The sequence below is a fragment of the Limanda limanda genome, chromosome 12, assembly GCF_963576545.1.
Source record: "Limanda limanda chromosome 12, fLimLim1.1, whole genome shotgun sequence".
NCBI lineage: Eukaryota > Metazoa > Chordata > Actinopteri > Pleuronectiformes > Pleuronectidae > Limanda > Limanda limanda.
In genome coordinates this window covers 19712707-19784516 of record NC_083647.1, presented here as the reverse complement: position 1 = coordinate 19784516, position 71810 = coordinate 19712707, and the positions used below count along the sequence as shown (strand labels likewise).

The 71810-nt window shown below is 42.1% G+C and overlaps 5 protein-coding genes and 1 pseudogene across 5 annotated transcripts in view; 4 read left to right on the top strand and 2 right to left on the bottom strand.

The window, feature by feature from the left end:
* Window positions 1-4200, top strand: part of ptpn21 (protein tyrosine phosphatase non-receptor type 21) — a 15806-nt gene extending 11606 nt beyond the window's left edge. The window contains exons 15-19 of the mRNA XM_061082372.1: window positions 1-104; window positions 368-496; window positions 585-819; window positions 1897-2057; window positions 2478-4200. The exon at window positions 1-104 is cut by the window's left edge and continues 112 nt beyond it. Of these exons, the coding sequence (XP_060938355.1) occupies window positions 1-104; window positions 368-496; window positions 585-819; window positions 1897-2057; window positions 2478-2606 (758 nt within the window). The 3' untranslated portion in view covers window positions 2607-4200. The remainder of the gene's footprint in view (window positions 105-367; window positions 497-584; window positions 820-1896; window positions 2058-2477) is intronic.
* A 92-nt stretch (window positions 4201-4292) lies between these two features.
* fam98b (family with sequence similarity 98 member B) lies at window positions 4293-9911 on the bottom strand. Its single transcript, XM_061082858.1, has 8 exons — window positions 9764-9911; window positions 8836-8984; window positions 7455-7583; window positions 7191-7366; window positions 5717-5797; window positions 5482-5598; window positions 5021-5188; window positions 4293-4924 (listed from the first exon to the last, which is right to left on the bottom strand). Exons 1-8 carry the CDS (start codon window positions 9799-9801, stop codon window positions 4703-4705), a joined length of 1080 nt encoding a protein of 359 aa, XP_060938841.1. The 5' UTR covers window positions 9802-9911; the 3' UTR covers window positions 4293-4702.
* Window positions 9912-13549: 3638 nt separating this feature from the next.
* On the top strand, window positions 13550-15908 carry LOC133014957 (eukaryotic translation initiation factor 5A-2-like; annotated as a pseudogene).
* Window positions 15909-23789: 7881 nt separating this feature from the next.
* LOC133015508 (GTPase IMAP family member 9-like) lies at window positions 23790-27836 on the top strand. Its single transcript, XM_061082730.1, has 2 exons — window positions 23790-23861; window positions 25420-27836. Exons 1-2 carry the CDS (start codon window positions 23843-23845, stop codon window positions 26265-26267), a joined length of 867 nt encoding a protein of 288 aa, XP_060938713.1. The 5' UTR covers window positions 23790-23842; the 3' UTR covers window positions 26268-27836.
* A 6436-nt stretch (window positions 27837-34272) lies between these two features.
* LOC133015981 (uncharacterized) lies at window positions 34273-37386 on the top strand. Its single transcript, XM_061083280.1, has 6 exons — window positions 34273-34336; window positions 34942-35277; window positions 35359-35631; window positions 35710-35736; window positions 35870-35955; window positions 36399-37386. The coding sequence occupies exons 1-6, from the start codon at window positions 34273-34275 to the stop codon at window positions 36510-36512; spliced, it is 900 nt and encodes a 299-aa protein (XP_060939263.1). The 3' UTR covers window positions 36513-37386.
* A 1543-nt stretch (window positions 37387-38929) lies between these two features.
* Window positions 38930-70759, bottom strand: spred1 (sprouty related EVH1 domain containing 1). Its single transcript, XM_061082644.1, has 6 exons — window positions 69841-70759; window positions 57998-58262; window positions 52829-52997; window positions 49099-49145; window positions 43935-44090; window positions 38930-43775 (listed from the first exon to the last, which is right to left on the bottom strand). Exons 1-6 carry the CDS (start codon window positions 69870-69872, stop codon window positions 43149-43151), a joined length of 1296 nt encoding a protein of 431 aa, XP_060938627.1. The 5' UTR covers window positions 69873-70759; the 3' UTR covers window positions 38930-43148.
* Window positions 70760-71810: the final 1051 nt, after the last annotated feature.

Here is a 71810-nt window from a genome sequence, read left to right as displayed (position 1 = left end):
ACAAGAACCGCTTCCAGGACGTCCTGCCTTACGACAGCAACCGAGTGGAGCTGGTTCCCACTAAAGAGAACAACACGGGATACATCAATGCCTCACACATCAGGGTAAGTTGCAACCGTACATGTACGTGTTTTAATCTCAATCAGGCTGATTTAAAAACGTTTCACATCATTCTACAAATTCAAACACGATTTCAGAGTAAAGACTAAAATGTGTGTTTTCTTCCATGACCACATGTTTTTCGTGTCTGAAATGTACTTCTAAGTAAAATAGTAATTTGTTCTGAGCGATACGGAATGATTTCCATTCTGTGCTCTTATTACTGATGAGGTCCAACTGTAAACACACTGGTGTTGTGTCTCATTAGATCACAGTGGCCGGACAGGAATGGAGCTACATCGCGTCGCAGGGTCCCATGTCCAACACGTGTCAGGACTTCTGGCAGATGGTGTGGGAGCAGGGCGTCTCCATCATCGGGATGGTCACTGCTGAGGAGGTGTGTCACGCTTCCTATTTACAGCTCCACATGTTTCAGTTCTCATCCCGGCCGGGACTGACCCTCCTCTGTCACCCTCTCCCTGCAGGAGAGCGGCCGGGAAAAGAGCTTCCGGTACTGGCCTCGGCTGGGAACGCGCCACAACACGGTGACGTACGGGCGCTTCAAGATCACCACCCGCTTCCGCACCGAGTCCGGCTGCTACGCCACCACGGGGCTGAAGATCAAACACCTCCTGACGGGCCAGGAGAGGACGGTCTGGCACCTGCAGTACACAGACTGGCCTGATCACGGCTGCCCTGAGGACTTCAAAGGTTTCCTCAGTGAGTAAAACTTCCTGGATCCAGTTTGTGATACGTCTGCGTTCACTGCAACAGTTGATGTGCCATGGTGGCGCTTTCAGAAATGAACTCACTTTTCACATATAAAGAACAAGTTGGTCGTGGTCAGAGGGTCGTGTCTTTCAAGCAGCAGTGTTGTTGAAGTCGGTGTTTGAAGAGAGGAGACGCAGACCCAGAACTTGCAGTATAACAGAATTTATTACACAGAGGTTTCACAGGTCAGACGGCACCATGGTATACCCGGAGACATCACTAGCCAATAGTGAAAGTCTAACTTGTCCCTGCCGGGCCAAACGTTTCAAAGGGGGGAGGTGGGACCCCAAAACTAGAGATAACATGACATCACACAACAGGGCCATCAGCCCAAATAAGAAGGTGTTTTGCACATAAAGATGAAAATGCAGTGGTCATGGACATTCCCTTTATCCCCATCCATTTGCTGGTCAGAGGTCATTCTCAAAGTCAAAAGGTCTTTCCAAAGAGGGACAGACCTACTTGAACAAACATCTGGAGAACTCTCTGGAAAAGTCTGAGAGTCATGAAGATAAGCATCATAAATATCGGCCTGTCATTGTATTTAAACACATGCTAAAATCATTGACTCTAGTGAATACACGACAAGAGGCTTTCACAACAACAAGAAAATGTCCAGAGCATTCTTGGAAGCAGCTGACCTTGACAGTTCTCATATCACACAGGAAAATGCAGTCTGCAGTTCGATGCATGTCTGAAAGAAGCCAGAGCAAAATATCCAGAGCTGCAATGAGGAAATATTTAGTTAACTCCGCCGAGGACGTTGTTTTCATCTGGGATTGGCATTTAGCAAGATAATGCAAAAGCTACTGAACTGGTTTTCTCAACTTGGTGGAAAGGGGGGGGGGGTACAGGCCGAGGAAAAAACCCAGCGGATGTGATTTTGGGGGGTGATGCCAGGACTTTGCAGAGATCTTCCAGAGACCTTTATGGAGAAAATCTGAAATATGTCGAAACAGGTGAACAAACGTGTCCGGTTGATGAGGTTTTCATAAGTCTCATGTGAACCTTCTCGTGTTTTCCCAGCCTACCTGGAGGAGATCCAGTCTGTGAGGAGACACACCAACAGCATCAGTGACCCAAAGAACACAAACCTACCTGTACTGATCCACTGCAGCGCCGGAGTGGGGCGCACTGGAGTGGTCGTCCTGTCTGAGATCATGATCGCATGTCTGGAGCACAACGAGGTAACGTCCTCACTTTGAAAACACTCAGTATTCAAAACAATTATTTATTAATTATTAATCATCATAGAGATCCATAGTTTATAACTTCTTTCTCAACAATACAGATTCTAAGTGATTGGTCAGAATTTTTATAAGTACACTTAGCTTAGCTGTGGTAAATACTGTGGCTACCTACTGTCTCTGCCTGTAGTTTGAGGGACAACGCAGCGTTTTGAGGGTTATTCTCCATTTTCAATTATGGGGAAGTTAAAGTATTTCTGCAACTCTTAACACTTACGTCTTAAATCAACATTTTCAAAAAGTTAAACCCTTCGAACAAGTGTTTCTAAGTGGCCACCACATCTCGCTTTTATTTTCTCTGCCATAAGTGTTTTTCGATCATCTCTCTCTCACACACATTCTGTGTCTTGTCTGTTTCAGCCGCTGAACGTCCCAGAGGTCTTGTGGAAGCTGCGCACTCAGAGGATGATGATGGTTCAGACTCTGTCTCAGTACAACTTCATCTACAAGGTCCTCATCCAGTACCTGCGCAACTCCCGGCTGATCTGAGCGCTGACGGGCGCCTGTCCGGCCCCCCCCGTCAGCGTGCGCCGCCATCAAGAGACGATTTCAGGGTGGACGTTGTTCCAGGTTTATGCCAAACTACACAGTGACGATGAAGTAGCTGTAGAAACCTGCTTTAATGTAGCAGCCGTGTGGTGGAGCCTGTTTGGGCCGAGTATTAAACTGGGCAGGGCTGAAGTATTGATGTGTGGTTATACAAAAACGAAAAACAGACGCCATGCAACATGAAGGAGCATGAAGAGCGAAAAACCTGCCTCTAAACAGTATTATATTATTTTTTACGAACCTTATTTCTTAATAAAGCCCCAGCACTTTTGTAGTACGTCGCTGTACATAATGAACCAATGTAAAGCTGCATTAAAAAACTGATCTTTATCATAGGTGTGTATTGAAAACGGTTGATTTCATTTTGTTTGAGGACACTTTTGAAATGTCTTGGTTTGCCGTTGCTATTGATTCTGATCGTGAAGGACTTTTCTGTGTCGATGAGGTGAACACTTTCTGATCAGGGTTTGATTTCGGAGCAGTAACACGTATCTCATCCCCCCCCACCCCCTCCTCCTCATCTGTGTGAAACATCTGTTCCCCCCCTCTTACAAAGACCCGGCTGAAATAAAGACGGGTATGCTGGAAAGGAGAAACGCGTCGCACATCTGCAGTGGGGTTTGTTTTTTTGCGGGTTGAGAGTAAAACTGGAAAAGTAATTTTATACTATTCATGACCTTTTTTCTTTTTTTAAATGAAATGTTTTTAAGAAATCAACTCAGTGCTGTATTTGAAGGATGAAGTGCCTGAATGGAACATGCTGTATATTTTTTTGAATAATATGAAGGAATTTTTTACATTTTCTCCCTCGGTGTCATTTATTGCTCCTGTTGCATTGTAGTGACGCCGATCTGCAAACAATCATATTCATGAATTCACTTTAGATCCCCGAGAGTCCAGATGTGCTCTTATTTTGATAACAGTTGGATTCACTGCGTCTGGTTTTTCTTGTTTTCAATCCAGTGAGAAATCTCTCTTCTGTGGCCCCTGGATTATTTAACAGACAAACACAGCTTCGCTAAACTGGATCCGGACATAGTCTCTGTCCTGCAGCTGCTCTGAGGAGCATTTAGAAATCCAGTGAATCTGTTCAGGAAATATGTAAAGTTTACACTAAGTGAAATCATGTTAATTATATCGGTTTTGATATAAATTTGCAGATTTACAGTTTAAGGAATCAACTAAATTTATTTTGTGGCCAAAGTGAAGAGATAGTTGCTCATTTTTCTTACCCTGATATTTTTGTTGACAAAGATACACAGGCAGTAATGTTATCGGATTTTTTTTAAAACATCCATATATTGTTTTGTTTTTTTATTGCTTGAGATTTGTTTGTTTGTGGTTTTGAGAAACGGCTTGAGTCTTAGTTTGGAGACTGGAAAGAAAGATGTCTGTGGCCAAGGTGTAACTGTACAGGTCTGTTGTTCATAATGTAAAATTCTGCTTGAATGAATATTGGTTATTGTACAAACTGTGTAAACTATCTATTGAAGCACAATTGGAAAAACAAACGAGAATAAATATTTGGAAACAATTCGTCCTCTGCTATGCTGCTCAGTTTGAGAGTCTGTTACGCCACCATGTGGTAGGAATGAGCCACTGTCTGGTAATTACAAACATCAGAGGGAGGTTAAATCAGAATTCTTTATTTTTTTTTCTTTACAAATCCAGAGATCAAAGAATTACAGCAGTGTGTAGAGCTAATAAATGAGGTAATAATTGATATTTTATAGTTGATCCTTCACAGAGGAACTGGAACACGAGTCACATGATAAAGATTCTTGATTTGTATCCCTATCGTAGTGATATAATATCTCATATTTTCACACCAAGACTATTAGAGATTTAACACTGATTTAAGTTTACTTAAAAAAAAAAAGGAGCATTTGAAATCATCCAGATGAGGAAGATTTGTCTCTGAATTCTGCAAAGTCTGCTTTCGTTTTTTGGAAAAGTTCCTCCTCCATGAAAGGATTCAGTTCAAATGAAAAAAAAATATCACTTCACAAAAATGTAAAGTCTGTAGAAAATGAATGCTAGAACCGTCCTCTCTTCCGTCCGTGTCCATCATGTCCTCCCTGGTTCCACCCGCCGCCGCCTCTCCAACCACCTCCACCTCCTCCTCCACGACCTCTGCCGCCACGTCCTCCCCATCCACCTCCACCTTCTTGTCTTTCCTTCCAGGCTGGCATCTCGCGAGGCGGGGCTTGAATCTCCCCGGGACGCCCCCCTCTGTCTGGCACTCTGCCCATCCGGACCTGTGGGAGGTGAGAGAAGACAAACGCTTGTTTCCGACTGGCGACAAATCCCCGATTGAGGAGGTTTCAGGGAAAAGGGGAAACTTCTGTCTCTACCTTGTTGACGGCGCAAGCGGTTTTGTCTCTGCTGGAGCCGCTGCTCGTCTTCACCACGTTGCAGATGTCCTCTCTGGCCGCCAGCAGCTTGGCCATGTCCACGTGGGACTGTGGCCTCAGACAGTGTCTCTTAGGCTGATAGGCGCTCGCCATGCTGTCCACCTTCACCTACACACACAGAGAGAGTCCAGGCCTTTAGGGTGAGGATTCTGTTCATCAGAGTCAAATTATACATCAAACATTAAAATAACATGTCACAACAGCACTTTAAACACACAGGGGTTCAATCTTAGGTGTTTATTAGTATTTGGACAATTGGCGTCTGTGTCTTTTTTTAACTTGAATTAAAAAATGTTCTCCAGAATGTGGGCAGACGTGGTTCTTTGTCGATGATCCAGTTTGATTTTGCCGCTAAAGTCCCGCTCATCTGTTTGTGAATTGTACCGATCGTATGAACGTACCTTAGCTCGGTCGGACCACCCGAACGACTGGACCGTGACGTCCAGGCGTTTGATCAGCATCCTGCGCCGACACTCGTACTCTGAGGACAGGACCGAGTTGATGCCGTGCAACTTCGCCTGCAGAGTCAAAGACACCAACTTAGACAAATACATGGTACAAAAAACAACCAGCTTCTGAAAAACGGATAAAATCATTCAAGTAACGTGGCTTATTTCAGGTTATTGTTTTACGTACCCACTGTTCACTGCTCAGAGATTTGTTCAGAACTGGACTTTCAATGGAGCCATTAGGAAGATCTTTGATGAGTTTATCAACCTAAGATGACACAACATGGTTTTATGTGTGTTAATAACACAATTCATTTAATGACAGCTGCTCCAAGGGATGTAAAATTTCAATAATAAATACACACAATTATATGCATGCAGGTTATTAAAGTCTATAATGTAATGTACAGTATGTATTATAAGGGTATCTCTGTTCTTTGAAGAAATGTGATAAGAGCAGAATAAAACATCTAGTTGTTTTACTCATACTATTTACTAATAATAGCAATGGTGTCCTTATTCTATAGCCAATACATTGTTCTATCAACATTTGTTATAATAATTAGTTGAAGCAAACATCTTGTCAATTGCCACCTTCAATTATGTGATGGAAATAAACATAATATCAACATAAATTATGTTAAGTGAAGAGTTAAAGGAGAGTTCTGTAACAGTTATTTCCCAAAAATCAAATTAGTTTCTAAACCATAGTTTAGAATATGTCATTAAGTCATAAACATAGAACCACAGGACTTTGAAAAAGAGGTTTGTCAGTGGGGATTAGGGTTGCAAAATTCCGGGAATATTCAAAGTTGGAAACTTTCCATGGGAATTAATGGGAATATACGGAAATTAACGGGAATAAACGGGAATTTACGGGAATTTACGGGAATTTACGGGAATAAACTGGATATTTTGTGGATAATTTATACTAACTGTATTTACCTTGTCATATACAGACATAAATTTAAACATTTTGTTTTGTCATAGGCTGATTTGAGCCCTGAGGAAACTTTGGGCACTCGACTATATGCTTCTGCATCGTTGTGTCATTCTTAACAGAGGTCTTTGCACAGTATTTGCAAATGTACACAGCCTTTCCTTCTACATTGGATGGGGTGAAATGTCTCCACATATGAGATAGTGCACGTGGCATTGTTCTGTAGAATAAGATGAGAGAAAAGTTTGTAAAAAACGCTAATGCAATGCCAGAGATATAAATAGTTAGCCGAACAATTGGAATCGTCTGTAAAAATATTTTACAATTGATAGATAAATGAATGGAAATAGGCTAGATGAACAAATGAACAATCCTCAATCAGCATGCTCATATATTTTCCCCAGTAATATCATCGAAACTTACCTGACTAGTCCTGCACACTACAGCAGGCCTCAGTAGCCCTGCTGTAGAGTGAAGGATGCTGGGAATTATCTGTGCATGTGATGGAAGAATGCTGCCTTCAATACATCTTTAAAATAGAGTTTTGAATGATGTTTTTATTGCTCACAGTTTAATTTCCGTATTTTTTTTTTTTTTTTCAAAATTCCCTAGCTAAGCTTCCCATGGAAAGTTTCCGGAAATTTACCGGAAACTTTCCGCCCCTTTGCAACCCTAGTGGTGATTGACTAAATCTACTTTACAAAGCATCAATAGGTCCCACCGTGTTTTGGATCTGGGCGAAGACTCGCTCTGCGTCGGCTCCTCTGGGCGCCGGCAGCTTCAGGGTCTCACAGATTAATGAAACGTCCTGAAACAGCGGATTCTCCTCCTGATGTTTATCGGAGACTCGTCTGCTCCTCACGATCTGAGCAGTTTGAAGCTCTGAGCTGAGAAACACTAACATGACACAGACACAGGAACAAAGTCTTTACGAACTAACGCACCCAGAGCCCGTAACACAACGAGTGAGGGGACGATCACTTACACACAATCTTGAGATGATCTTTTGTGTTTCGCACGGCGCCCTTGAGAATCCCCGACACGGCTTCTTCGTGGGGACAGTGCAGCTCCTTCAGCAAACCGCTCATCTCCACCTGGAGGCCGTCCATGTCCTCTGAGGTTTGATGGGACGGAAAACAGACACCATGTTGTGTTCAAATGTCCCAACGCGATGTCAATCTTTAGAGGACAGTGACCAGTTCATTTACATTCATCTATTAAGGCTTGTCATTTTCGAGGGGTTGGTGGGGGGGAGAGTTGGAGCCGGGCTTTCATCCCAGACGGGTCACCAGTCCATACAGAGACAAGGAACTGTTCACCATCACAACTACAGTCAACTTAGAGGCGGGGGTTCAGTATCTTGCCCAAGGGCACTTCGGCATGCAGAGTAGAGAAGACCGGGATCGAACCGCCGACCTTCTGCTCTAACCCCTGATCCGTAGTTTTTCTATACTCTTGTTTACGGCTGAGGGCGGAGGATGTCCCACCTTGAGCCCTATGAGATCAGTTATAATTTGTAAATGAGTGAGTACAAATAAAATGTGTTCGATTGATTGAGAACATGCAAACACAGATAGGCCCACGTTGGGATTCGAACCTGCAACCGTGCACCACAAAAAAGTCTTCCAGTTTACACCTGCGTGAATCTCCTCTGCTAGTGCTGCATAAACACGTGATCAACATCAGGGGCCGGTTTTTCAAAAGTTATCGGATTGGATTACGGCTATCGGATTGGATCAAATCTTGAAAATGGGTATTTCAAAAGAAAAAAAGGATTCAGAAATTGGATTGGATCACGTAATCTAATCTTGTTGTTGATCCGGATCAAACCTTGAGTTTGGGTTTTTCAAAACTTTTTGGTAGGATTGGGATCACTTTGATCCCAAAAATCTGGATTAAATTGATCCCAGCAGGAGGGTGGATTCATGGTGGATATCAGTAATAAAACTAGGTAACTAAAATTGGTTAGTTAAATCATCCAACATTTATATCATGCATTTTACAGTATTTATATTTATTCATCAATTTTACTTGAATTGTTCAAAAGGAAGTACATAAAGTAGGTAGACTATGTAGGCTAGCAACCTTTCAGTACAGGAAATTATAAACTATACTATTACATAGCTACATTGTGATAGTCCCATTTAGACCACAGGTAATCCAGATTTGGTAATCCTGAAAAGTTTGAATCCGGATCAGAGTAATCCAATCACACATTGCTTTGAAAAACCAGCATAAAAATAAAATGGATTACATGATCCTGGATAGCAGAAAAAGAGATTTCCAAAACCGGCCCCAGGAGCTACATCATGGCTGCAACATGCACCTGCAGCGTCACAGAGGGGGCGTGGCCCTACGTGTCTTACCTGGACCGGACGTGATGGTCTCCTCCAGCCCACACAGCGGCTGCAGCCTGGAGGAAAACCACCGGCACAGATCCACGTAGTCCCGGGAGGACAGGCCTCCCTCCGCGGCCCGGAGCAGCGCCTCCTCCTCCAGCAGGGGCCCCTCGTACCTGAGGAGGTCGGAGGAGAAACACACACACACACAGGAGTCAGAGACAGGGGAAGCTAACACCAAGCTAACATGCTAGATAGATAGATAGATAGATAGATAGATAGATAGAGTACTTTATTCATCCCCGAAGGGAAATTAAGTTGTCATAGCAGCCGGTATATTTTAATACAATAAAATACAATACAATAGAATAAAATAAAAAATATTGAGGTAGAAAGAATAAAAAACAGAAGCACAAGATAAATTAAAATAAAATAGGTAGATAAGGTGCAGTGGCAAGATGATGGTAATAGTACTGATGATATGATGGTAATGTTATTGTTAGACAGTAAATAAAAATAGTACAGTATATATAGTATATAATATAACATAATATATATATTTATATATGATAGTAATAATACCAATATAATAGCAGTATATAGTAATAATGGCAGCAACAGTATATATAATAATAATAGTAATAGTAATATAATAATTATAATTATAACATGTACACATGTATAAATATGTGTATATAGACTTATGTATACAAAGAATATACAGAGAGTATGATATAATATATGATATATAGTAGAGGTATGAATATAAGTATTTGACTATACAATAGGTAATATAATATACTATGAGTGTAAGAATATGTAGACAGAGTGTGCAAAAGACAATATTATTGTATAAAATGATATATAATATCAATATGGTTTATATGAAAACATATCACATATGATGTGAAGTAAGTGTATATGGAGCTAACATGCTAACCCTCCATTCGCTTACCCCAGCTGCTCCAGCGTGTCCAGGATGTCGCACTCCATCGTTTTTTATCTACAAGTGAGTTTATCCGCTCACAACATCACTTCGAGTCCGGTTTTATCTTCCAGCGTCAACTCGAACACTCGGTTTTCATCCATTCAGGAAACAGCCTCCATGCTGCTCCGGTGAGGTAAAGGAGCCGGAGGGAAACGTGTGGACAACGAGACTTTAGTTCCGCCAGAGAGGTTCCGCACGTTGTGCACGAGTACTAAGAAAGATAAATTAGCAAAGAAATCATAAAAAGGTTGATATCTCCTTATTAGGCCCGAGCACTGACAGGCACTGACAGACAGTGCGGCCCTATTGAAATTGTAAGGATTATTACTATTATTTACTAATTTTTCCAGGCAAATGATTTGGCTTTTTGAGGGCTTTAACATGCTCGAATTCTTACCAAAATTTGCTGAAAATTGTGAAAATGTTCGTATTCTGGAGGAATTTTCAATGGGCATGGCAACGGTGATCCCCGAGACCCCCGGAACAGGTTCACATTGACCGATCTTCACAAAAATTGATACACATGTGTATCATGACAAGACAAACAAAAAAGTCGATAGTTGAAATTGGAAAAACGCAACAGGAAGCCTGCTATTTTGCATTTAGTGGCCATTTTGGCCATATTCCACATTTGTGTTAGTGTCATCTCATCAAGATGGAGATACAAACTCAACTGATCTCAATAAAACTGCTGAATTCACATTTATGTTCCTATAAATGGGGTGTCGCTTTGTCTGCAACAATGAAGTTACAACACCCTTGTCGGGTTGTAATCTGCGGGAAGTGATAATGTAATGCACTAAATTCTAAAGTTCTAAAGTTCTAAAATCATATTGCACAACTCAATATGCAACTTATTATCCCATCACATCTCTCTATCTCTATTTATCTCTCTGTCCCTCATCCATCCATCTGTCTGTCTTGCAGATATTTTCACCGTCTGCTGGAGGAAGTCTTAATCACCATTACTCAGCAGGTTTCCCACTCTTGCTTTTTAAAATGGATGAGACTGTAGACTCGAGACTTGAGTGTTTCACCGTCACCAGCTGAACTCTTTTGAGGTTTGGCCGAGGAGGGATTTGTGGAGATTTTATTTTTTACGTGCCATTCCACAGAGCTTTAAACCTGTTTACCCAGATGAAGAAGCTGCTGGATGTCTGGCTGGTGGTCTGAGGAGATGAACTGGTTCAGAGTAATTAGAGTTTAGAGGGCCTCTCTAGTTAGTCAGGGAAAACACTGCCCCAGTTAGCACACACACACATAATGTAGGTATACATACCAACACCGGGCCAGACTGTGGAGGAAGGTATTATGTACCTGTGCAGATTAACTGTATGTCTTCAAACAGCATGACGTGGAGAGAGACAGGTGATCAAAGCATTACCATGCTTTGATTGAACTTTATTTAATGGTCTGTTGAAAATTGAAGGGAATCCATAGAACGACTTCATTTCCACATGGGGCTGCATTATAACTGTATTTGTTTGAGATCACCGAAAAGTCACTATAACCTATAAGAGTTTACAAGTCCTGAGCTATGACACTAGACATAATTGACTTACATTTCTTATAAATCTCTGTAAACAGTTATGTGGGACACAAGACTTTTACTGTGAAAATCACGTGCCTTGAGCCTGTTAGTTCCTGGATCAGCCTTTAACTGTGAGTCGCCAAGAAAAAGGAGTTAAAGTGCAGTAAATGCATTATACTTATATTTAATCAAAAAGAAAATGTTGCATCAACTCGCAACAGTGGCTCTGAAGTTCAAAAGACTTGAGATGTGACACTCCTGGAGCCATCCGACATACATGACATACCAGTTTCACACCATCCGACAGACCTGTCGCCGTAACGTCTGGAAGGCAAGTATGTGAATGAGCTAATATCCATTATGTAAGTGTTCAATTTGAGAAGTGCGCTTATATCATGTCCTTTCTTTTCTGTTTTTATGTATTTTTCTAATTTAATTTTCCTTTTCTCATATTTATTTTCTTGTCTTTTAAAAATGATTTTAACATATTTACTTTTTAAATCCGTTCTGTACTTATTTTGAATTACATTTTAACATTTATATTCATCTATAATGTATGTAAAGCTACATTTCCTGTATGAAAGGTGCGGTGGAATAAAGTTTGTCTTCTTATTATTAATGTTCATGTGTTTAAATGAACACAAATGGTTGTTTCAAGCATGTTGGCATTGGATTTAGCTTATAGCATTAGATTTTTGATTCAGAGGTGTTTGGATAATTCAGGTTTAAAATGTCTGTCCCATTGCATCACATAAGGGTATCAGACAGGAATGTTAGCAAGGAAGTGGTTGAATGCTAACCTTAGCTGTTGTCTAGTGGTAGCTAATGAGACATCAAGATGTGTCATGTAACCTTGAAATATTTGGTCCCATATTGCTCCATGTTATAACTATCCATTGTCTTTTCAGTTTCTAAACGGTTAGGGGCCATCCCATGGTTCATAGTGGCTGATCTGTTTAGTTGAGTTGTTCTTTCCTGTTTGGCTGGGTTACTACGTGTTTATCCTGTTTGCTGTGCTGCTTCTATTAAAAAAACAACATCTACATTCAAATAAGTTTGTTTACAAGGAGAAAATTATATGTTCCCATTACACAAAAGCAGTGCAATGAAAAATGTGTCACTATTGTATGGACTGGTTCATCTCTCGTACTCCTATTTTCAAACTCTCAGGTTAAGCTGCAGGATTTTAGTGTTTTGGGTCATTTCTACCACTAGCATTATATCCTCTTAGGCCAAAGCATGGAGAGGCTTTTATAACACAAGCTCTAAAACCTAATGTATGTATGTTTTCCACTAGAACTCTGAACATGGAATGAATTGTATCAGATGTGTATCAGCTGTTTGTTTGCAGTTGTTTTCCAGCTGTTCACGGATTTGTGTCAGATGTGTACAGATGTGTATCAGCTGTTTACAGGTGTTTGCCTGCCGATCGTCCCTCCTCCTCCCGTCCTCCTCTCCCATGCTTCCATCGCCACCACCCCCCCCACCTCTCCGCTCCTCCTGTGGTACATAAGCTCCACGCATGCAAGACTCACATTATTTCAGGGTGAGCAGCACAAAGGTAAGAGCAACTCCGACTTCCTCTTTTTTATTTGTGTACTTCTTACTGGATAATTTTTCTTCTTCTGATATTTATTGGCGGTTGGCAAACGACTTATCGGTGCATTACTGCCAGTGTCTGGAAAGGAGCGTGAGTCAGAATGGATATGTACCTAAATTGTCTTAAACAGTTCTGTGTTTTTAAAAACCTGAATATTGCCCTAAATCCTGCATCACCTCGGTAGTATTTATCTTATACCAAATGTGAAACTCTTTCTTTGGAGTGAGTTTTTAAGTGTCTGTGTCCGTCTCTTTTATTGTGAACAGACTAAAGATATATGCTCTACTGTTTCCTGCTGATCACACCAGTCACATCTGCCTGTGTCGTGCCTGTTTATTATCTCCAGGGTGCTGTTTGTAGACCTTTATGACCAAACCTCATTCTTGATACTATCACCTCTTCCTTTGTATCGCTGGTAGTGTTTTCTCATTTCACTTAACAATTCTAAAAGCGAACAATTCTGCTTTAGTCTTATTACATAGTAGTATCTACGCTCAGGGACTTTCATATCTAACTCAGATGCCCCAGACAGAGAGAGAGCTAACTTGCGACGAGGTTTGTCGCAAGGTACAAGTTGTGTTCTGCTTCTTATTTTTTGTCATGTATTGTTCCTGTTCAAAGCACAGCCTGTTGACCACCATGGCGGATGAGGAATTCAACAAAGGACACTCAGGGGCTTCTACTACATATCCCATGCACTGAGGAAGGATGGATTTGTCATGATTAAAGATCGTCCCTGCAAGATCATTGAGATGAAAACCTCCATGTCTGGCAAGCATGGGCACGCCAAGGTAAAAGCATCCTGTGCATCATTTTTGGAATGGCGAGCTCAAATGGGTAGTTCACCCAGAAATGTACTCATTATCGACTCACCACTATGCCGATAGAGGGTCGGTTGAAGTTGTACTCAAACACTTCACCCACCCCTCCATCGGTACAGTGGTGAGAAGATAATGAGTGCATTTTGATTTCTGGGTGAACTATCCCTTCAAGGCATTTAAGTGAATTAGTTTGATCTGGCCCAGTTTAATGAGTGACCCCTGATGCTTTCTTGCCCCGAGGCTGAATCTTATTAGTTGTGGTGTTTTCCCAGGTTCACCTTGTTGGAGTTGACCTCATTACTGGGGCGACACATGAAGATATCGTCCCATCTACCCATGACTTGGATGTCCCACTTGTAAATATGAAGGATTACCAGGTAAGGGGTCCTTGTCTGAGCTCTTGTTGTAACTGATGGGCCTCGGGGGGGAAGTGGCATTTGTAATGAATGCAGGGATCTTGTGATAATTTTAAAACAAGTCTGCTCATCAATGTTGGTTGTTTTGACATGGTTTAGGATCGATATTCTCAGTTTAGTATTTAAGGTCCCCAGAGGTCAGGTGATGGAGCTTCTTTTGTATATCTACTTTACTGGTACTGGTTATTCATGAGTGGTCTCTACTTTTATTTACTTTTTAAACGACGATGTAAATGTTTTAAATGTTTATCCTTGTTTCCCCTTTTCTAATGGCACATTCAGGCTATCTGTGTCCAGGACGGTTACTTGTCCCTCATGGATGATAATGGAGATACCAGAGAGGATCTCAAAGTGCCGGAGGGTAAGCTGGGCGATGAAATCACAGAGAAAATCAATCATCATGAAACATGCATGGTAGGTTTCTGAGATCAAAAAAATATCTTAATCTAATCCTGTCTGAATCTGATGAAATTTTTTTTTCAAAAGTGGTTTATCATCTCATCTTGTGGTTTGATGTCACCTTAAGGAATGCTGCTACATTTCACTGTGCGATGACAATCAAAGGATTCTATTCTATTTAACTCTGTTGACTGATATTTACCTACAATTTGAGTGTCCAAGTTCAGCCTTTAACATTGAAATTAAGCATTAATTAAGCATTAATTCATTCATGGTTGTGTCTGTGGTGGATTATTGTATACATACACTGTTGGGTTGGTTTACCGTCTGCCTTGTACTCCTGCTAGGGTTGCACTATATACTGATACTAGAAAGGTATCGAAATAACCAGCAGTTAACAAATCCTTGAGAAGAGCGTTTAACTTTATCTACTCAATGCACAATAATCACATTAATATCGCACAATGTTTTTACACAGGCTTTGTCTTGATTATGGCCACAAATATGACTTTACTTGTATAAAAGTATAGTCCTGTGTACACAAATACACAAAGTGTGAGGTCACTTCCATATTAATGTGTTTTGCTTCTAAACAAACTTTACACACAAGCGTTAAAGCTTTGTATCAGTCCCAATCCCCGTCCTAACTGGTCCACCTGAAAGCCCATTTCAAGTGACCTTTCAGAGTGCCAGTGTAAACAGGAAGCAGATTCTCCTCTGCTTTTGTTTACTTAACTAAAAGAAAAAATACTTTGAATGTGAAATGACAATTGTGAAAAGGAAGAAAGAAAATTGAGAACACACGATGAACGATGAGAAATTTAAAAGACAGCTCAGCAGGTAGTCAAGTCATGACTGGGAACCAATCAAGAAGTAAATGTTGGTGACTGATTCATTGTTTCTGAACGTCTCGGTTTTTGTCTGTTCTACTTCAACACAGCCCAGAGTTTTTAAAACTAAAATGGCGCCAGCTGCATTTCCAAACCTCTGTTTATGGTGCTTGAAAATTCTGGAGTCGTTAAACAAGGTGTCAAGTCAAATGAGACCTTTTTAAATAATGCTGTACAGATAGAAAAAAATTATCAAGGTAATTTATCAAGCTGGGCTGGGTTAAGTTAATAAGACATTTTATTCCACACCACCTTTTAAACACCCAAAGGCACCTTACAATACGTTATAATTATTTGACAAAATAATACCAGACAAATGATCTAAGTTGACTATGGATTTTAAGTTGGATTCACAATGACTCTAAAACTAATCTTTGTCTGTCCTTCCTTTTCAGGTCACTGTTTTAGTAGCTATGGGTGAAGAGCAGGTCTTCTCCCTTAAGACTTTATATTAAAGTACAAAGCTGGACACCTCACAGTCTTGTTTCCTCCGTTATGGTTTTCAAGCCCCAACAAAGCTGTTGGCCTTCACCCCTCCACCAGTTTATCTGGTACTACTCACAACTGAGTGATTTTACTGTGTAGGCTTAATAAACGTACTGGCTACAAGACATTGGCTGTTTTCTCATTTAAAGTGTTCTAGTTTTACGTCGCCCCCCCAGTGGACACAATAGCAGCTGCAATAACTGTAACGACATTTGCTAAATACATCATCGAAGGTTGCTCAGTGTTCATCTGAGAATTAAATGCATGTTTGTACAACACCGGGACAAACCAGCAGACGGACAGAAGACGAGAGACAATGGAGGAACTTGAGAGCGGCAGCACCAAACACACACAGTAATCAGAAAAATCACAAAAACATTGAACCGGAATGACATGGTTGGCAATACTAATACTAATTCATTTCACTGAACATGACGTTTACATGTTACAATATGCTATACTTCATGATCATGATCAGAGTCCAAGCCCAACCACGGCCAGCCGGGCTTCAACCACGGCCAGCCGGGCTTCAACCACGGCCAACCGGACTTCAACCACAGCCAGCCGGGCTACAACCACGGCCAGCCGGGCAACAACCACAGCAAAAGGTCTACACAGTGGTGACTCAGTCTGCCGTGCAGTCTGATACGCATGTTGACCGACAGCTTCCTGGTACCGAAGGTAACAATCCAATAGCAAAGTGTAACATTAACTCAAATAAAAAGCTACGTGTGGCCAGAGGGCTAAGGGATGTAAATGGGAAACAAATCATTAATCAGGCAATCACAAAACACAGGAAGTGGAAAGTCTTTCAAACTGTCAACCACTCCAGAATAATATGGGATCCCAAAGTTAAACCTAAGGGTTTATTTGGTGGTCATCTTAACATAAGAAGTATTGTATCGAAAAGTGACCAAATCCAGCATCTACTAATGGAATCAAATTTAGATTTCCTCTGTCTATCTGAAACCTGGCTACATGAAAACTCACCAACTGCAGCACTAAACAAACCAGGCTATCAAATGTATAGACGAGATAGGGTGAAATCAAAGGGAGGCGGGGTTATGGTCTATCTGAAGGATTGTATCCAATGTAATGAATTACTGCTGTCAAACTGTGATTTGGAATGTATTTGCTTGAATATCACTCTATCACCACAAATGTCTTTTATTCTTATTGTAATGTATCGCCCACCCTCCTCAAATAATGATTTTTATGAAAAATTCCAAAACATGCTCAAGGAATGTCATTTTAAGAAAGAGGTGATAATAATGGGAGATTTTAATGTAAATTGGGAAGATAGATCAATTAGAAAGAACCTCAAACAAATAACCGATGGGCTAGATCTCTCACAGCTGATTAAAGGTCCAACAAGAATAACCCAATCCACCAGAACTCAGATTGATTTAGTGTTCAGTAACAGACCGGAGAGAACCTCAAAAACGTACAACATGATAACTGGGCTATCTGACCACAATCTAACTCTTGTGGTCAGAAAGTTAACAAAAAAGAGATTTAGCTCCTCTACTAAGGAACATGAAAGCATTAGAATCCCCAAGAACATGCAAGAGTCTTTTAAAAACACTATTCATAGTTTTAACTGGAATGATCTGTTATTTGGAAAAAACCTGAGTGAGGGCAGTCAAATATTCTCAAGTAAAATTCAGAGTATAATTGCAGAATTTTCCCGTAGCATTAGGAGTAGGAATAAAAAGAACAGTCTTCCCTGGATAAATGCAGACATTTTGAAACTAATGAAAGAACGTGATCTTGCATTAAAAAAGGCCATTAGAACAAAATTTTATCATGACAAATATCACTTTGCCATGTTAAGAAATAAAGTGATAACAGGTCTGAGGAAAGCTAGGGCTGATTTCTTTATTGCTATAATTAGTGAGGCACGGGGTAATCCGAAAGTAATATGGACTCAGTTAAAAAAACTCATGGGACAACATCATAGCGCAGGAAGGTCAATTGAACTTGACTTGAATGGAAAGCTGACCAAGGACCCATCTGAAGTAGCAGTAGCTCTTAATCGATACTTTGTTGATTCTGTAGCAACTATTGCAAAGGGCTTCTCGACTGATCATGTTAATGTGTCTTCAGTAAACACAATGGAGCCAGCCTTCAGTATAAACACTGTCTCAGAAATAAAAATCACAGGTATTATTAAATCTCTCAAACCCTCAAAAGCTAAAGATTCATTTGGTATGGACTCAACGATGCTTAAAGATATCGGTTCATCATTAGCCAATCCCATCACTAAAATTGTTAATCTTTCAATATCCCAAGGGCAGTTTCCAAGTATTTGGAAATCTGCAATTGTCACGCCAATTTTCAAATCTGGTGATCATCATTCCGCCTGTAACTATAGGCCGATCAGCATCCTCCCTATAATGTCTAAAGTAGCAGAAAAGTGTGTAGCTGAGCAAATCATACACCACCTGAACAACAGCTCATTCCCCCTTCATCCAATGCAATTTGGCTTCAGATCCAACCACTCAACCGAGACGGCTAATTGTTTTTTCATTGAGAAAATTAAATCACTGTTGGATAAGCGTGGCGTTGTCGGTGCTGTCTTTATTGATCTCCGCAAAGCATTTGACACTGTGAATCACAAGGTTCTATTATCCAAGTTATCCAATTTTAATTTTTCTGTTGAGGCACGTCAATGGGTTGAATCATACCTTTTTAACCGAACTCAAACTGTTCGAATAAATAACCAGCAATCTGACACCCTCTCCTTGTCCACTGGTGTACCACAGGGATCCATACTGGGTCCACTTTTATTTTGTTTGTATATCAACGACTTGCCGTCTGTGTGTCCAGAGGCCCACATTCAAATGTATGCTGATGATACTGTGCTGTATGTGCATGGATTGATAAAAACCGAAGTTGCTGCCAAACTCACAAAGGCCATGCTGAAAATTACAGCATGGCTCAATCAGTGCTGTCTCCAACTAAATGTGTCTAAGACTGTTGGTATGTTCTTCTCCAAAACAAATGACTGTAGTGAAAACCCAGATGTTCTTGTGTCAGGAGAAAAATTAGAAATTGTTAAGGAATTTAAATACCTTGGCATTATTCTGGACTCCAACTTTAATTTCAGGGCACATGTAAAAACTGTCTGCAAAAGGATCAAATTCAATCTTGCCAATTTCAAATTTATACGAAACTCTATGTCCACCGAGGCAGCCATGATGTACATGCATTCAATGATATTCTCTCACATGAGCTACTGTCTGACGAGCTGGTCTCAGGCTAATCACACAACACTAAAACCACTACAGTCTTTGTATAAACAAACACTGAAAGTTCTGGACAAAAAACCAAGGCAATTCCATCACTGTGCAATTTTAAGAAAACACAATCTAGTGAGCTGGGAAAACATGATTAAGCACAAAAATGCATGTCTCTTTTACAAAATCATACATGGCATGGCCCCTCCTCCACTTAGAGAATTTGTAACTATTAGAACAAACCAACATCGGATCACAAGAGGAGTCATGAAAGGGGACTGCATTATTCCATTTAGGAAAAGTACCTTTAGTCAGTCAGCCTTCTCTGTTGCAGCCTCACGTGAATGGAATAACATCCCAACATGTATCAGAGACCTAAACACATATCGGTCATTTAGTTCTAATCTGAAACAGTGGCTGTTTGATAATATGATCTGCCAGCACTAAACTTGACCCGCCTGCTCTTGCCTCCTTGTGTCAGCGTGTCTGTGAATTTGTCCTGCAACTTACTTTGTATGCTTGCTTGTTTGTATGCTTTTTGTAGCTCGTTCTATGTCTCTCCTGTGCTGCTTCATGTACTATTGTCATGTCGACTTTTTGTTAGTTTGTTGTGCATGTACTGTCTGCTTTGGTGGGCTACTGCCTCGATGTCTAACACATATAGACGTCCTCTATAAGTCCTAGTCTACCTTTTCAATTTGTGTTTGTTTGATGCTGACTCTTGTTTGTCCTGCATGCTTCATGTATTTTAATGCTTGAACTACTGAATACTTGTATGTGGTTATAATTAATGTTTTATCTGTTGCTTTTCTATGTTCTTTTTTAAACTCTTTCTGTTATTTGCTTATTTGCTTTTTAGGGAGCCTATTGTTACATCTGGCCAAGGACTGCAGATGGAAACTAACCTTCTGGCTAAATCTGGCATATTTACAGAAATGTCTATTAATATGCACTGTCCCTGTCAAAAAAAAAATAAACAAAACAAACAAACAAACAGCTCTGTGTCAATATGTCCTCAGTCTTTTTTTTTTTTTTTCAGGCAAAACGCATGCAACGCTTCAAAATGCATGTGCTCCGGCCCGCTCAGTGCTGCTTTTCAGTCCTAGAAGTTTTTGAAATTGTATTTTATAGTTGGTACTTTCCAGGGTTGAGCAATCCTGGTTTAAATTGTAAACCTAAGCATCAGGAAAAATAAACTTTAAACATTTTAACACCTTTCAAACTAAATTTAGCAACACTCATTTATTTATGAAGCTGTATTTATTCTATTGTTCTATTTTATCCATTCAGGATTCATTGTTTCTCATTGGATCTTTCTGGTGTAGTGTCTTTCCCCCATAGCACGATGAAAATAAAGGTAATTATTATTATTAGAAGTAGGAGTAGCAGTAGTAGTAGTAGTGGTAGTAGTAGTAGTAGTAGTAGTAAGTTGTGTTTTCTCCCCTGACATTTGTTTGCTTGAATGTTCGTTAACAGGATTAAGTAAAAACTACCTGATTTATCACCACAAACACCTTTGTCCGAAGATCGGTCAAGGGGAAACCTAGGGGCTGGTTCCAGGGGGCGCTGTTGAGCCATTTTGCCTCGCCCATTTCCAAATACTCCAGAATACGTACATTTTCACCACTTTCTAATTTTCTGCAAAGTTTAGAAACTTTTTGAACATGTTGAAGCCGTCAAAAAGCCAATTCACTACGCTCAGAATGATAACAATTAGTAGAACCGTACAACTTCATTTGGGCCTCTCAGCGTTCGGTGCTCGGGTCCCAGCTAGTGCTTTCAACATCTCTTAGGGGCCATTTTAAGAGGGGGGGTGGACTGAGGATTGAACCGCCCACCTTGTGGTTGGAGGACGACAACACAAACCTCGATATGCCTGTCACGGTTTGTGGAAGGAGATGGACCCAGGATGCAGAGGTTTAACCCTTAGATGCATGAGTGACTGGACCCTACACTCTTCCATAAGTGGGTCAAAAATGACCCGTATTCAAATCAATGGGTTTTTATGCAATTTTTAGTAATATAGTTAAGACAACACAAGAATGATTTCATGATTGAATATATTATATTTTTCACTTTTTAACATTTTTGAAAAATAAAATTACCCAGAACAGCAATAGAAAAATGTGAACATCCATTGTGTGTGTGTGTGTGTGTATGTGTGTGTGTTTGTGTTTGTGTGTGTGTGTGTGTGTGTGTGTGTGTGTGTGTGTGTGTGTGTGTGTGTGTGTGTGTGTGTGTAACTGTCCAGTCATTGACAGTTCCTCTCTCCTTTTCCTGTTTTGCCTTGCTGTCTCATCACTGTATGCAGTTCAGACAAACTACCTGTTTCTGGCTGTGATCATTGCACACAGGTGCATTTCCCACACCTATTGTTGACTTTGCGATCTTTGTTACTTGGGCAGATATGACACCTCTTTCTCTTTGGTTGGCCCTGTCTGCTTCTTTCCTGTGGCTGGGTTGTGGCTTTTGTCACCCCACACCTTTCCATTGCTTCAATAATCGGGGTTTTCAGTTGGGGGCCGTCTTCCAGTCGACTCCTCATGTGTGGTGTGACAAGCTCCTTTGACAGCTCTTTGAGGAAGAGCCATCGTGCATTGGTGATGCCGCTCTTGAATTCTGGGTGCTGAGCCATGAAAAAGGTGTAGGCATTCAGGGTGTGTGTGGCGATGTCAATTATGTTGAACCACAGAACCATGGGCCACCTCTGTGTTTGGCGCTTGCAGGTGTAGGTGCCAACCATCTGGTCAGTGGTGTCTACACCTCCTTTTGTCTTGTTGTAAAATGTGATCACTTCTGGTTTTTTCTTTCTGCTATTTTCATCCACTACTTTGTCGTGGTGCATCGTGCTCAGGAGCACAACAGCTTTTCCTTTCTTTCTGACATAGCTGACCATGGTAAGGCTGTCATTGAATCAAAACTCTGTGCTGTGAACCTCCCTGGACTTGGAAGGCTTCATCAGAGGAGGGATGTCTGGCTTGTTCTGACGTAGAGTCCCCACAACAGTGAGATCCTTCTCCAGGAGATGCTGCGCAAGAGGCACACTGGTGAAAAAGTTATCCATGGTGATTTTGCGACCTGTGTTTCTAAATCTACTACACAACTGCTGGACAATGTTTTCCCCCACATTCTTCTGGACTTCTTCCCCTGGTTGTCCCCCCGTGTAAACTATACCATCTATTGCATAGGGGATGCGTGCATCACAAACCCAGAAGATCTTTAGGCCGTACTTGGCGGGCTTGCTTGGCATGTACTGTAGAAACTTGCACCTACCCCTGAATGGCACAAGCTGTGACACAATCTCTGGGGATGAATCGCTGTCTGCAGTTGACCAGGAACAGGTCCCATACATAGGGGAAGGCTGCCATATGGTCTGTTTCCAGTCGGAAGGCTCTGGTCCTCTTATCATCAAAGCGCAAGGTACGGCGAATGTCTTCAAATCTTCCAACAGCCATAGTGGCCTTGTACATGGGATTAGGTAGAGGACTCCCAAACAGATCACGGACTGATACATCCCAGTTCTTCTCACTTCCTGCAAGCAGGGTCAATCCAATGAAGGCCATGAATTCATCTTTGGTGACATTTTTCCATTATTTTCCTCTAGCTGTTGTTACTCTCTGTTTCTACTCTCCGTCCATATGAAGATAATACTTACACGTATCAGCTCTTGCTGTGTAAAATAATCTTCTTGAGGGGTGAAACTTCTGATATAGTCTGTGTGGTCCACAGTTAATTTATTCCTGACAGCCACAGTTGATAAGAATCAAAGGTTCCCATTGGATTCCATAGAAAATGCATGCGGGTCATTTTTGACCCACTTATGGAAGCTTGGGGTAGTAATACAAAAACTACAATTTCCTCAAATGTATAAAAGGTAAGTTAAAAATGTAAATGGCATTATATCAAAAACATGTTTTTTGAGGAATACCTGGAATATGAAATGAAAACAATTTTTCATTACGAAGATATTTCAAGAAAACAACCTCACCGGGTCATTTTTGACCCACTTATGCATCTAAGGGTTAAACAGAAATGGTATTTAATATAAAAGTCTTTTAACAAGACAAAAACAAAACACTAACAGGTGACTACTGGAGAGTCATGAACACTGGTCTTATAATGGATGACTGGAAATTGTTCTTTTTCTTTCATAGGACTTTTATTTCTCTGTTCAGATTACAGCAAAACAGAGCACAACGTCGGTCACAGGCCGGTCTCAGTCAGTTCCAGAACATTCTGCTGAGAACCGAGAAAATAAAATACATGACCACCCGCGACCTATAGAGGGCGCCAAACACATCTAAAACGCCCAATACAAAAATCTATGATATACAAAAACAGAGGGATTTCTGGTGAAATTAAATAATACTTTTCATACCTGCTACATAAGAAACCGACAAAGGACAAAGGGAACACAGATGCTTATATGGAGACACAGGGAAGGCAGGGATAACGCATGAGGATTTGGGAAGACAATCACCAAGACAGGAAGTGACACACCCGAGAAGCTGGAACAACACACAAGGAAAGCGGGGCTACAAAATAAAACAGGAAACAGAAAACACAAAGAGAATGAAATTAACAAACTAAAATGACAGAACGTCACAACGCCCTTCAACCGAAGAAGACGTCACTTGGATTCTAACGAGACTTCACTGACAAACATGTCCAAGGAACAAACCTGTGAGTTTAACTTTACAAACGCTTGTTCAAACTGGATTTATATTCTCATCGTCTCTTTTTCTCTTTTTAAAAAACACAATGCGAACCGGTGTTTCTCAGAGTACAGATGTTCAGTTTCTCTCACCTCTTTGCTTAACCTGTATTTCGATTCTATAAACCTGTCTCTGACCCCGCTCCTGAACGCCTCTTTCTTCCCCAACCTTAACTAATTATAGGATAGTAATATAGTATCTCATAATTATGAAATACGGACTGCTCCGCTCAGTGTCTTATTGATGTGCTGCCGCTGCGTCATGAGAACCGAACTGCTCCAGGATCAGAACCGACTCGTTAAAGGTCCGGTGCACCTGTTAATAACAATAAACACCAGCGATGATCACAAGTTATTAGGACACGTATGTTTGTCTGAGTTCATGAGACACATGTTTAAACACCTTGTGCACGCAGTCCCCCGCTCTACACAACACAACACAAGACAACACAACACGAGACGCGCACAGTCAGGACGTCAGGGGGAAAGTGACGGAGCGATATTATGACAGAATTAACTCATAATTATCAGATACTGTGTGTGTGTGTGTGTGTGTGTGTGTGTGTGTGTGTGTGATTGTGTGTGTGTGTGTGCGTGTGCGTGCGTGTGTGTGTGTGTGCTCGTCTCGGTCCCTCTCCACACAAACCGATGATCATATTATTTAGTAATTAGTCGGTGATGCCATGGCTCCGGATCGCTCCGTCACTTTAACGCTGATGTCCTGACTGTGCGCGGCGCGTAACATGATATTGAGATACAGATTTGTTTCTTCTTCATCACAGTGACTTTGTATAAAAGCCTTCCTCTGGTTTCACTCTGAGCCATGTGGGTGTGACCCTCTGCAGAGTCAATCACTTAACCACTTAGAGCCGCATCCGGCTCTTCAGCCCTCAGCAGCAGCTCCCTGGAAAGTGTTGCCAGTGTTCACACTCACACACTCATTCACTAGTTCAAAGTTCAGTTCATACAAGTAAACATGAATTGTTCACGTTCATAGTTATCCATTTAAATTCTGAACTAGTTCATAGTTCAGTTCATTTCATAGTTTTAAGGTGGAAAGTGAGAATGAGAGACCTAACTTGTTTTTTAAAGAAAACTTTATTCATCACTATCACTTGCCTTAAACTGTACTTCATATGTATCAATTCCTAAAAGAAATGTTTTTTTTTATTATTGCTAATTTTGCCTGCCTATTAATTCATACCCTGCAAACAAAAGGCACAACAAATCATGGTGCTATGCCTCGCTATGAAACCAATTAGACCTAAAATTCTATCATCATTATCATCACGGGGCTACATCGTGGAAATTCTACGGGCATTGAGCAACGACATGATGCAAGCATTCCATTTAGACAGCGCCTCTCCTCAGGAGAAGGAAAACATTCTGTAACGTTTTAGCTACACCTCAGATTATATGAACGTGTTCACTGTTCAAATTCATTATTTGTCATTAGGTTGCGTTCAGTTCATCATCCCATTTTTGATTAACTCAAAGTTTGTTCATGTGTTTGAAATTCTCCATCAGATCCAAAGGACTCTCTCAGGATGGTTCTTATTGGGAAAACTGGAGCTGGGAAAAGTGCAGTAGGAAACACCATCTTAGGAGAGAAGGTTTTTCAATCATCAGTTTGTTCTTCCTCAGTGACGATAGTGTGTAAGAGAGAAACAGGGAAGGTTCAGGGCCACAAACTGGAGGTTATTGATACTCCAGGTCTGTTTGACACCAAGCTGAGTCAAGAGCAGGTGACAGCAGAAATTGCTAAGTGCATCGCATACGCTTCTCCTGGACCTCAAGTGTTCCTGATCATCCTCAAGGCAGACAGATTCACTAAAGAAGAAGAAGAAACAGTGAAAATCCTTCAGAGGCTGTTTGGAGAACAGGCTGCATGTTACACCATGGCCCTGTTCACCCGTGGAGACGATCTGGAGGAAGACGGCGTCACCATAGAAGATGTTGTTGGTAAAAATCAGGTTCTCAGCGACTTCCTCGATCAGTGCAAAGGAGGATTCCATGTTTTTAACAACAGAAATAAAGAACCTGCTCAGGTCCATGAGCTGCTGGAGAAGATCAACACAATGGTTGAGGGAAATGGAGGAAGATACTACACCAACGAGATGTTCCAAGAGGCTGAGAAAGCTGTGGAAAAAAAGATGAATGAGCTTCTGAAGGATGAACCACAGATGAACCGGGATGACGCAAGATCTGAGGCAAAAGAACATGTGGCAGCAAATGAAGATGGTTCCTTAGCCCTTGTTGGAGCAAGTGTTGGAGCAATTTTTGGGCCGATTGGGGCGTTGGTTGGAGCAATAGGGGGATATGTGACTGAAGCAGTGGTTGAAAAAGCAACAAAACAAAAATGCGTCATACAGTAATATTTAATAAAAAGGAGTCATCAGCTCATTGCTGCTAAATGAAAATAGATACAAATTTCAAAAAAATCTAATCATTAAAACAGTATTTAATCATGTTTGTAAGGTCAGAGTGCCCTTGAGTCTAAAGGCTCCTTTATACTTCTCCGTTTAAGAAAAAACTGACAGATAAGACCGCCCTATCCGCCGTGGAACGCCCTCTCCGAGCGCCTCGGACAGCTTTTTGTGCACCTCTGATTTTTCTAACTGTCCGTATATATTTCGGAGACCCCACGGACAGCCCTTGCCTGTGATTGGTACGCTAACGACATCATTTCCCGTTTGACATCATTTCCGGATTTCACATTTCCGGACCTCAAACTTGCTGCTTCTTTCTCTATCACAATAAACATAAACACAAGTACGATTCTACGATTAATGTGACGTGTGTGTTAAGCCAGCGGAGTTGTCCGGCTGACGATGGCTCGTTAGAGCACTGAGGGCATGTGTGCACGGTCACAGACGCTTATAACGAGCTTTCAAAACGGCGCTAGCGGGCTAGGCTAGCGGGCTAGGAACCATGCTAACTGCGGTGGTAACGGTGCAAAAAACCCGCTGTCACGACTTTAATTCCACTTCTATCATGACACTGTTTCTATAATACCGTCAGGTTAGAAGCAAACACTTGGTAGTAGTTAGTGTCGGGAGTCCCTGCTGACTGTGTGGAAGCTGGGAGGGGAGCTAGCTAGCTCCGTGTAGCTTCAAGCTGTGGGATTAGCAACACAGTTGGGAAACAAGACCGCGGAACCGCTGCGCTAAGAAACGATTACATCAGCATTTTGACCTGCTGGGTGTCACTTTATTTTATTTAGTTGCCATCGTAGCCTACACTGTGTGTGAGGGAAGTAGGGAGTAAGTAAATAAACAGCGTGGACTTCTTCTGATTACTCGTGAGGTAGGCTTCTCCAAGCTTGTCTTCCGTTGCGCCACCTACTGTTCTGGGGGTGAATTGTTTTCACGGACAACTATAAATTAAAAAGTGTCCGTCCGATCTGTCCGTTCGTCCGTCCGTAACGGATTAAGGAGTAGCATAATGGAGCCTTTAGTGACACTTTGTACCAAGTTTGAAGAAATTGCCTCGAGGTGTATTTGAGATGTGCAGAATGTGGACGTACCAACGGACGGACGGTCAAACCAATAACCTGCCTCCCCCCCTGAACATAAGCATGGAAACACTTTAACTTTGATCCTGATGTTTATCAGAGAATGTATCATCTGTCTCAGGAGATGGTTTTCTACTGAAGAGTTTGACTAATCACTACTCACGTGATTAATGATGTCACACATGTCATATGTGTGATATGTGATTTAAAACCGGAGAAGACTCTGGAGCTGATTAGCTAAATTATTCTGCCATGAAAAGTTGGATCAATACGAATAGAATATGATTTTCTGGCCTATGTCCACCATCTTGAGTGTTTGTTAATGTGGAGGAGCTGAGAGGACACAAGCAAATAAAGGTCGCTGCCTAAATACAAGAAGCTCCTGTTCTTTTTTACATCTTTCTACAACTAGTAACACTGAGACCTGTTATAAACTGGTTATCGTTCCACATCACTAAGATTATTTATATTAAATTTCTGCCAATAAATCCTTTCACCTGAATGTTACACACTGAACCTTTAAAGAAAGATCCTGTCACCATGGTGATGAAAGATAGTGTCACCTCCTGTGTGTGTGTCAACGCTGCATTAAGTCGACTGCAGCCATCATCTGTCATGTGGGGGGGGGGCTGATCTGATAGGAAGGAACTGTATCACATGACAAACCAGCCCCACCCCCTCTGGACCAGTAGGGGGCGGAGTCAGACAACAATAAAAAAAAAAGATTCCTGCTGTCACCTTGTGTTTAAATGTTAAGATCTTAATAAAACCTGCTCAATGTCAATAAATTAGAGATCACGTGATTATTGATGTGATCGTCCTCACAAAGGTAAAGAGTTGTTTGTAAATAAAATAAATAAAGATCCGTTGTGTTGAACATTTATATTTTAAGCTTTAAAAACAAAAGTTCTGTCTGATGTTTTTTTGGATTAAAACTTGACTTCCTGTCAGAGCTCCTGGCGGGCGGAGCTATGAGACCTTGTTAACGTCTCATCAGAAACATGTAGATGTAGAATGAGTCCTCGTTTACATTGAGTCCAGTCGTCAGTCAGCGTCAAATATGTTTATCAACAACGAGCTTCAGTAAGAACTGCGAGTCCTTAACAAGGTCAACAGGTTAATTAACATGGACACGCCCCCAATTAATCTCAACTGACCTGAAATTACTAAAATCACATCAACACATTCATGAATTTTACTTTTGAGAAGAAACCAAACAAACTGAGGGTAAAATTTTATTGATGAATTCCCCCAAACTAATTAATAAATATTGATTAAACATTAAAGTAACAAACACGGATCATCTGTGACCTTTGACCTCCCACTGGTCACATGATGCTGTTGCATCTCATCAATAATCCAGAGAAACACGGAGGAAGAGGAAATTAAAGTGGAGATATCAGATTCAGTATTTCGGTCTCTTCACGTCCAACCTGAAAAAAAAAATGTTATAGCTGTCAGCTATCCTTTGATTGGCTGATGATAATGATGATGATATTAATGATGATGATGATGATGATGATGATGATGATGATGATGATTTACTCACCCGTCGGCCTCCATCTTCTTCCTCTTCTCTATGATCTGATAGAGAGAGAGACAGAGTTTAAATAACCTGGTTATACTAAAGTAAAAATACTTTATAACTTGTACTTTAGTACATTTTTCCGGTACTTTAGAGTACTTCTTTTCTACATTTAAACACAAATATCTGAACTTTTACTTCTTGTAACTTTGGTTTAATGTGTTTGAGGATTATAGTTTTTTATTTTCAGCATCAAACAGATTGAACCTAAATGAACAACAAAACAGATGATTGTTGTTGTGCATCAGTTGAGATCAACACAACAGACGTAACAAGGTAAAGACTCGACTGGAGAAGAGGAGCACGAGTCTGATGAAGACAAACAAGATGGAAGAAAGAAGAATCAAACATCACTGACACAAAGCGTTCAACGTCTCATCCAACCTGTGAAATCATCTTTATCACTGTTCGATACTTTATTACCTCCGGTCACATCAGTTGATAGAAAAGATCTCCAGAGGGAAACTTATACTTTTACTCAAGTAAAGACGTGGAATCAGGACTTTAACACAAATATCTGTAATAATATTGTTCTTATCTAGTTTGTAGTCTTGATGACGACTACATGTTGTTACCATTCACACACAGATTCACACACAGACTGAGCATCTAGTGGCAGCACTACTCTTTTCTCTCAGGGGTTCAGCATCTTGCTCAAGGACACTTCGGCATGCAGATGGGAAAGAAAAGATCGAACCGCCGCCGCCCGCTCTACCCCCTCAGCCACAGCTGGCCCGGATAGAATGATCACAGGTAAAGAATGCGTGTCGGTTTCCACGTCTGCTGACGAGTCATGTGACCGTGCATCAACTGACTGAGGTTTGTAAACACTGGGGTCTCACTGCGCTGATCTTCTTCCACTGCCGGTCCAGCTCTGCCTCCTCATTGGTCTCTTTGAAGCGACGAGTCTTGCGACCCTCGGACATCTTGATGCCGTACTGGAAGGCCGCCCTGCGGGGACAAAGGTCATGATGACATCATGAAGGTGTCACTAGCAGCACAGCGAGTGCCTGAGTCCGAGCTGAAGGATGCACACGTACTTTGGCAGCGCCTCCTTGTTGTTCATGTAATCAGAGTACCCCTCCTGAGTGTCGAGGTCCCAGCGGCCGAGAGGACCCTTCTTATTGCCCTGAAACACACACACGTCACATGACCTCCGCTGCTTCCTGTTCGCACCACTGACCTCGTCACACTGTTATTCACTTCCTGTCTGCTGGGACATGGCGCCTCCAGCTGAGGCTCCACTGTTACATGTCTGATAGAATAATGAGGAGGAGATCTACAGACAGGTGCATGCTGGGAACTGTAGTTACCTGGTCCATCTTGCTGTAGTCCACCTCCTCATCACTGTCCACAGCCAGGTCGTCCATCCTGCACACACACACAAAACCATTGTAAATATACAACAGTTAGACATTATCAGTTATGGTTGAAGTGTGTGTGTGTGTGTGTGTGTGTGTGTGTGTGTGTGTGTGTGTGTGTGTGTGTGTATGTGTGTGTGTGTGTGTGTGTGTGTGTGTGTGTGTGTTTGTGTTTGTGTGTGTCTCACGTGGCCGGGTAACACTCAGCGTACGAGTTGGATCCTCCAAAGAAATCTCCCAGTTGTTCTTTAGCGTCTCTTCTCTGAGAACCAGGCTCCTGGCCCGGCCACTGGCTGCCGGCTGCTCCTGCAAACTTCTCATTGATGACCTTGATTTGGTCTCTGACATTATTGATCAGCAGGTCGTCAGGTCACATGACGCTGGTCATTACAGCGTTGAACTGAGACATCACAGAATCAAACATCGAGTCAATAAAGTTGAAATAATTAAGGAAAAGTCTCACCTGTCTCCACGTCCACGTCTTGGAGACAGAAACAGACCGTTAGTAATGGATCAAAATGTACACACCCATCTGTGTCTCCACCCATCTGTGTCTCCACCCATCTGTGTCTCCACCCACATTTGTCTCAACCACCCGTCCATCTATCTGTCTCCACCACCCGTCTCACCAGGTGTTTTCGTCTCCTCTGGGTTTCTCAAAGTGGCTTTGTCTCCTGCTCTGTGGTCCTCTCTGTCTCTGTGGCGCTCTTTGCGCGGTAGGTTTCTGAGATCAAAAAATATCTTAAAGGAGACATATTATGCCCATTTTACCACAAGTTGATATGGTTCCTTGGGGTCTTAATGAAATGTATGTAACATTTTTTGGTCAAAATACCACAAGGATCATTTAAAACAGCAGCCTTTTTACCCTGTCTAAAACAGCCCTCCTCAGATTGACCTGCTTTGAGTGCCGCCCCCCCCCCCCTCTCTCACCGCCCCGCCCCCTCTCACCGCTCCGCCTGTCACTCACACACACACACATCCACTTTCACGTCTTAAGTCTCTCCTTAGCATATTTATGGTTGTTAAAATAATTTTAAGTCACTGTCCTTCACATATAGAAAATCATTGAGAAGAGCGTTTAACTTTATCTACTCAATGCACAATATTCACATTAATATCGATTCATATTCACAGCATCTGTCCAATGCACATTATTTAGCTTCTCAGTTCAGCCATATGTTCTGCAGAGGAGCTCCTTCAGCGGCACAATGTTTTTACACAGGCTTTGTCTTGATTATGGCCACAAATATGACTTTACTTGTAGGAAAGTATAGTCCTGTGTACACAAATACACAAAGTGTGAGGTCACTTCCATATTAATGTGTTTTGCTTCAAAACAAACTTTACACACAAGCGTTAAAGCTTTGTATCAGTCCCAATCCCCGTCCTAACTGGTCCACCTGAAAGCCCATTTCAAGTGACCTTTCACATAGACTGCGTGCCAGTGTAAACAGATAGCAGATTCTCGTCTGCTGTTGTTTACTTAACTAAAAGAAAAAAAACTTTGAATGTGTAATGACAATTGTGAAAAGGAAGAAAGAGAATTGAGAACACACGATGAACGATAAGAAATTTAAAAGACAGCACAGCAGGTAGTCAAGTCATGACTGGGAACCAATCAAGAAGTAAATGTTGGTGACTGATTCATTGTTTCTGAACGTCTCGGTTTTTGTCTGTTCTACTTCAACACAGCCCAGAGTTTTTAAAACTAAAATGGCGCCACCTGCATTTCCAAACCTCTGTTTATGGTGCTTGAAAATTCTGGAGTAGTTAAACGAGGTGTCAAGTCAAATGAGACCTTTTTGAATAATGCTGTACAGATGGAAACAAATTATCAAGGTAATTTATCAAGCTGGGCTGGGTTAAGTTAATAAGACATTTTATTCCACACCACCTTTTAAACACCCAAAGGCACCTTACAAAACGTTAAAATTAATTGACAAAATAATACCAGACAAATGATCTAAGTTGACTATGGATTTTAAGTCGGATTCACAATGACTCTAAAACTAATCTTTGTCTTCTCTTCCTTTTCAGCTCACTGTGCAGGTCTTCTCCCTTAAGACTTTATATTAAAGTACAAAGCTGGACACTTCACAGTCTTGTTTCCTCCGTTATGGTTTTCAAGCCCCAACAAAGCTGTTGGCCTTCACCCCTCCACCAGTTTATCTGGTACTACTCACAACTGAGTGATTTTACTGTGTAGGCTTAATAAACGTACTGGCTACAAGACATTGGCTGTTTTCTCATTTAAAGTGCTCTAGTTTTTACGTCGCCCCCCAGTGGACACAATAGCAGTTGCAATAACTGCAACAACGTTTGCTAAATACATCATCGAAGGTTGCTCAGTGTTCATCTGAGAATTAAAAGCATGTTTGTACAACACCGGGACAAACCAGCAGACGGACAGAAGACGAGAGACCATGGAGGAACTTGAGAGCGGCAGCACCAAACACACACAGTAATCAGAAAAATCACAAAAACATTGAACCGGAATGACATGTTTGGCAATAAGGGACAATGTAGGCAGACATATGTCTAGTATTTCACTGAACATGACGTTTACATGTTAAAATATGCTGTACTTCATGATCATGATCAGAGTCCAAGCCTGAACAGCTCTGTGTCAATATTTCCTGCAGTCCTAGACATTTTTTAAATTGTATTTTGTAGTCTGTACTTTCCAGGGTTGAGCAATCCTGGTTGAAATTTTAAACCTAAGCATCAGGAAAAATAAACTTTAAACATTTTAACACCTTTCAAACTAAATTTAGCAACACTCATTTATTTATGAAGCTGTATTTATTCTATTGTTCTATTTTATCCATTCAGGATTCATTGTTTCTCATTGGATCTCTCTGGTGTAGTGTCTTTCCCCCATAGCACGATGAAAATAAAGGTTATTATTATCATTAGAAGTAGGAGTAGCAGTAGTAGTAGTAGTGGTAGTAGTAGTAGTAGTAGTAAGTTGTGTTTTCTCCCCTGACATTTGTTTGCTTGAATGTTCGTTAACAGGATTAAATAAAAACTACCTGATGATCACCACAAAACTTGGTGGAAGGATTTTTCAGATAGATGTAGTGATCTTTTAAAAGAGTAGAAATGAAAAGCTCTGAAGTAACTTTGTGGATTTGTTGTTGTAATGTCCTTTATTTCCTCACTGAACTGCAGCTTCCTCAGCTGACGACCATTTATGGAAAATTGCTGCATTTATTTTCCATCTCCTCTCTCTGTCTATTTTCAGACACAGGGAAGTTTAAGATGTGACAACGACTCTGAGACATGACAGACGGTTACTTATTCTTTTACTTTATTGGTCCAAAGTCAAACTAAGTTCAAGCCACAGCTGGAAACCACAGAATCACATTTGATTCACGTGAACATCTTGAAGCCCAAGTCAATAATGTTATTAAATCTTATTACAGAAAAATCCTCCATGCAATTGTGACCTGAACAAATGGTTAAATAACTCTTGGCTCCATATGTTTGAATAGGAACCTGAATAAGTTACATTTATTCAGTAACTGCAAGATAAGTTTGCAATTTAAACAATAAACATGAAACAGAAATTCAAGCTCAACCACCTGTAAAATATAAAAGTCCAGATGTGAAACTGCTCCAGAGGTGGTGTGTCGTCCTTGATTTGGACTGAATCTACTGATGTTTGCATCACTCGTGTGAATTAGTGACAAGTGTCTAAATCTAAAAGTCGCTTGTTGCACATTAGTTCATAATAAAATATTCACACAGTCTCTGGTCGAAGGGGGAAAGTCTGTGCTGATGGATATTTTCTGTAAATGCAAGAAGCACATGACGACAGAGGAGACATGTCACTGAGGGGAAGTGATCAACGTGAAGTAAACGACACATTACACTTTCTACTAAGAACCGAGAAGCAGGAGAGAGAAAGAAGAAGAATGGATGAAATCAAACGGATTAAAAAGTCTTTACATCTGCTACTGCTGCTGATTCCGTTTACAGGTGAGAATAAATACACTTACACAACTTTATCACTGTGAATAATAAGAATAATACCAGATTGTTTGTGTTTGCTTTTAAAAGTGAAGAGTTTCACTGATGTGTTGTGGCACAAATCTGGCACATTCAGGGGACTGATGTTTATGAGTGCTCTGATATTGTAGTTGTGTATATTTGTATACTGGATCATTCCTCATATTTTGATCTGCCCGTTAACTCACGGTTTAACTGGTTAGATTTGGTGCTTAAAGGTCAAGGTTTCAGGTGTTTGGCCTCTCGCACATCTCAAGTCTGACTTTCTTCAAATTCTGACCAGTTGTCCTCTCACATGAAAACTTAACGGATTCGATTTCAGTGATCAAGTGTCAGAGTGACCTCATGAGTCTGGAAACAAATGTACGTAAACTGGAGCTTGACTGGTTGACTGAGGCATTCAAATGCAGGGAGAAAACTGTAGTTGATGTTTTTCAGGTTTTTCTTGTCAGTCAAGCTCCATTTTGTCTTAATTTACAAAGTTATGTGTAAAAGAATCCTCACATTCAGAAGTGTATGAGTCTTTTTCTTGGTTTAGTTTCATTTTTGCTGTCTCTCTCTCATTTCCTCCACAGTGCTCGCTGCCCAAGATTCTTACATCATCGTCAGAGCTGGAGCTGAAGTCACTTTGCCTTGTGACAGTGTGACAGATGATCATGTGAACTGTGGAGCTACTGACTGGTCCTTCACTTATTCAGTGTGGACTGGAGAAGTAAATCTGTTTGTAAACAGGCAGCTCGACACATCTGAGATTTCCAAATCTAAAGCAGACAGACTACGTCTTGCTGCAAACTGTTCTCTGGTCATTAGGGAGGTCACAGCTGAAGATGCTGGTAAATACAAATGCAGACAGTTTGACCTGACAACACAAACACATGAAGATCATCTGTTTTTTATCTCTGTTGTCAACGGTGAGTAAAAGAGTCTCTTCATAAAAGTATTCTGATCATACTGATGGACATAGTTTCACTCATGTTATCTTTCTCTCACAGTATCTCGATCATCACCAGTGACTGAGCACAACAGAACTGATGAGGTGTTGTTGAGCTGCTTTTTGACACCATCTATAATCTGCACTGGAGTGAAGTGGCTGTATATGAATTTAGATGTGACTAAAAACAACACAGACCTGAAGACATCACAGTCTCACTGCTCGGCCAATGTGAGCTTCTCAAAAGATAAGATAAAGAACTATAGCTTATTAACATGTAAAGTGGGGGTTATTTACAATGAGGGAACGTTTTCCTTCATCCCTCCGTCATCAGGTGAGAAAACACAGATCACGATGAACTGCTCCTGATCCAATGAATTCCATTTGTTAATACATTTCTTTTTCAAACCAGCTGCAGGAAACAATGAGATGACAACAGGTACTGAACATTCGCTGCACCTCTCATTCATCTCTGTGCTGCTGCGTGTTGATGGATTCAATGTTTACAACATGTGTAAATACAGGAAGTTGGACTGAACAGGAAACTGAAGCTCTTGTCATTCTGTTCACAGATTGGTGGTGGTACATTCGTCTGGTTGTGGGTTTTGCCGCAATCGTAATATTGGTTGTGATTCTCATCAGATGGAGAAGAAACAAGGTGGGAACATTCACAGATGAAACTAACACGTCACTTATAGAGTTTATGCCTCTTCCAAGTTTTTATTTATCTTGTAATAATGCTATGAAATAATCATGTCATCTTAATTTAGTTTTAATGTGATAGTTAAAGTTATGGATTTTTCTTTTTGTTTTGATACATGTTGTTATGCTGTGATGGTTTTGTTAGCACTGCATTAGGTTATTTTACTTCTAAATAATTATTTGTCTCTCTGTCGCTATGGTAACCGTGCTACATCCTGACCTGCGTTGTGTAATACATCCTATTCTGTCTTTTCTTTTAAGTCCATATTTATCATACTTCCTTATCAACATATGTATTTGTTGTGTTCTGTGAAGTACATTGAACTAAACTAACCTGATGAAAGGTGCTATACAGATTGATTGATTGATTGATATATTGATTGATTGTATATCCTACAGATCCAGGGTGGTGATGCTGCAGTGGCCTTCAGCACTGTGGATGCTCCCTCCTCTTCTACCGGACCCTCAGCGGATCCCAGCAGCCTCTACGCCAACGTCACATTCATACAATAGAAGAGTCTCATGAATCATTTTCTACAACTTTCTGGTGTGAAAATAAAGTCACTCGTAATAGTGTGATTCTCATTAGATAGAATATAAACAAAGGCAGGAACATTCCCAGAGGAAACTTTGATTTAGTTTAAGTTAAACCACTGCCAAGGCCCAACAGTCTGTAAAGTTTTATATAAAAAGTCACTTTTATCGTGTGGACTGGATTTAACCAGTTTTCTGCCATTTTATTGATTCTTGAAGTTTGTCGTCCAAACCCTGGAATATTTTATACTGTATCTTCATGTTCTTCTGATCCAGCTGTTATTCTTATACATTAGAATGGTGACGTGTTATTTGTAAGAAAATTGTAGTTTCTTGTTTCTTCCTGTTCTGGGTTTGTACCGTCATGGTTGATGCACTTATTGTAAGACACTTTGGATAAAAGCGTCAGCTAACTGAAATGTAAGGAAATGTAATGTATGATGATATGATATGAATGATGTTCTATGCAATGTTTAAGTAATAATAATAATCATAAAATGTTACATCTTCATATAGATACCGTACGTTTAGCTGAATGAACCGGCTGTCATAGACATGTTAGTGTTTCATGCTGAGATGTAGATACTGCAGGTTGATACTTCCAGGTTTGAGTTGAGTGACTTTTTTTAATGATGTTGATTGACATGTAACAATATGAACCTTCCCCACCTCAGTCAATATCAGTATTCATAACAATATTTAGTTCTTTTATTAAAAGGGATGTCCTGCAGGTTCCACATCTCTGAGCCTGTGTGTGTTTTATTGTGACAGATGTTTGCAGCGTTCGCCTCGGCCCCCCCACTAATGCTCAGGACTCAGGCCTCTTGCTGCTCCGTGCATCTCTCTGCTCTGCGGCACGACTGGATCTCAACCAGCTCAGTCACTGGGAAACTTACTTTCATACAGTCATTGAAGTTTCAGCCCAATGATCTGAAAGAAAAAGGTCAAAATGAAGCAGAGAATAGGAGGAAATGAGGAAAGCAACTCCCCTGAAATCCTCAGAGAGACAAACTGAAACCAGAGTAATAATTATACTGAACACAGTTCTGTGAAACTTACTCTTGATCTGTGGAGTGTTTTTATTATGAAGTTTGTCTCTTGTATTATGGAATTCCTAGATCCGCCCCTTTGTCCAGCTCCGCCCCGCAACTGACTCAGTTCTTTCTGGACTCATGTTTCCTTTTTAAATTTTTTAAAATTATATTGTAATAAAACAAAATCATACAGATTTATCCTTTTTATTTCTTTTGCATCTTTTATTCTACTTTTTTTCTTGACAATTGTTTTAAACTGTGCTTTCTGATTTTAAATAGTTTTCTTTTAATTCTGTGCACCTTGGATCTACCTCTGTATATGAAACCTCAACCTCTGTTCGCAATGAAAATATTAATGCTTGAGTATTGATTATTAGGTATTTCCCATTATATGCAACTTTATACGTTTTACTCTAACATTATAGTGCAGCTTCCATTCTCAACAACCTATGGCATAATAATCTAACACCCTTAAGTGCAGTTGTTACTGAATAACCAGTTCATTTATGTTTGTGCACTTTCAGTATCATTATTTCATATTTTACAATATATTACAATAGCTTTTTAATTAAAATGTGAAAGCATGTTGTAACGGGATTAATAAGGAAGCAATGACAAAGTAATTTACCTTCTCATGTGTCTTTACTGGTTTGGTTCTGGTTAAAGTTTTTAAAGGAAAAGTTCAACTGCAGATAATATTCACAACAGTTCCAGACTCACCATGAGCCGAGCAGAGGCCAGAGGTCGTCTGTTCTCTTCTTATATAAACATGTTAGATGTTATACCTTTACATTTCATTGGAGATGAAGAAGAAGAAGCAGTTTCTGTTTATGGAAGGAAAAACTGCTAAAAGTGTGCTCTCCTGCCACCTACTGGCTACTACAGGTTAGCTCTAGACCTGAAGGACTCAGTAGTGTCAAACAAATTCAATCAAGCTGCAACATATTGCACACACACAGACACACAAATATTCAAGTTCCCTTAATGTAAGAGTTATTTTCTGAGGAAACAGTGAAAATGTCAAAAAACACTCAATATTAGAGAAAGAAATACTGGATCCACCCCCGATCCAGATCAGCACCAAAGTACCTTGTCATTCCACAAGTTTCGTTGTATCCATCTCGTAGTTTTTGCTTCCAAACAGACGGGTGAAAACACAACATCCTTGGCGAAGGAAAAATAAGCTCTGTGCCTTTTTTTAATCAATGTTATACTTTTATGGTTTGACTTCTTCTTGTCGAGCACATAACTTTGTTGTGTCCGATCTGTTGTGACGACCACATCATCAGCTTGAATGAACTTTGTCCTCTGTACGTTCAGATGTATAAAGAGGAAACACAATAAATCCTAGACAGCAAAAGATTAAAACTCACCATTTTATTATGATAATGTTATTTGATATGTCAAATTACAAGTGTATGATGTAACATAAAAACAGTTACAAACATATGTATGCATATTTACATTATATATTTATGAAAAGTAATGAGCTACATCTGTATGAAGAAAATACAACTATGACATGAGTTATTGGGACTATAAATTTTACATCATATACTTGGTATTCTCGAACCATGAGAGGAAATACCTAGACGTGTAGAAACCAATAGAACCAGAACGAGAGATGTTAAAATTGTAAGATGGAAACTAGGATGGACGTGAGGCACTTTTTTGAGGTTGTCAGGATGTGAAAGCCGATGGCACCAAAAGGAGGGAGAGAGGAGGGGGGGATGCACAGGAAAGAAATATGCACAAAGAGTGGAAAAAAAAAGAAAAAGAAAGCAAACAGGCAGTGTTTACAGATAGTTAAGAGTAGTACCATTTATACTGCAAGTTTCAAAACACAAATGTTTTCCACTATTTAGAACTAATCACATAAATGTTACATCAAGCGCTGTAAGATGAAAAAAAGCTTACATAGAGTATCATCAGTGCACCAAAGCATCGGAGAATCGAAACATAACCACTCAACTGCTGTGAAAAGTAACCGTTTTTAAAAACAATACACTGAAGAGAAACAGGTTTATATAGCTTCTTTCTTTTTTTTCTTTTTTTGTTTAAATCTACACAATGTCAAGAATGTACACTTGTATGCATTCCCAAAGATATGCACAATTTTTCCAAGATTGAAAGAGGATAAAAGACTAGCAGCAAAGTGGTTAAAACTGAAGTCTTATATAATGCAGGTCAAAAAAATATATATATTAAAGCGGACAGACACATGTTGCATATATAATACAGTACATGACAGGAAGTTGCACTGTGCTGGTTAATGCAGAATGAGAAGTGTTATTTCAGCATTCTCTACACTTTGTATAAATGCACATCCTACATTTTGCTTCTCAGCCAGCAAGTTTTAATCAGGTTCAACAAACCTTGGTTCAGCTTGCAATGAATGCAGGGCAATCCAATTCCAATGGGAGAATATGGCGGCCAACCAAACATTTGGTTACACACCAACCCCACACGCACACACACACACACACACGAGAACATACGGAGTGACACTCGCGCACACGTGCACAAGAGTCCACTTCATCACGCAGAGCAATCGGACATTTATAAACTCGCCGTCATGGTTGTACGGCGGCGTCGAACGGCGAGACCGCCGGACGCCGCCGGAGAGTTTTAGGGTTTAACAGTCGTTCATAGCTGATTTTCTCTGTCAACACAATAAAATTAGTGATTGTATCTAGCAGCTTTATATGTATGTATGTAAATATATATATTTATATATTTATATATCAAACTTTTGAAACAAGTGGACTGACACAACTGTACCGTGTTAGCACTATCCTTCCTTCTACCGTACAAAACTAGAGAGAAACTCTATTAGAAGCTCAATAGTCATTTTCCATCACAGACTCCCTCTACTTTTCAATGTGAAATAATACTAAAAGGTGACCTATGTACATAATGCTGTCAATTGAAGCTACAGTATATGCTGACAGCGACGATAAATACAGTTCTATCTTTAAAATTTCAACAACAACAAAAATAAAAAGACAAACAAAAAAAAAAAAAAAAGCTTGGATTATTATCAGTACTTAAATATAGTGTTAAGTATTTACAGTTGTTTGGAGTTTGGTACCAGGAGTTGTTTGTCTACCTACGTAGCGTTAAAGTGTCCCGTCACTGACTCGCTCTGCACGGAGGTCAATGTGTTTCCCACGTTAGAAAGTTTGCATAGTAAGTAAAGGGAGCATCGGTCGGGGGGGGGGAATGAATGTTTCTCCTGCCACGACATTATTCTGTTGTTTTTTAACCAGGAGTGACGGGAGGCGAGGAGAGATGCATATCTGTTAGCAACAGCAAACATGGCCGTGGTCGCACCAATGTGGCTGCACGTTTCAAACATGCCAGAGCCTCAGGGAGGGGGAATTTCCGCCGGGTCGCCAATCAGAGCTGCTATTCCTCAGAATAGTTAAATGTTTTGTGAGTCAGATATGTTCGGTTTTGGTTTGCAGCCTGCCTGGCCTCATTAGCTGTCTTTTTCCAAGGGTCACGCGAGAGAAAAATCAATGCGGCTCTCATTCTGTACGGTAAACATGAAGCTAGAACCAGAATCTGGTTAGCTTAGCTTAGCATAAAGACTGGAAACTTTTGGGAACAGCTCGCCTGGCGCTGTTCAGAGCTGAGAAATCCACCTACACCTCTGAAGCTCCCTGATTAACACGTTATATCACATTTGTTTACATTAGCCAAGTGTAGAAGTGACAATTTGCAGTTTAAGTATCGTTCCTACAATTTGTTTTTTTAAGTGAATTAAAGAAAAAGGACACAGCGTGTTAAAGAGGGAGTTTTAGAGGGTTTAAGTGAATTTCCTGAAATGACAAATGCATCTTCTGATCATCTCTCTGTTCACTTTTAGACACGAGGACGTTTTGTGAAACCTGATGCTGGGTCAGTACTGTTTAGAGTCGAAGCCTTAATCACATGGTCAGTGGTAACGTTACATGACATCAGATCACCAGTGCATATGAGGACCTATACGTGCACACACACACGCACGCACGCACGCACACACACACACACACACATTCATAACATCCGTATGTTTTTTTGTCTTTTCTGTTTTCAAACACACGACTAAGATACTCTAAGGTGTTCCTGCAACAATGCATTCATTCACTCGGCCTGTTTTTAAAAGAAGACATATGGAAGGAGTGGACTAACGTCAGAAGAACGACAAACGATTCATGGGACAAATATGGGAATTTGAAGAGGGTGCCGCAACCAAAGCTTGGAGAGCAGTGCTTAGAAATACGATGTTTTAAATTAGTAAAACAATTTATGTACAGACTACTTCTGAAATCTGAGGGTGTTCTCAATCAAAGAATAGCCTAATTTAAGTGCCTCATCAGTTTAACAAGGAGCACTGTAACCCCTGTACTCACCAAAACAAAACTTGCTGGTTGAGCAACATTTCAGCCTTTGTTTCAAAAAATAATTATAAAATGAGCAGGAAAAATAACAATGAGGAAACAGAACAACAATTTCACTACAGCAGTAAATAAAAGGACTGAAAGTGAGATTCACTGGAGTAAAATGAAATCGTCATGTATCCGGTTTCGATTTGAATGGTTCAAGAGGTTCTAATGCTATTTTTGTGGGGTGGAAAACACTATTTTCGGGGAACTGAGCATGGTAGAGTCGTTACCATTTTTCCCTTCTAATCATGGAATCGATCCCTTTATTTTGGAATGCAATCAGATGGTCTGAATCACCTCGGGAAGGCAAGGTAATCACTGAAACATCTTATTATGAATGTCAAAAGCTATGCCAGCTGTACCTTCAGAAACAAGCTTACGTTTTGAGTCGATGGAAAAGAAAACAAGGAAATCAATTGGCCAAACATCCACCACAGCAACATCTCTCAAATGTTAAAATGACACTAAATATGGTGGCGTGAGTACCCCACGAATTTAAGAGGGGTTCCTTTACTTAACGGGGGAAATACCATTTCTAGTGCACTTGTCATCTTGTCCAGTCATTACATCGTCAGCAAATGCTTAAGCCGTAGAGGAAAGGCCACTGTTACCCAACTGCAAATTCACAAAAAAGCAAGAACATATCCCTTTTAGCATACTCAAACAGCAAGTAGTTTTCTGAATGCAGAATTGTTTTGTTTTCTTTTTTGTCGTTATTTTGCTGCTCTCTGTACAAAAGACAATTTTCCTTCATAAAGTTACACATGACTTGTAGTAGAGTTCTGATGTTTGTGGCCTGGCTCCATCAATGCACGTGTGTGTGTGTATGTGTGTGTGTGTGTGTGTACAGATGTGTTTAGTAACATCTCCAAGTCTATTAATCTTGACGTTTCCTCTTCCTCTCCTTAGATTAAGCTCCTGAACTTAGCTTGATGCTCAGAGCCCCCACAAAGCATATGGTTTGTCCTCCACCGCTGCTTGTCGGCGACAAACACAAACTGAAATCTCCAAAAGCCCTCAGAGCTGGGGATCAACAACATATCACCCCGTCTGAGAGGGGAATGAAAAAAGGATGCCGGCTTTTAATTTTCCGCTTTTATCCACTTCCTGTGTTAGCTAGCTTTGAGGGTGTCCCAGAGCCCGGAGTCGGGTCACCCCGCAGCCTTGTGCTTGCCCCCACAGCAGCGGCAGGCCTCGCCACAATGGTGGCAGGCGCGCAGGGGCAGGTAGCAGCACATGCAGGGTGCGATGAAGGAGAGCGCCACCAGGGCCAGCCAGCGTAGGCAGAACTGCTCGTCAGATGTGTCACATGAGCAGGGGTCTGAGAAGTCGCCCTCGGAGTCGGACATGCAGTGGTACAGCATGCTCTCGGCACACAGCATGCAGCTGACTTTGTAGATGCACTGCTTGATCGGGTCGGGGGCATCTTGGCACTGCCCCCGCCAGTTGTCTTCGTGGTTAAACATCTCCCGGCAGTAGATGCAGCGCGAGCGCTCACCGTCCTCTCGCCGCCGCCGGCCGTTCTTAGACTTCAATAGAGACGAGGGCTGAGTCTTGATGGCTGTGTCAATTCCAGGGCCAGAGTGGGAGTCCCCACCAGGGCCGTCGGGGAAGAGGTACTCGCACTTCTTACTGTCCAGTTTTTGGAAGGCGTTGGGGAAGTCAGGGTGGCGGTAGTCCTCGTAGCCGCGGATGAGCACGTCTTTCCGTGGGTTGATGCGAACGATCTCCTCTTCGTCCATGTGGAAACTGACGTGACGAGTCGACTTGAAGGAGACCTTGAAAAGAAGAGAAATTGACAGCCGTCAGTTGGAGGGAATTTGACATTCACTTTTTAATTCATCGAGTTTTCACTCAACTCCACGCTCTCTTAACCAACATGGGGGCTTTTTGGGGATCGTGCAATTAACGCTTGACGGTGCAGAGGACAGGCAGACCTGTGGAGGCAGGTAGCGGCGGTTGCTGCAGGGGAACTCGTCGAAGGGCTGGGCGCGGACGTAGCAGCCCCTGAACGGCTCGGTGGACACCACGTTGTTCAGGGGAGAGAATGGCTCTTTCATCGGGGTGCAGAAGGAGGGAGGCTCATCACACACCTGGAGAAATACAGGAAACAAATCAAGTAAGGTCAGTTTGAGAGGTTGAAAGGATGGAGGAGGTTGTGTTCCCCCTTCGCAGGACGTATATAAATGAAAAAAACATGAATATTTCTGAGCAACCCAAGTAGCAATATACTTTTTTTTTTTATGTTCTCCATGCAATTGTGATATGTGTCATTATTACATGATTTATATATATATACTATTATTTGGAGACATGGACATCTAGGATTGTCACAGTAATTTCCTATAACATTCAAAGGCACCACAGGTCAATCAGTTCACGTTTCATGACAGTTTTTGACTCAGGGTGCTGTAGGATGCGCGTGTTCCACTTTTAGCCACCAGGTGGCATCCTGCGCCCACTCTTGGCTGAATGACTGTGCTGAGTGGTGATGACTCAAGGCCCTTCCGTTAAGAACTCAGAGTTCCCATCAGCCTTGCATGTGTTCCCACAAACATTTAACTGATGCGAAATCTCCAAACACAGGCGTAAATAAAGAGGCGCTCGAAGCACGTAACGACAAAATAAATCAGAGAAATGTTGGAAACCAAGCGAGGAAAAGCAAATACGAGCGAACATTCCTTCCGACTCACGCCAAACAATCGCATAATCCCAAGAGGGAAGCTCAGTGTTGACCTCAGTGAGGATGACAAGTCTATTAATAATAATATCTTGTGAATGTCAAAGACGAGATCGAATTCGGCAAAAAATATTTCTACACATCTGACACGATGCGAAATAAGCAGTTGTAATAGAAAAAGTGTGACGCTTCAGTGCTCATGGCAACAAAGTGAAAAGGAATGGTTTCATGATTCATGTGTGCACAGGTGAGGAGAGATGGGGGAGGAGAGTCACTTATTACATCACCGGCCTTCTGATGATCTCTGGTGTCCGGCGTTATTTCAGCACAGCCGACTTCCGGCGTGTTCACGCAGCAAATGAGAGTAAAGGGGTTGATTAAACTCTAAATATGAAGTTGTGTTGTCTCTCCCCCGAATAAATTATAAAACGTGTCTCTTCAAGGTCAAGTCCAACTCAGGAACACACACACACACACACAGGTGGATGGACACACGCCGAGGTATCTGCACACGTAGGATCCAGCCGGCCTCGTCGACACTAACCAACTGGCCCTCTTTTCCCACACTCACCCCTTACCTCATCAAGGAAGGTTTAGTCCTCCTCTCTCCTCCTTCTCCCTCCCTCTCTCCCTCTCTCTGCTCTGCATGTGGAGGAGGCTGCTGGCTCTGGTTAGTCAGTGCCGTGTGTAAAGTAGCCCACGCCAGTGCTTTAACGCACAGCGGAAATCTGGTTGGCTCCCAGCTGCTGCTACAGTAATTACTGTCCTGTGGTTGCTAAGAGATGCTTCCTTTGACTTCTTTTTTTTCCCCTCTCTTTCTCTTCTTTTTTCCCCCCTCTCTCCCCTCCGCTTGCCCACCCCCCCCCCCTCTCTCTCAGACTGCTAACACATGGTGTGTGTATGTGTGTGACTTTGCTCCCTTCTTGCCTCCAAACATACCAAGTGGTGTCTACAGGGGAATGTGAGGAACAGGAGACAGTGGAGGGAGAGAGGAGAAAGAACAGAACAGGAAAAAATGAGTTTGTGTTGAATTTGTGTGTGAGAGCGAGAGAGAGAGAGAGAAAGGGAGAAAGAGAGAAAGAGAGCAAGAGGCCAAAGAGTCTGCAGAGGGAATGTCATAAACCAGCTCCAGCTGGAGAAATGCAGCACAGAACTTAAAAAGCCAGATGACAGCTGTGTGTGTATGTGAGAGAAAGAGAGAAAGGAGCGCGGGGTGGAGAGGTGGGGGGGCGAAATGGGAAACAGACTTGGGCTTCCTTTTAAAGCGCTCGCCTAAGCCCCACCATTCAAAGGCATGCGTGGGGGCCAATCTGGAGCTGATCTGACCCTAGAGATGTGGCTGGGTGAGGGAGGAGAGGAGACGGGGGGAGATGGGAGGGATGGAGGGGAGGGAGGGGGGGGTGGTGGGAGCCAGGGGCAACCTGGCTCCACACCAACATCAGGGATCCGTGCACTTCCACCCTGAAAGGCAGAGGGGCTCAGGACAGGGAAGGCTGGGGTCGGCCCACATACTGGAAACCCACTCAGCGTACGAGCTCAGTGCATCACACACAGAGAAGAGAATGGAGCAGAAAAGATGACGAGCACGTTCAAAAGTCTGATCGCCAGTGTTCAATCCATTATGTCTCTGCATATATGAGTTTCTCACAATCATGAAGCGAATCTAGCGTAGCTCTTACCTTTGGGTGGTAACTTGAAGACACAGGACAATCAAGTTACTTCCCACATATCCCTTAAAGTAATCAGAAATACGCTTGTTCCTCTTCTCGTAACCAAGAGTTCGATGAGATTGTGACTAGAAAACAGGAGAACCAGTTACTCTGACTCCTTCCAACTACCAATACCTTAAATATTAAATAAACATGAAACCAGTCTCAAACTTCCAGCTTAAAGTGTGAGGCAGCACAAGTCAAGTAGGCAGCGGGACTTCTGTGAACTAAACTGATAAGAGGAAAAAAATAAACTTCCTGCCAGAGCTAAATTAGATGCGGATGTTTTCCTGTGGCATTCCAAAAAAAAAAGAGTGCATTTTTCTGTGTACTAGCGGAAAGACTGTGGCGGTTCGGCATAATTCTTGGCAGTGGGTCAGAACAGCTGAGTAGGATGTTGTGCAACCATGTTGTTTTTTTAAATGGGTATAATATGTTGCATGTGCATATAGTGTGTGCGCGTGTCAAGGACATGCGAGTGCAAGTCTGACCACATGCAATGCAAGGCTACCATGAATTAGATTATATATAGATATATGTATATATATACATCTGCATATATATATCTATAGAGAGAGAGAGAGAGAGAGAGAGTATTCCATCAGGACACATGTACTGTACAAACAGCAGTGTGAATGTATTTTCGGAACATTTAAGCCATGCAGATAATGTCACAACTTATTCTGTGGTGGTATTCGCTACTTCTCCGGCTGCAGCACTTGCCACCGGCTCACTTCTCTCTTTCTCTGTAGCCCAGGTCTCAGACCGCAACATTCGGATGCCAAATCACCATGGTGACACCCTCGGTGGTTCACTCACTGAACCTTGTGAACACCCCCCCCCACACCCTCCGCCACCCCCAAGCTCCCCTACACCCCCACCCCACCCCCGCTGCCTAGCAACAGTGGTGCAATTGGATTTCCTGTATGTTTCAGGCTGATTCCTTAAAGAGGAACTTTGCCGGAGGAACAGGAACGCCGCTCTGACTCCTTTCGCTGCACATGGCCGGACACTAGGGCAGGTCGAACGGGACGATGACAGGTCGCTGGCAAATGCAGCGAACCCAGAGCTCGAGATCAGGCCAGTGGTGTCGAGAGGAATGTCCAAAATATGATCACATGGACGGCTTGTGGAACTGCCGGGGCATTTTCTATAAGCAGTCAGCGAAAAACTGGAAACAACCTGCTCAGCAATACAACAGCTCTTACAATAAATACTTGTTAAAGCTACCAATTTTAGTTGTTAGCACTTTGGCACACTTCTGTGATATGTTTTGTTTAAGCTGTACTTTTCTGTATACCATACAGCGTGAAAAATGAGCAGGGTTGAATCAATACCTCTCTGACACAGTGTCAACAGTCATCAATTACAACTTTAACAAAAGTTGTACCTGTGGCAGGACAGTTGTGTGCGCTGTGCTACATTACAGACGTGCTGAGGTGTCACTCAGTGTTACAGGAACGGCCCTGCCTCCCTCTCAAGTGTCTTTTCACCTACTTTGCAATCTGACGTCGAACAGGTGACCGAGGTTCCTGTAACCAGCCTGATATCTAAAACAAATGAACATGGGCGTGTAGACCTGAACTATATACCTGCTGTCTGTCTCTGCTCAAGAGAACACGGCGCTGTTAGCCACACACGACCCAACACAGCGCTGCGTGCCAGATATATACAATTCTTAACATAGTGCACCTTAACAGTTCTGAATCTGTCAACGAAAGGAGGCCGAGCCCATGAGGGAACACATCTAGAGCTGGAGAACATTTAAATCCCAGAGCGTTTTCTCCAAGCTGCGTTTGAACAACCAGCTCCTGAGGCAATAGTTACATTACCTCACCGTCTATTGTAATGAGAGTGACAGCTACCAGGTTAGATTGATCGAGAGGCAGCTCAGCTTGCTCTGGCACATTCGCTGGCCAACACCCAGCTACTCCTCAGGGTCTGGCGGGCACTGGTTAAACACCTGTAAATCTCTAAGAACAACTGTTCGAAAACAAAGGCAGGTGTCAGCGGAGAGCTGGGACACATCGGAGCTCAAACACATGGCGACGGGTCGAGCTATGACCTGCCTCCTATTCAATGGTGGGTGAGTGAAAAATATAACTTTAAATATCGCTACAGTTGGTGCAGGTTAACACTCAAATGGACAAATTCTCAGTCCAATTTACTCCGTTTAAAAATGATCAGTGTGTTTGAGCTGATAACTGTACTGCCTGACCACTTGCTGTACTGTAAAGCACTGTACAGTGTTAATCACACAAACTAATGAATAAATGGAATGCATTATGAAGAGAGAGAGGTTCACTGTAAGCAGACCCTGACTCCATCTCACGGCTCTCACTCAACGATAGGGCTCTGGATTCAATCAGTGTTAATTTTGGGTGGGATTTTAATTCTAGTTTTAACAACTGTTTTTAAAATGTGTCATTTCTGTTGGCATTAATTATGCATTCCTTTTTTGTCTGATTTTTTTAATTGCTTAAAAACCCAAAGAGATTATCTCAGTGTAAAATGTTTGAACTTTGACCTTAAACCCAAATTAAACCAAGTCTGTTTCCTAGATTTGTGAATTTGATGTACTGTGAAAACCAAATTTAAAAAAGCCAACTACATTTATCTAAATGCTCCAAAACAGAGAACAATAAGACTCTCCGAAGAAAGCAAGAAAAACACACACACAACACATTTTCTTTATACTGAAATCTCACTCACCGGTAGCCCATCCTCAGGAATATCCCCTTCCCCAAACTGCCGACATCCTGGAAGACAGGGAGGAAAGGATTCAATTCATGTGTCCATAAAAAGCCTTGTTACAGTTAAATTAATGAACAACACACATTTACCCAGAACATACTGAGATGTAGCCTCAGGTTTTTGTGTACATTACAAAAAGGCACTAGCACTTTTAAGGTCATCGGGATCAAAACATTATGGAAAACCAGTCAAATAGAAACCTTCACTTTCTCGTACAAATGCTTGCAACCAGCAGGAAATAATCTATTTCACGCCTTAGCTACATTTTCGTGTAAATCAGATCAATTCATCAAAACTATTCCGACGTCAATAGATCCATCTCTTCTACAAAGCATGTTTGGGCCAATAGATTTACAACGCTGATTCTTGTCAGGGCAGGATAGGCCAAGACTTCTGCTTTCCTCTCACTGTGCATAATGGGGAAATGAAAGCTGCTTTGTGTCAGTGGGGCACGCAGAACTTAATGAAATATGCATGCCTAGAATAACGTAACCCCGACCTTGGCTAAAATGCCATGTGCCGTTTCCGCATCCGAAACACCTCGTCTGCTGATGCTGGAGCCGAAGCTTGTGTTTCAGGTATCATGCTGACCACGGCACAGCTTTTCATTACCACAGAGAATTAAACTGGTTCTGTGGACGGCGGAACCCAAGGAGAGACACTAATGTCACTGGTATGTCTTACACAAAATGCTGTTTTGTTAAATGCTTTTCTACTACTACAGCAAGATGCACATTTTCAAAAATTTTCAGTTAGAAATCAATTGTTTAATAGCCAAAATGGTATTCTCCCGAAACAAAAAATATTGGATAAATGTACTGTTGTTAATTTTAGTATTTTTTATAAGTGAAGTTCAGCTTGTGCAATCTGAACAGGATAGGCCTGTGCTAGTCTTGGATGTCAATGTATGCTTTCCAGGTTTTCACTGACTCAAATGATGAAGTACAAAAGCAAGATGGCAATAATGTCAATCAAACTATTCTGATACGAGTTAACCACCTAGGTTTATCTGTAACATGTTAGGCATAACTGTAATTTGTTTCGATCCTACATGGTATTCATGTTAATTTTTAAGTCTATAATAATATAATGATATAATATAGAATAACTTGAAATCACTGTCACCTCACATGCACTGATGGCCAGATTAAAAACGTCATCATACACAACTCCATTAAGAAAACAAACAGGGAAATAGATTTCAAGCAGCAGCCTGAAAACACTTAAGAGAAATATAAATGGTTGAGGTTAGGTTCTTAGCAATGTTGAACAAATCAGTGATTAAGCCATTTCCACTGAAATGAAGGGGAAACTGGAAACTGTTTGTACCTGGAGCATGGGGGGGGGGGGTCCTTTTGTGAAACTTAGGTTCACCTAATTATTAGCATCAGTGAGCCTGTCTGCATTCAGGGAGGAAATACAGCAGAACATGGTAATACTGTCTCTGCCCCAGAGAGGATGAGAGGAATTCACTGGGCTTGTGTTAGACAGTCTGTCCATCAGTGTGTCTGTCTATCTCTGAATCATACGGATAAAGGTGTGTGTGTGTGTGTGTGTGTGTGTGTGTGTGTGTGTGTGTGTGTGTGTGTGTGTCTGCATTGCTCCACTACTGAGAGAACACGGCTTCCTGCAGCACGACTCTGGCAGTGCTGGGCCGCGAAGCTGCCTGAGCCATGTGCCCGATGTTTCCATGGCAACAGAGGACTGCAAGACTGATACACACACACACATGCGCACGCACACACATAGGCAAAACATATTCTCTCTCTCTCTCTCTCTCTCTCTTGCTGCCTCTTCTCTCCCCACGCACATTCGCGCAGCAGTCCAGCAGCAGAGCGATGCAACAGGAATACAGAGGAACCTGGCTGCCTGGGCTGAGGAGAGGCATTACACAACACTGGCAGAATACAGAGGATGCCAGGAGAGAGAGGGGAGAACAGAGGGAGGAGAGGACAGCAGAGGTTGGGAGGGATAAAGAAGTGCAGGCACCGGGGAGACTGAGCTCACCATCACCTGCTGTAGCTGACGTGCACAGGAAAGAGTTGAAGCATGTACTAACAGAAAGAAACTAAACAGCCTCTGGGAGAGGTGAGGGGAATGTGTTTTCTTTACACTGGACAGCCACTGACAAGTTTAACTTTTTCCCCACAGTGCATCCTGTTACAGGAATGACAACTGAGACCAAAGTAATTTTTCATACATGTGTCAATTTCAGAATTGCCACATGTATCCTCTTTTCATCTTGAAATTTGTTATGTCCAGCCAACTGTCTGAAATCGTTACAACACAATGTGGAAAAAGTGACTTTCTGTCATTTTACTTTGAAAATTAGGACAATTATTTTCTGCCATTAAACTAATTGACCTCCATATGAAAGGTCACCCCGTCATTAATTCAGTTTTACATTTACAGTAATCCATTATTCTCTGTTTTCCTTTGAATTTCACAGAAAAAAAGACCATGTACGAGCCCAGCATCACACTTGTTGCCAATGATTACCTTTTACCTAGACTCTTCTGTGTGGACCTGCCCCCAGGAAGTTCAAATCTCCGATAATAGGTTGCGGCCAAGAAGCAACTGACGCCCAACAGTGATAAGCCTTTACGATATGTTCTGCTGTACCTCCTCTATGCTCCCCAGGGTTCCTGGGTCTAGAGAGTAATAGAGATTATAGCTCCTGAGCCAGCCGCTTGTGTAACATGCGGCTGGGTGGCAGATTGCTGAGCTGGCAATTCTCCTGCTAATTGGATGACTTTGCAACCTCCTCTGGCACGGTACTGAAAAATAATGCTTATCAGGACCAAACTTAAATCAGAGACTCAACTCCACTCAAGTGTAATATCTAGTTTAGCTTAAGATTGTGTATAAATGCCACGTTATACACAGCCAGACCAACCTGTTTTAAGACCAGCCTAGCCAGTCTTCAAACTTACTTCCAAGTCTGAGCAGCACAAAAGCCCAACCTGGTCCAGTTTCTTCCGACTACAGCTCTGGCCCTATCTCCTGTTGCCATCTATTCTACGTCTCAACTCCTGCCTCTCCCCTTCTTTCTGAGCCACCCTCCCATTCCATCCCATATCACCCACTACCTGGGCACAGGACCGCCCTGCCAGTCTCTACAGGAAGTGGAGCGTTTATCTGGGCAGCTGGCACTGATAAGATAAAGCAGGAGGGGTCATGCTTGGGTGACTGAGCAGGCAGCAGTGGGAGTGGGGGAGTCATCGACGCTAATCAACTCTATACATCTCTCCTAGAACAGATGCTAGGTCAGCCATTACGAGCTTGTGACAGACAGACAGGAATACAAGGCCGCAGACACCCGGCAACAGAATGCATACCACGTTCGCACACATACACCCGTATTACTTTACACGTATTGGATGGCAGCCAGCACACACAGAATAGTGCAACCTCTTAAGAGGGAATTCCAAACAACCCTGGTGTTTTGTTGGCGGTGTGAGAGGGTGAAAACGGAAGAGAGGGTAGAGAAAAGAAAATCTGTGGGCTACTCAGATTTTCTGATACGGAAACAACAGCAGATGCTGGTTGCTTGATTTTGTAGTTGAGGAGCGTTCCGCTGACTTGCTACTGACTTTGTTATCTGGTTCCTCTTGCTTTTAAAGTCCAGAAATTCACACATGCAGGCACCATAAACATTAGAACACACACACACACAGCGCACACACACCTTGGTTGATGTCCTCAATGGCCCGGCGTATGCCTCGGTCGAAGGCACGGGCGTCAGCAGGGCTCTGGAAGGTCAGTCCAAACTTCTTCTCGTTGATTCTCCAGTGGTGGAAGATGGGGTTGACCTTGTTGTATACAATGCCTTTCTGTAGGACACACTCCAGGACCACCTGGAAGCACACAGAAAAAGATGGGGAAACAAGCAAATTAGCACTAAATTAAAGATGGTCTCAAATAGGAAATAACAAAATGTACACTTTTGCTTTTTTGGAGTTACATTTGGTAAAGCTATAAGTTGAAACTGCATTATTCAAAGGTTGGATAAATGCTGATGAATCCCAGTGAGAAACACACATGTAAATCCCACGTATCTCATCTCATATCTCTTTTTATCTTGAAATTTGTTATGTCCAGCAAACTGTCTGAAATCGATACAACACAATGTGGAAAAAGTGACTTTCTGTCATTTTACATTTTAAATTATTATTCAAAGGTTGGATAAATGCTGATGAATCCCAGTGAGAAACACACATGTAAATCCCTTGTCTTGTTCCTCAGGCTAACCTGTTTAAATGTGTCACATTATTTCATTCCACTACAACATGGGTAAAAGGGAGAAACAGAGAGAGAGAGAGAGAGACTGAGAGGAGAGGCCTGCATCTGGAACTACACATCACATCAGAGCTTCGAAAACGAAAGGAAGAAAAAAAAATCACCATAAGCCCAATAATTTCACATACTTTTTGGGATAATTTGTAAAACACATTCTAAATGGTGGGGTTTTCATTACAGTTGATGATAAAGTTGGAGAGCAGCGGTGGTGGCAGCAGAGGAAGGGGGGGGGGGCCGTGAGTGTGTTTCGGAGCCAGGCAGCCCAAGTGTGTGGCAGAGAGAGACTGTGTTTCCAAAGCCTATTATTAATCAGGGCTACTGGGCCGCCTCCCGGCCTTCCTCTAGGCAGATTAAATGAAATGAGAGACAGCCATTACAGTCTTTGAGGTTTTTTTACCGACGTACACGAGAGGTGGCTTAATGGGGTGTGAATGTGTGAGCGAGCGTGCACACAGCGATCTGCGTGAGCTGGTGTGATGAAAAGCTCAATGACCCGAGCGCTACACTGTGCATCTTCGCAGCGCAAATGCCTTGTCAGAGGATAACGGTCGCAAACCAATACTCGATGGCTGAAAGCAGATGGCCCCCCCGCTCCCCCTGGATCGGGACAACAGTCGACGTGCACGCTTTGAGACGCGGATACGTGGCAGCTGTACGAGAGGATGAGGATATGTGATATGTGTGTGTCAGAGAGCGAGTGCACTGGTATATATTTCAGTCTGAATGTCTGCGTGAGAGTTGCTTTTTACACCCTTTTGATATGATTGTATCTGGATGCGGTGAGGATGTGCTTTCACAGCGTCTACCCTCTCGTGTCACTGTAACATACATGCCTCCCCAAGACAAGCAGGGGCAAGGGGTTAAGCCTGTGTGTTTACCCAGAGGCAGTGGATGAAGGGAGGGATGGATGGGAGGAGGATGGCGTGGAGTTTGGGGGGTAGGATGGGGTGAAGAGGTGGTGGTGGTGGTGGTGGTGGAGGTGGTGTTGGGTCCTCTGTGCCTCTGGGGCCGATTGTGGAGGCGAGACTGAACGGAGCCGGAGCAGGTAAGGTGAGCGCACAGCGAGGCCGACGGAGGAGGAAGTATCGCAGTTGCATGGAAGGACGATACTTAACACCGCATTCCACACTGTGCTCAGAGAAAAGAGAGGGGAGGAGCCACGCTGACAGAAACGGAACAGAGGCAGGGGAGATGTTAGAGGAGAAGAGGAGAGGGGACGGAGACAGACGGAGGTGAGACGTGCAGGGAGTAGTGAGCAGCTAGCGTGGGAGCAGAAATGGAGGAGAGATAGAGATTTACATGCATAGAAGAGAAGAGGTGGAAATCAGGCTGCACTGCCATTTTCTATCAGAACTCAAATTACAACCTTAAAGACAGTTTAATAAAAATGCTCGGAATAAAAGGATATAGGATCATCTTATTTGTCCCTTGCTCGATATTGGTTATATAATAATAATAATGATATTCAAGGATTGACTTTAAGTTTTGGGCTTGGTGAAACCGACAGACTTAAAGCGGATAAAGTGCATTTTACAAGCAAAAAAATAAGTCAATCAAATGATACAGTTAACAACTGTCTAGGTCCAGAGTGAGCCTGGTCCACAGTCACAGCTGTATCAATCACAGGGAGTCGCAGGCGCCGAACGACAGGAAACGAGGTGGAGTGGCAGAGAGCTTAGCCAGAGATTTGTCATAATCCGAGAGCCAGTATGGTTAGTAATCATTAACTAATTAGATCTGTAGTTTTTAAGAGTCGGCGGGAGAGAGTGAGAGAGAGCGAGAGCGAGACGGAGAGTGTGAGAGAGGGGAGGGGGCAAGGAGGAGAGTGATTGGTAGCTATATGGAGAGCCAGCTGAGTCATCACCAGCACACTCTGTGCCGCATCACTGCGCATATAGACACATCCCCTCCATTTCTCCTCTTCCGTCTCCCGTCTATCTGGCTCCACCTCTGTTTCCGGCTCTTTGACTACACCCACAGCTCCCTGATTCCTCTCAAATCTTATTCTCCCCAATCACCTCGTTTCTTGCAGATGAAATCGTGGATCTCTTTTCCTATTTTAAAAAAAATCTCCATCTTTGATCTGCTTTTCAACCAGCTCAGGTCTCTTTCAGGTGCGGGAGATGTCCCCATGCTTAGAAAATACATGTCTACACGGAACAGTGTTTCAATTTTCTGTGTATTACACAATAACAACTCTAACCAGACGCCCTTTCTAACACCACGAGCTTCTTCACTTTTGCCAGTCATCAACATCATTCATACAGAATGAATATGGTCTTTCGTTCTCGTCGGAAATCAAAACTCTGACGTTGCTGTTGTAAACAGTTGTGATAGCGCCCCGCATTTTTTCTGACTATAGCTAAAATGTTCCTTTGTGTTTGTGTTTGTGTCTGTTACTGTTGTTTTCTTGGGCTCTTCACTCCGCCTGTCTCTCCTGATGCCCTCAGACGTTTTGGTAGCGTCGTGGTTGACGCCAACACCCTGGCACTGGGTGGCATCCCGACAGACCTACATATGGCTGGGTGTTTGTTGTGGTGGCTGGGGGTAGACTCTGGCGATGATTGGGGAATATATTACCACATCCCAGAACAGTTGCCGGGGTCTCTGAGCCATGTCTATACCGTGTCTGAGTAAGAGCGCTGCCTTCACGCCCTTTCCCGTGCCACACACCCGCTTGGATAGCAACGCGCAAACACAAAAAAGCCATAAAAGACGAAACACACATAAAACATGTTTAGTCAAGGCAGATAAAAAGGTGATTTTGACGCCCTGCTCTAACAAGCCTCAAATGTTGGACCGTCAGGAGACAGTAGAATACAGTGCATCGTGGTGGCCTCCTCTGTCCCCTAGCATCTGACACAGAGACACACAAATACAGATTTACATTCTCATTACCGCAGACCAGGATTATTCCAGTGCATCTACTGGATCTTTTTTCACATCAACAGAATGACTGTGTGACATGTAGGTCATCAGTTTTACAGAATCTACAGCTAAAGCCATGAGGATTAGAAGCACCACAAGTAACATGATCCAGACCTCACGTTGATGGTGAAGAAGCAGAATGACCCAGCACTGCAGTTTGTGGTTAAGTTTGTTTCCGGTACAAGTTACCCAATGTACCAAAAACAATTAGCATTTTGAAGACTTTATGTCAATAGAGCTCCATATCCTCAACTGCAAGCTATGTTTACAATACTGCAGCTAATTTACGAGCCTTTTAAATCAATGCTAATATTTGCATTTCAACTTAATTCTATTTTGTTTACACAGCAACACATAACAACATTATCTTCAGACACTTCGCAGAATAAGGGCAAGACCGTTCAACATTACAGAGTGAAACCCAAGAGTTCCCACAATGAGCAAGCAGTGGGAAGGAAAAACAGGAAGACGCAGGTAGGGAAAGTCACCATCTTGTACTACGTTCCAAAACGATTGATGTTATTAGATGGAACATTGATTCAGTATTCTATAAACTTGTATGTTTCGTTGCTGCGCCCAAAGCAAAATAAAACTGATAGGAAAGATAGCAATGCAGCTGTAGCATGATAATGCTCACTTTGTTCTTCAAAAGCCTTTACATTAGAGCCATAAGGAATAGTCAATTAATCAATAAGAAGACTCACAGCGCTTGACAGACAATCAGATATGTTTATAACAAATTACTGCTTGGCTCGTTTTTTTAGCCAAATGCAAAAAATGTGTCCTTTCCAGATTCTCAAACGTCTTTTTTCGGCTTATATGATAATTTCGTCAAATTATTTGAGGTTTTTGAAAATGAGCATATTATCAATAATTGACTCAAATGCTACTGACTGCTATACAGTAAAATAAATGTTTTTAAAGCCAAGTCCTTCTTAAAAGGCTTTGTAGCTTAATGTGTCAGGTTACAACTAATACGATTACAGAGTGTAATACTAGCAGGTCTTAGCTTTACAATTAACTAGAGACTGCTTTACGGGTATTTGGGATTGTTTTGAGTAACCACAAACACAAGTTCTTGGGTTGACTTACTTCACATACAGAGACATTGCTTATAAAAAAAAAGGCAAATATTTGTGTACTTAAAGAAAACCCTGATGAGTGTGACTTTCCAGCCCCTATTCCATCCTTAAACTCGCTTGCAGACTCTTTGTTCGCTTCCCACATCCCTCATCCCACATTCTCCCCACTTGAGTAATCTGCCCTTCTCCCTGATGATGTCATCATGCATCACAGCATCATGCAGTTTGCTCCTATTTTCAGACACCTGCGCCATGGAGGAAAGCCAAACAACCACTTCCTGTGTGGGTGTGTATGTGTGCGTGTGTGTGTGTGTCAGTGAGACAGAGAGAGGGGTGTCTGGGAAAGGGGGGCTCGTGGTGATCTCATCCTAGAGAATAAATCGTGTCTGGTTCGTACACCTGAATGTGCACGAGTGGCAGAATGACCCAATAACGTAAAGATCAAAAGCATAACTCACTAGTTACATGTAGGGTAGGAAATGAATGTATGCAGTGTAGCTTACAAAGACACTATTCACATACAGGTTATGATCTAGATGTTCCCTTACCAATTTGTCTCTGAGCCTCTCGCCCCTGACGTGGAACTCCACAGCAGTCGGGCTGGGACTGGGGCTGGGACTTGGACTAGAACTGGGGCTACAGGAGCCGAGGTTGCTGCTGCTTCCTCCGCTGCTTGAACTGTGGGTGCTGCCGCTGTCCTCTGCCCGGCTGACCTTATACACAGTGACACAGCTAAGGCCTCCGCCCCCCAGGGGAAGCCACCCACCGTCATCCCGAGTCATGACCACTGCTCTCACACGCGCATAACTGTCACTGTGGAGGAAAAAGTGAGGAAGAGGAGGAGGGAGGGAGGTAAAAAAGGAAATGGGAAAAGCAAAGGTAAGGGTGGACATTAGTGATCATAAACAGTGGTACAAGCATCTAATATTTTTCAAACACGATCTTTCCTTGAGGTCTCTTGGGGGCCTTCACACAACATATCACCTAGATCACAAAAGCATTTCAACTATTCACTCTTCATCAAATACCAGCCTCCAACGTATTTTTGAACTGAAGCAAAAACAAGTTGGACTACAGTTTATGTAGCCTACACATATAACCGTCCGCCATTAATTACTGAGACTGTGTGGGTCTGCCACCGTTTAATCTGTCCTGCCTCAGTTTCATAATGACCTAAAAAGCTTTTTAGGCTTCTCATAATAAATACAAAATCTGTAGTGTTGTGCTGTTGTTTACTTGTAGAGCTGCACGCAGTGCATTAATTCTCTTAGTCTCTCCTTGCACTGTCATAGTCAGAATGGCAGTCCGGAGCATTGGTAGCCTAGTGGACCATCAAAAAATCCATAAAGTTTTTACCGTCCGGTGTGTGTTACTGTGACATGCACACAATTCTAAGCAGGCAGGAAGGACTCTGCATAACACCAGTGCTCTTTGTTTACCTGTCGTTCAGGTACATATCAAAATCAATCAAAACATCCCCATCCCACCCCGACCAGCTTCCACCAAAGATAGAATCCAATTCAAAGTAGACCACTGTCCACTTTGCAAAATAGTGAATTTGTTTTTACTCAACATTCAACACAAACGACATCATACTAGAACTACTCTGATGATTCTATGGGGAAATCTAAGCGGTGACAGAAGATGTAATAAGTAACAAGCAGGGACGCAACTAAACTAAAAATAGAATATGGGATCAGAAGCTCAACTTTGGATTTAATGTATTTTGGTTCTAGTTGCACATTTATCAGACTATTGGCTGGGTCTCCTGAAGTCTGAGGCCGTGGTGTATGTTTAACCTCAGCCAGAGGGTGAGTGACCATGTGGCCGAGTTTGGGCTCTGGTCTATGAGGATTTCCAACCTTTCCCTTAAAGTAGGTTGTTTTGAACTAGATGACCCATGACAATGGCTCCCTCTTACATCACCCTCTCTCTAGTCTGATCTCCCAGGATGCTAATGATGTTGGTTGTCTTGTCCCTCTCTCATGTCACCTACTACAGCTTGGAATTTTGGGGTAATGCATTGAAATGCAGCTACAATTGTAAATGATGGAAACCATGTACTCATAAGAAGGCAAATGTTTTTTTCCCCCCCAAATAAGGAATGAAAAGCAGGAGAAATTATTCAAGAAAGTTTCAAACGTTTATAGAAAGTTGATGTGATGCAGTGTGCACAAAAGAAGCATAGATTGTCAGATTTTTTGAGACATTCAAAGCGTTGTACAGAACCAAAATCACCCACTTTAACCTTAGGTAAATATATTTGAAGTGTTTAGGGGGCCTCTGTAAATTGCTGCAGAAAAAAAATTGGGATAACCCCTTCCAAACTACATGAGATTTGGATTTTCCTCCAAATCTAATAAGTCTGAACTAAAAAAAAACACATGCACCACACAATATCACAACTAAATGTTTTACTATGACACATTAACAAAAGGTGCCAAGTATAAATTACTGTATCGCAACTTATATTGATGGGTAATCATAGATCTGCACCTTATTACATTTCTTCCCATCTCCTGTGATTCTGTCCCTTCACTCAGAGTCAGATGTTTCCCTGATTAGATAACACAGACTGCATTGGGACACCGGAAATGACAAAGGTCAGGGTGTGCTGAGGGCAGCATTTTGCACAAACTCCTGGTAACATATTAAAGACTGAGTAAGATCTGAGAGCTGAAATAAACAGGCAATGTGAGTGAAGAGTGTGACTGCCGGATGTCTTCCTGTGGCACATTGCTCCCTGGCTAACATCCGAGTTCACCAATGAAGATGATATTACAAAGTCTGAATTGGTTTGTGAAAAAATATTAAATCTCTGACAGTGAACAAATTTGCAACAGTGACTGAGGGGAAGAAACAACATGAAATGTGATACAAAGTTAACTAGTAGCTCGTGCTCCAATAGCAGAATAGCTGCGTCCTCCTACTTACTGCTTCTCCTCTCTAAATCTTGCCTACTCAATGAGACCAACCTTTGCTCTCCTGCCTTCCACACCCTTGACAAACCTCAGTCTCCAGGTTATTGGTTAGTAATTTATCTAAGAGCCAGTGAGCATAAAATCTGAAGGAAATTGTTTCAAGGGAAAACTTTGATATCATGGCACCTGTTGATAGTTGAACAAAGTTCCCTCAAAAGTACATACGGGCAATATAAATATTGAAAAATAGTATATTTCTTTTATATACTGACTCTCACGTACTTGTAATATTGTAATCTGCAAAGAATAAAACAACGCCAGACCCACACAGTTAGCATTGGCATGTAAATATATTGCAGCATTTATTACTTAAAGCAATCAATCATTAAGTGGTAGAGACCAAACACCGAGTTAAAAGAAAAATAGCAGTCGTCCATCCAATACTAGCCCAGTAGCCATGAGCACAACTCTAAATGAATGATAACATTGCTCCATAACTACCTGATGTGTAAATAATAAGTTTGCTATTTCATGTAAAAGGGCAATGTTGACAATATTGTGTTAATGGTTTCTGTCCAAAAGTGTTATTTCAGGTTTAAATGAAAAGGTTTTTTTAATGACCATTGTTGTGGCAAGTAAGTAAATATGACGACTTGTCAATTACCAAGGAAAGAAATTCCATGCTATTTGTACTATATTCTTTACAGTTTAAAAGAAATTGTAAAATTCACAAAATGACCTATGAAAAGAATCACAAATAAATAGAAGAAGCAAGGAAAGAAAATAACAGAATAACTGCATCTCTAATTAACCGAAACGTATATCGCAATCATTGGTTCTCTTTCCTCATGCTGTCCTGAGCTTAGACAACAGTAACAGACCGTGGGAAACTGACAGAAAAACCCTAGCACCACTAACTTCCTCCTTGCAATCTCCAAGCAACAGCCTTTCTGGTTACACCTTATAACTATGCCACATAAGTAGTGCTTTCACTGACAAGAGAACCCCTGCAACTGCAGAAAAGTGCATTTTTGAGCAGTATAACAGGCAGTAAAAGAAGGAAATAGTGTTGCTGTTAGACCCTTGTATGGCCCCCAATAAAGGATGCCGGAGATGAGTGCAGGAGGGGCTGTCAGTCAGGCAGGGGTCCCTGGGGTGAACAGAAGGCAGGCGGTGGTGTCGCTCAGCCATGACCAGGGCACAATGACCAGGGCCTGACCCTTCAGACCTACCATCACACACATGCCAGCAACCATGACACTCTCAGAGAGGGGGGCTGGGTGCAAAGAGGAAGTTAAGTTGACTGTGTATACGTGCATTTTTGCATCTAGCTTAAAACAGAGTCACACTTGTTGTCAGAGGGAAAACTGATAATTACTCTCCTAAATGGTCAATAATTGAAAACCACAACATGCAGACCAACAACTAAACTCAACCGAGAACAAACAAGTGTGCTAGCTCCAATTAACACACAAAATCATTACAACAGGGGAATGAAAATGCTCCATCCGCTCCTCTTCTTCCATAAAAATCTATACTTTACTTCACTAAAAACAGTGCTCCAAAAGGAGATTCAAGTGCAACCTGCTGCAAACCACACAAACACACACACTGTTCAGAGTGGGATGGTGGAGACAAAGGCTGGACTCAACATCCCTTGCTGGGAGCACACAGTCGACTGGACACACAATTGAGAGCGGAAGCAGATCAGCTGGCCTGGGCCTGTGAGCAGGGGAGAGAAAGGGGGAGGAGGAGGAGGGAGAGATAAAGAGAAAGGAACCCCCCATTCCAAATTATTCCAAGTTATTCTGCTGGATGACTGACTTCATTTCCGACTAAAAGCAGGAGAGAAAAACAGGGGGAGGGTTGAGAGTGTAACAGAGGACGGCGGGGGGAGGAGGAGGTGGCTGTGGATGGGAACAGGGTGGAGACCAAGGTGACGGTCAACAGCTCTCACCCGCATTTGAATATGGCCTCCACAAAAACTATTTCCATAGACTAGTACGGCATAAAAAGTATCTTAACATTTCAAACATGTGACAGCAAAGAGTGGACAAAACACCATGAAATCATGGTGTCATGTTAGAATGTAGCTTCAACTTTGAATGAATTGTACGAAGCCACGACATGATGGGGGAGCACGTGCAGATCAGGCAGGCCTAGGCCTCAAGGCCGGCTGCTCCAGTGTGTGTTGGAGAAGGGGGATCCTGGGACAACCATTTCTTAAGTGGACAAAGTGGCTGTTTGTCTGCTGCTGCGGCCCATGGCTCACTGGGCTCCAACATGCCATCATGCTCTGCTCCTGTCTCAGCCTTGGGCTTCCCTTAGAGGAGAGGAATGGATGGGAGGGAAGGGGTGTTTTTGGGGAGGCTTGAAAGAAAGACAGGAGAGGGAGAAGAAGGAAAGGAGGAGAAGGAAGAGGAGGAGAGGAGAGAAAGGATGTGGCCTGAGCCCTGGGTGCTCGCCAAGTCACCCTCCCTTTCCTCCGCTCCGTCTCCCTCCTCTACCCAACCCCTCCTCGGCTGCCTCTCTCTACACAATGGCCGCTTCTCTGCTGAAATTTCACGTTATTGGATCCCGGGCCTGGAGTTTTGTCCTCCCACAATGTCCAGGCAGCGGAGCATGCTGCAGGGGAGACACACTCTGCAAGCTAAAAGCTGGAAAACCATTCCTCCTTTCATTAGCATCAGAAAAGGGGAGAAAAGTCCCCCCCTACCTCTTTTTTCCATCGGTCTTTTTCCTCCCCATCTCTACCCTGTATCAAAACTGGAGGAAGGCTGTCAAGCTCGGTCAAGCTCCACTAGACCACTTTGGCAGGACTTTTGACAGGGGAATCATTAAAATATCATTGGGAAAATAAACACAAGCTACTTATCCCAATCCGATTCTATAGATTATCCTCCAGAAGGAAGGCAATCACAAGGAAAGCAGAGTGGGGAATGGAAGACGGTGTGAAAAGCCACACTGGGTGTGACTCATTCGCTTTGCTTACTAAAATGTGCGGTTATATTCAACACCTGATCTCATAGAAAGTATATGATACTTTCACATTTCCTTTACAAGGATTTAGATAATACAACTCCTGGTATATTTAATGTAGATTGACTTGCCTAAAGATCTACACGAGTCCAATGCTTTTACAGATGATGAAACTAAAGATCAAACATTGTAAAAAATATTCATAAAAATGTAATCTGCTAAAATATTCCAGTCTAGAAACAAAATAGGCTAACAAACAGTAACTTGGAGCTAAGAGGATACAGTTGTGCAGTTTCCTTCCCATGCGATCACGCCTCATTGAAGAAATAAATAACATGCAATCTGGGACTCCACCATCGATTCCAACAGTGCATCTAATCTGAACGGTGGAGACTAGCTTGCCAATTAGCCACGGTTCAAAGCCCCTAAATAACCAGTGGCAAACTCAAGAGCACTGACATACCCAAAACAAACACCAATATGACCTAACATGGATGCGGTGCAAATTATGACATAGCACCAGAACAAGACGCTTTTGAAAGGCCTGTCTGTTAGCCATTAAAAAGAAAAAAACAGAACCAATAATGGGACAATGCCTAAAGAAAGACGAAGCCAGCATCACAAGCCTGCTACATTAGATGCAGTGAAAACTAATACGCTGGCTATAGAAAGAGAAGTGAAAGAGAAATTTGCCCTATCTCCTCTCAACACCTCAGGCTGCTGGTGAGTCATCGCCCTCACAAGAACATTCAGCTTAGATACCAACTGACTCAGGAAAAAAAAAAAAACAGAACAAGCCTACTCTGCTGCTGCACCACGCAGCGAATCTACAAATTTACCACCATCCTTTCACAGAAATACCATCTAATGTGACGACAAATTAACTGATCATAGTCACTTCTGGTAGCATCCGTCACAGATCGCAGTTAGTGGGTCAAATTTGCCGGTGGCGCGAATCAAAGACAGACCTAAATCAGTAAATTAATGACAAAACTGCTCATTCAGACACGGCTTCTAACATTCATTTTCTAACCAACCCCTCTATTACTGGCTTGGGCCTGCAACCCCAACAACAATGTTCTAGGTGCCGCTGGGCTGTGGCACTATAAATCATAAGAGTCCCATATGTGTATCAAATGCCAGTAAACTATTCTCAAGCATCAATCACAGCGACATATTGAGATGATCTTAATTTCAACCGCAAGCATTTGGAAAATTAAAACCTTTTGCTTGCCATTACCAAAAAAATAAAAAGGAACCACACATTTCGACTGCTGCGGTGTCTCTGGTCGGCTTTGATGCAGGAGTAGTCCCCAGGGACCCGGGACTCGACTTGTTATAGTAACTCTGAGACCAAGGGGGGAAACAGGAAGCTGAGGGGACAAGGCAGCGCTCTTGCTGTGGGAGAAACTATCAATTCACCTCAGGAGAAACTCAGGGAGGACAAACCACCAAACCATGATGAAGGCCCGTGGATGTGGAGAAACAGCTCAGAGAGAATGTAAACCATCACAGCGTGCCCTGTTGTTCGGGGATAACATACTATTATCATCATCGCTATTACTATAAACATTAGAAACCAACCTATGAGACCATCTTGAAAATCAATTACAATCATATTCAAGTAGCTTTCAATTGAACCTCTAGGAATTAGAGGAATAAAGAGACGCTTTCATCAACCAATACAAGCCTGTTCTTAGTTCTAAATATATCCACTAGATAGGACAGAATCTGATCAAACATTTACTGAGAAGACAAAAATACATTTTCTTACAGGCCTCCAATTTAAACCTATTTGAAAATGTGACACATTTGATGATATAAAGCTATGTTTGCTTAAATTCCCTCATTCTAGAATGCAGGCCGATCTCTCCCCGAAACACATACACACACCAAATGTTCCCAGTGAAATAAACACACAAGCATGTGCACGGACGCACACACAGAAACCCCTTCCTGTTTTCAAAGTGTTTGGAAACTCAATCAAAGACACAAGGTTTAGGATTTACATCTGTGCCCTTTTATGTCTGTGGCCTTGCAGGAAAGAACCATCTCAGCCCAGCTGCAGCAAAGAGCTCACAACAAGGCCCAGCCTTCATGCTCCCACATGCAGCACAACTGAAAACAATATCCATAATTCAGACACTTAGTGCTAAAAGCACTTCTTAGAGGTATTGAGATATGGTCTGTGAACATCAGAGGCCCTCCTAGACAATGATATAAAGACATGCCCTGCTATCTGGATGTTGTGACGAAGATACAAAAAAGATCAGTGAGTTGTTTTTGTGCAGGCTAGTGGAGATTACAACAACACCAAGTCTTTGTCTTGAAAATTGGTTTAAAATACTCAACATACACTGCTGACATTTACGCCAGTTTATGCATGCTCCTAAAATACTTGAAGAGGAAATGAAAATTATAAGAGGGAAGTGGCACGGGTTTAAAATACACAGAATCCAGACCCAAATCTGGCCATGGGATTGGAACAGTCCACCACTATACAAGGCCTGCTCAGTTTGTTGGCTTGTCTCAGTTACAGACAGTCCAAGCCCTCTGGTAATACAGAGGATCATTGTCATTAATCAGACTAACAATAAGACAGCTTCTAATAGAATCTGAAGACATTGGGGCATAAATATTCAGAATGCAAAATAATTTTTAGTATTATATAACCGTCAGCTTAATAAATAAATGTGACACAGAAAGAAATTTCAAGTGAATACACACTAAATGTGTGCCTAGCAACCCATAATGCTAGCAACCCATAAAGTGAAATGCTGTTACACGTGTCCTTAAGTGTATTGTCAAATAACACACTTTATTAGCCTCTTTAAAACCACTGAAGTCACAAGCATCACTTCCCTAAAAGAGTACAGAGGCCAAACCAAATGTTTTTTTCAGCTCAGCAGACTTTATCAAGGGTTAGATGTGTGTATAGCTTAGACTTGGCCAGCTAGTAAAGCTAAGTGTTCATGGAGGTCACAGCGAACAACTGGCAGCAACCCCAAATAATACAATCTATAAAAAGGTCCAGGAAATTATTTAGCTTAACATAAGGGCCACAGGATATAGGCAATTAACTAGGCTATAAAGCACTAGCCCTAACAGCTGAAGTAGCTGTCTCCCTTTGTCGTTTTAGGACATGATGGGGGCTGTTTGGGAGGAATGTGTTTGGAAAGCTCTCCAACAGGAATGGGAGTGTGAAACAGCCCTCAGGTGATAAGATCACGACACCCGCATTGGCAGATAAAACGCTGAGCTGTCAAATCAATCACACAGATAGGAAGAGGACACAGAAGAGAGAGAGAGGAATCACTGAGGATCACCTGACCGGCAACAGAGAATACCACAGAACTGCAGGAATCTAAAACAATGAGGCCGTGCCCTGTGCATGTTCACTGGAGTATAGAGGCAACTGACCTTCACTGATAAAAGTGGATGAGGGTCCGAATAATCTTTGCAAAACCAGTATGCAGGCACACAAAGACTTAAATATAAAAGAACATGTTTGATGATTATTTTCTTAGAGTAAACATTGGGGAATCGCTATTTGTCCAACAAAAGCCTATTCACTTTTTTTTTAAAAAGGTAAACTAATTCAGAAATGAGAAACATGCCATTCTAGCAAGGAGACATCATCGTAACAGCCTGTATTCCACGACTACATAACAACAATTAGGTCCATGTCTGTGTATATATTCTGTTAGTTTTTATGCCATTTTAGTTTCGTGTAATTCATTTATATCATTTTGAATTGATTTGTTTCTTAACATCAGGAAGAATATATAAGATAATTTGGTCAACTTTTTGTAACTGAGTGAAACGTGGCGTTAATCCCAGTGCCAAGTCATAAAGTGAGAAAAATATAAATCTATTGTTGTATTCCACGACTACATAAAAACAGTAACGACAACACACGGACAAAAGACACTACAGGCCACTGCCTTGGATGAAATAAATATGGGAGATAAACGTGACATTCAGAGACAAGCTGCTAACTTCGTGAATCTCTCACTTCTTCCAATATGACCATAGCTCTTATTAGCAACATGTACATTAGCCTCATAACACGCCACACTCTCCGGTCCACGCCAGCGTACAAACCAAATTCTGACGAGGCTTCATGCGCCTTCTTGTCATCTCAGCCTTGTGACCGTAGCTGCACCAAGGCCAAGTAACATGTTCTCAGCAAAGGGTGTGCTGCGTGTACACCAGTTTGGCTTACCACCCATCATTCAGACAAAACCACACCGGGACTATCTCTTCACACGTTTCATGGGGGTTTGAATCTAAATGATGTTTACAGTGCAGGCTACACACGTTTGTTAAATCAAGCTTGTAGAGTGAAGCATAAAGTCAAAACGTAAACAGGATTTAAACAAAAATAAATCCGTCTATTAAAGAAAGATTGAAGTTTATTGCATCAATGGAAGAAAACAGCATGTGTTACTGAGAAGAAAATCTCGATCATTATCCCTGATGCTGAGAAATTACACAAAACCAAAAACTAGGTTGTTTACGTCATTAGAAATGGTTTATTAAGGAGATTATCTTCAGCATTCTACTCGCTCCATTACCATGAACCGTATAACAAACCAGAAAGGAGGTGGAAAGGAATCCCAGCAACAATGTTTGGATCACAACCTTAGCTGCTATTATCGTAGCTTACACACCAGTGATGATCTGTAGCCTGTAGCAGCGGCTCCCAAAGCAAGGCCTGGAGAAACCCCTAATCCTCAGAGGGGTCAAATTATATTTACGAATGATTTGATCTTAATGTGCCACAGTGAGAAAAGCTGCTTAGATCACTCAAATCAGAGGTGTCTCCCCTCCAGCTATAGCATCAAACACGCTAGGTTATTACACAACTAAAAACGTAATCATGCAACAAACGACAAAGAACGGCTCAGATGAACATCCCTAAAACATGTGTAATAGACAACAAGTGCTTGTGTTGTTAGCGATGGAGGAAAAAGCGAGGAAAAGGAACTCAGTTTTATGTGTTACATAAAAAACAGAAGTGTAGTTCAAGGACAAAGCCTCTGTATATTAAATCAATCAACCTCATAAAATAAAAAAGGGACCAGATTGATGGGATGGGGGGGAAACAGGGGGTTTGTTTCCAGCATTAAAACCATGACACTGTAAATGGCCCGAGAAAGGGCATATGACTTCCTCTGTGACAAATACATTATGGAACATGCTGCAGCCGCTTACATAAAAAAAAAAATAAATAAATAAAGACAGGATGATGAAGAAGAGGAAGAAGAGGACGAGCTGTGGTGTTTACATGTGACGCCTAGTGCAGGAAACGCATTGTGTGCTCGCCGGTGCAATGCGAACCAGTGTACAGTGCTGTGAATGGGCAAGGCAGGTACTTTATGAATGGAGGGGGATCACGTGACCGCAGCACCTCCCGAAGCAGATATTTCTCACTGACTGTCAACAAGCGCACACAAGGGATCGGCCCATTGAAACAACACACACACACACACAGAGACACACAAAACACACGACTCGAAATGGGCGCGACGTGCACAAACACAAGCCTCGTACACGGATTAAAAAAAAAAGGAATAATAATAATAATAATCGACATCCGAGGATTGTGTGGAGTCGATGACGCCTTTTTTTTTAAAGCCATTTTTTTTTTTTTTTATGAATGGAGATTGTGATATGTAAATGAGTGTGATTGAGAAAAAAAAATGGCATCTTCAGCTTCTCAACCCCGCGACCAGCTCGATGGGATTTTTTTTAATTTATCTCTTTTTACTAAAAAATATTAAAATACAGAAACAAGGGTGTGCAGGATTTTTTTTTTTTAAATCGATCGTCATTTTTCTGGAATCATGGCGGACTACAGTTTAACACAAACACACACACATGTAGGCTGTCAATACAACGCTGTGTGATCCCGAGCTGATTTGTTAGGTTAGGTTTAATCCTTGTTGTGTATTTGATCACGAATAAAACAATCTATATAACAACTATCACAATAACTGCAGCCATACAAATGGTGTATATTTCCCAGTTAACCAAAAATAATACATAGGTTATCATTAAATCAACTAAAATACAGTGTTGTTATAATTAATTCCTGTAGCATACATGCTTTATAGATGCATTATAAACGCGATAATATCACAAAATGAGACATTATTTAACAACAGGCCTGTGTCAGTGCTTGACACCCACTGCTCTTCATAAACTCACATTATAATCCATAATAATATCTTTCTATGAGCCAACAAACACATATTATTCCTGGTGGTTTAGAACCCAGTGGACGTGAGGGGACGAGGCAGCAGTGGAAATGTCACTGGGAGCCGTACTGGTGCTGCTGGTGCTGGTGGTAGCATTGTGCCCACCGAGTACAGCGTGTGTTACACAGATACAAACACACACACATCCACGGTGGTGCTTTACTGGGAGCTGCATGTGTGTGTCTCTGTGTGTGTGGACGGAGACACAAAGTATTAAAAGACACTCACTCGTTGTTTGGATTTGTTGAATCTTCACTCATTTTTTTCCTCACGGAGATCCAAGTCCTAGCAATAGCATCGACGGCGCAGTGACGGCGGGACAGAACACCTCGAGTATCACCATCTTCCTCCGCCTGTGCAAATCACTCGCTTCAGCCCGGGTGGTGGTGGAGGACACCGGGGGACGAGCGATGGGGCATTGCCCGGATAAAAGCGTCCCTGGCGCGGGGAGGGAGAGAGAGAGAGAGGGGAGGAAGAGGGGCTGGTGGTGGTGGTGGAGGTGGAGGGTGGGTGTGGGGGGTATAGCCTCCAGAGAGAGGAGCTAGCTTAGCGTTAGCCTCGCTGCGCTGGAACTAACGTTAAATCGCCAGGAGGAATGACAACCGCTGATTCATCTCGTCCTCCCTGGAAGTAGAATCCCACCACAACAAATGGGCCGTGGGCACCATCATCCTCTCCGGGGCCGAATCGCAGATCTCACCCCCCTCTCTCCGCAACCACACACACACACTCACTCACACACTCACAGACACACACACCACAAAAAAAATAAAATAATGCGCATAGATCCTCTAGAAAACGAAGGGACAGGCTGTGGTGGTCGGCAGGTTATTTATGGCGAGCATCCATTCGCCAACTTCAGGTCCAGGACAACACTTGTAGGAGGAGGTGGAGGAGGAAGGAGGAGGGAGGAGGAGGTGGAGGAGGAGGAGGAGAAAAAAAAAAGCGCTGTGCGGCGTTGCTCCGTCAACGTGTCCGAGGAATCTGCGGTAAAGGCATCCGAGGAGCCGCCGGGAGACAGAGGACACAAAGGACACAAGTCCCACCCTCCCGAACCGCTGTGTGTGCCGGGGGCCGGGGCCGAGAGACGGGGGAGGACGTCCCGGTGCTTGAGTCTCCTGGAGAAGTTGGTGGACATCTGCTTTAATCGAACTCCATTTTCAACTCAGAGGAGGAGGAGGAGGGAGGAGGAGGAGGGGTGTGTGTGTGTGAGTGGGTAAGGGGGGGTGAAACATCGGAAAACTGGGCGGATGTGTCGACCCTCGCTTTGAGAAAATTAGATCCTTCCGCGACGTAGTAAAAACACACACACACACACACACACAACACACACACACGTATACACACAAACGTCGCGATTTGTCACAACATGTTTGGAGAATTAAACGCGTCGTTTTGCGGGAAGTCGCGTTTCCCTCATGGCCCCGCTTGCGTGAGATGTGCTTCCGCCTCCCGAAGTCGAGCCAAAGTAGTCCCCGCACTTCCCAGAAGAAGTTTCCCTTCAATCACGCATTGATACACGAGGGAAGCGTCTGTGTGATAGCATGCGAAGTAGAACATAATCTGGAGGAAGGACTTGGCCTGACACACACACACACACACACACGAACACACACTAACACACAGTAACACACAGTAACACACACTCACACACAGATCGGCCATTAACACATTCTGTTGCGTTTCTTTCATTAAGTGTATTTTTTACCGCCCACGAAACACTTTATAAAAAAATCCTGACATGAAACTGCGTGAAATGTACAAATGGAATTACATCAGATCCTATTCATGATTAATGCAGCTGAAACCAAGTAGTATTATTAGTATAGAAAATTATTATTATTATGATTATTATTAATTTTATTATTATTATTCAGGCAAGTAAGAATGGGAATTGAAAGCAAAAAAATGCAATTATTCAAATAAAATGAGGACATATAATTAAAACAGCTGCAGATCGTGATGTGGATTGTGTATCATGATCCTGGATTGTGTATCATTACATTACATTACATTTAGCTGACGCTTTTATCCAAAGCGACTTACAATACACAATACAACCATGATGGTATAAACCCGGAACAACAAGAATCAAGAAAATTCAATTTCTTCAAGAAAGCCAAACTACAAAGTGCTGTAAGTAAGTGCCATTTAAGTGCTACTAAATTGTTAGTTTAAACTTTTATTCAAGCTTTAAT

Excerpts from the sequence above, each read along its gene's own strand:
- fam98b (XM_061082858.1), bottom strand. The coding sequence starts at position 9,801 with ATGGAGTGCGACATCCTGGACACGCTGGAGCAGCTGGG. Across the intron at positions 5,798-7,190 it reads TCGCCCAGATCCAAAACACG|GTTGATAAACTCATCAAAGA; the intron begins GTGGGACCTATT and ends GTGTCATCTTAG. Across the intron at positions 5,189-5,481 it reads GGTGGTCCGACCGAGCTAAG|GTGAAGGTGGACAGCATGGC; the intron begins GTACGTTCATAC and ends CTGTGTGTGTAG.
- spred1 (XM_061082644.1), bottom strand. The coding sequence starts at position 69,872 with ATGAGTGAAGATTCAACAAATCCAAACAACGA. Across the intron at positions 52,998-57,997 it reads AGAGGCTCAGAGACAAATTG|GTGGTCCTGGAGTGTGTCCT; the intron begins GTAAGGGAACAT and ends GTGTGCTTCCAG. Across the intron at positions 44,091-49,098 it reads TTCCTGAGGATGGGCTACCG|GTGTGTGATGAGCCTCCCTC; the intron begins GTGAGTGAGATT and ends GTATTTCTCCAG.
- LOC133015981 (XM_061083280.1), top strand. The coding sequence starts at position 34,273 with ATGGATGAAATCAAACGGATTAAAAAGTCTTTACATCTGCTACTGCTG. Across the intron at positions 35,278-35,358 it reads TTTTATCTCTGTTGTCAACG|TATCTCGATCATCACCAGTG; the intron begins GTGAGTAAAAGA and ends TTTCTCTCACAG. Across the intron at positions 35,632-35,709 it reads CTTCATCCCTCCGTCATCAG|CTGCAGGAAACAATGAGATG; the intron begins GTGAGAAAACAC and ends TTTTCAAACCAG.